This window comes from Oryza brachyantha, chromosome 10, assembly GCF_000231095.2.
Source record: "Oryza brachyantha chromosome 10, ObraRS2, whole genome shotgun sequence".
In the NCBI taxonomy this organism is placed as follows: Eukaryota; Viridiplantae; Streptophyta; class Magnoliopsida; order Poales; family Poaceae; genus Oryza; species Oryza brachyantha.
Window position 1 is genome coordinate 11,177,441 of NC_023172.2, and position 54,842 is coordinate 11,232,282.

General features: G+C 41.7%; 7 protein-coding genes across 8 annotated transcripts; 3 read left to right on the forward strand and 4 right to left on the reverse strand.

The window, feature by feature from the left end:
- Positions 1–3,976: 3,976 nt before the first annotated feature.
- Positions 3,977–17,541, forward strand: LOC102712392 (protein CHROMATIN REMODELING 20). Of its 2 annotated transcripts, XM_006661768.3 has the most exons (26): positions 3,977–4,286; positions 4,968–5,351; positions 5,794–5,856; positions 5,935–6,030; positions 6,137–6,229; positions 6,633–6,823; positions 6,899–7,136; positions 7,743–7,838; positions 8,410–8,490; positions 8,620–9,012; positions 9,123–9,406; positions 9,571–9,658; positions 9,742–9,957; positions 10,267–10,386; positions 10,676–10,842; positions 11,576–11,717; positions 11,921–12,070; positions 12,184–12,239; positions 12,318–12,621; positions 12,746–12,878; positions 13,605–13,663; positions 13,932–14,164; positions 15,986–16,189; positions 16,276–16,354; positions 16,455–16,705; positions 16,939–17,541. In XM_006661768.3, the coding sequence occupies exons 2-26, from the start codon at positions 5,034–5,036 to the stop codon at positions 17,324–17,326; spliced, it is 4,443 nt and encodes a 1,480-aa protein (XP_006661831.1). In that variant the 5' UTR covers positions 3,977–4,286; positions 4,968–5,033; the 3' UTR covers positions 17,327–17,541. The 2 variants fall into 2 exon arrangements, with proteins under 2 accessions (XP_006661831.1, XP_015697378.1); XM_015841892.1 differs by lacking the exons at positions 3,977–4,286; positions 4,968–5,351 and having other exon boundaries at positions 5,840–5,856; positions 5,939–6,030.
- Positions 17,542–18,834: 1,293 nt separating this feature from the next.
- LOC102712664 lies at positions 18,835–24,573 on the forward strand. Its single transcript, XM_006661769.3, has 11 exons — positions 18,835–19,024; positions 19,872–19,984; positions 20,317–20,475; positions 20,627–20,728; positions 20,791–20,871; positions 21,514–21,603; positions 22,632–22,724; positions 22,808–22,951; positions 23,353–23,460; positions 23,762–23,813; positions 23,892–24,573. The coding sequence occupies exons 2-11, from the start codon at positions 19,889–19,891 to the stop codon at positions 23,927–23,929; spliced, it is 963 nt and encodes a 320-aa protein (XP_006661832.1). The 5' UTR covers positions 18,835–19,024; positions 19,872–19,888; the 3' UTR covers positions 23,930–24,573.
- On the reverse strand, positions 23,930–26,085 carry LOC107305068 (GATA transcription factor 7-like; the record flags this gene model as incomplete). The annotated part of the gene is made up of 3 exons (XM_040528009.1): positions 25,987–26,085; positions 25,509–25,909; positions 23,930–23,939 (listed from the first exon to the last, which is right to left on the reverse strand). Coding segments are annotated over exons 1-3 (510 nt in total), but the record flags the coding sequence as incomplete, so codon positions are not given.
- A 4,588-nt stretch (positions 26,086–30,673) lies between these two features.
- LOC102707715 (xyloglucan galactosyltransferase KATAMARI1 homolog) lies at positions 30,674–32,188 on the reverse strand. Its single transcript, XM_040528518.1, has one exon. The coding sequence runs from the start codon at positions 32,186–32,188 to the stop codon at positions 30,674–30,676; it is 1,515 nt and encodes a 504-aa protein (XP_040384452.1).
- A 2,911-nt stretch (positions 32,189–35,099) lies between these two features.
- LOC102708002 (xyloglucan galactosyltransferase KATAMARI1 homolog) lies at positions 35,100–36,632 on the reverse strand. The gene has a single exon (XM_040528514.1). It carries the CDS (start codon positions 36,630–36,632, stop codon positions 35,151–35,153), a length of 1,482 nt encoding a protein of 493 aa, XP_040384448.1. The 3' UTR covers positions 35,100–35,150.
- Positions 36,633–47,466: 10,834 nt separating this feature from the next.
- Positions 47,467–49,284, forward strand: LOC102708283 (xyloglucan galactosyltransferase KATAMARI1 homolog). The gene has a single exon (XM_040528503.1). The coding sequence runs from the start codon at positions 47,467–47,469 to the stop codon at positions 49,264–49,266; it is 1,800 nt and encodes a 599-aa protein (XP_040384437.1). The 3' UTR covers positions 49,267–49,284.
- A 3,441-nt stretch (positions 49,285–52,725) lies between these two features.
- Positions 52,726–54,606, reverse strand: LOC107305580 (xyloglucan galactosyltransferase KATAMARI1 homolog). Its single transcript, XM_040527930.1, has 2 exons — positions 54,254–54,606; positions 52,726–54,205 (listed from the first exon to the last, which is right to left on the reverse strand). Exons 1-2 carry the CDS (start codon positions 54,604–54,606, stop codon positions 52,726–52,728), a joined length of 1,833 nt encoding a protein of 610 aa, XP_040383864.1.
- Positions 54,607–54,842: the final 236 nt, after the last annotated feature.

Genomic DNA, 54,842 nt, shown 5'->3' on the forward strand with positions numbered 1-54,842 from the left:
TAGAGAGAGTAGGAGAAATCTGGAGTTCTAAGTTTGGTGTTTGGCAATTTGAAAATCTTGGAAGAATGTGGAAACATAGCGTTTATATAGATTCAGATTGCATAGAGGCATAATATTTTACTCCTATGTGTTCTTATATTTTGAGTAAAATATCAGTTGAAGGAGTTTGGATCTAGAGAGTCTAATCCAGATCTGATTCCCCTCTCATTTTATAGTACCAACTAGTTAACATAGTAGCCTAGTACTGATTGGTGAATGTGTTGCTACAAGAGTCCATTACCTTCGTATTGTGTCTACGAGTAAATCATTTAATATGGACGTCTCTCCGCTACTGAAAGGACGTGTGATGCGACATGTGATACTGAAGGCTGTGAGAGACCTATGAGGACATGTTAGCCCTCTGTGCGCCTCGTATCTAAGACAGAGACATAGTTGACAACCTTCTAGTCATGTCTTTAGGCCTCTGGCTGGTGATACTCTTAGTAAAATAAGCACATGTTCATGAGGTATGTCATATCCATAATACTAACAACTACAAAGGTGGTGTCTAGTGCAATAGCGAAGGGTTAGGCACGTGCAACGCACAACTCATTCAAATGCTATAATAGGGCTCAATAAATTAGGTTCGTCTTCCCAATCGATCTATTTGTGTGAATGGTTTGGCTTCTACGCCCTATCTTCGATTTTAATCTCTTTGGGTGCTTGCGTCTACTCTCTATAAGCCACAAGGTTAGATTGGATATAATAAGATTGGTTTTGAGTGTTGACCGAAAAAACTAGTAGCCCTTTATGTTAGCAATCAATCTATGATGTGGGTCATTGTGCTTTCATCAATGCATGGCACAAACAAAAGTCAGGATAGTAACTTAACATCAGTATTGTATGAATTGGGATCATCTGCAGTTTTAGTGATGATTGCAAGTTAAGGTACTACACGCGATGGATGCCATCTATTTTTATGATGAACGGGCCAAATTGTTAGCTACAGTGTAAAATATAATATACTTTTCAATTCATGCTATAGTGATATATCATACCTAAATGTATTTTGACCTTCGGATTCAGATCCAACCACCGTCCACTGTCTAAGTTGAACTCACTGCTATAGATCCAAATCCGTATTGAATCAATATTAAGTATATCTAAGACCTTGTCAATCCATTTAGTTTATCTAGAACTATACTTCCATGGTTTTCTAAAGAAAAATAATAACATATATTTTAAAATATAGTATATCCAACATAGAAGGATACCGGCCATACATGTATATTGCAATATTTAAACCGTCAAGGGATATATAAGGTATGTATTGGATTAAAAGTCATATTTTTAAATATTTACATATTCAATTTTCTCGTAATAAGTGGTTATAGATTCTCTTAAAGTAAATACCATATGTACTCATTCATTATCTAAGGAAACATGGAAGGAAATATGTATGGAATCAATCTTTTAGGATTTTTCCTAATATATGTTATGAATCTGGCCTTTGATGAATATAATATGTAGGACTCCCACCTATCTTGTAGCTATATAAGAAGGGGATGCAACACCTGGATCAAATCGAGTAGAATTAGATTGGAGCCGGAAAGGTGAGAGTAAGGTAGTCGATAGATTCAATCACAAAATTGAATTGGAGCCTGTTGAAGCAAGGAAGTCAAGAAAGGCAGAAAGCAGGGCAATCAATTCCGTTGGGCAGCAAGCACCTGATTTTGAAGGTAATCACGACAGCGAGCTAGCATACATCCACATGCATCCATGATAATCCTATTTTTCACGGGGTAATCGACTCCTTAAGCATAAAAGCCTCGTTGTTGACTTGTTTCGTCTATACTTATGTCTATAATAAAGATTTAAATTTTAAAATTTAATATTGAAGTAGACTTGGGGAGTTTTTCAACGTAGTTTATTTTTTAACATTTACTTCTAAAATAATAATAACATGTATGCAAATATTTTATCCTTCAATTATTTTAAGTTTTTGATATGTCGTTTTGTTTATGCTTGTTATAAGCGAATATTTGTTTCGTTAGGATAAAAAATTGAAAAAGAGTTAATATATTACGGTGTAATTTTAATGACATAAATTGATGCTTTGAAATTACTTTCTTATAGCTATACTTTTATGTCACATGAGTAATATATTAATATACTAATATTTGGTCAACGCTTTGTTCAAACGAAACAAAATAGACCCTATATTTTAAAAGAGAAAATTATTTATGTACCCCTGAGTTTTTCCTTGATACTTTATATGCCTCTAAATTTTATGTCATCTCTTATATGCCTTTGAGTTTTTATTTTGATCCCTTCTATGCTCATAAGTCCATAACATGAGTTGACTGTTAGTTGACCATTGTTTCTTGAGTAAATTTCACAAAATTATAAGTACTTTGGCCGAATTATCATAAAACTACAAAATTAATATTATGTATGACAAAGCTATAGATTTAGTAGCAAATTTCTCAGAAAACTAAGGTTAAGGTATTTTGTACCAAAAATGTAAATTTAGCCACGAAATTATCGAAGAACTATAGGTTTCATAATTCCATATTATCTTTTTTGATAAAAATGTTAATATATAATTTTATGATATAATAATTTAAATATATAGTTTTATATGAAAAGTTGGTGTTTACAATGTAGTTTTGGAATACATGCCCTTAAATCTTTAGTTTTGCGACAATTTGATCATACTATCTATAGTTTTGTGAAATTTACTCTTATTTTTTTATCCAAATGACCATATTACCCTCTCCGGTACTTGTTTGCGAGCTTACTATGAAAAACATGATTCTCATTATGAATAATAGATTCATTTGTAAAACACATACGGTAGGATCATTTGACCATAAATTTCAGAACTTAAATTTTAAATAAAATTCAAACTAAATTTGATGAATCTTGTGATACTTGAATTTATTAAAGTAAAGAAATCACAATGAGATTTATATGTTTGAAGGAGTTTGCATGTAGGTGTGAGAGGGGCAATATAGTTATTTTAGAAAAAAAATTAATAATCAAGTAATGGAATAAGGATACAAAGATCAAAATAAAAAATTAAAACCAGTAGCATGTGAGAATAAGACCATGTTCAAAAGCGTATTTCATCGGTTCCATAAAAGGCCAACCTGGTACTGAATATAAAACATCCTAGTAGTATAAATCTAGACATACCTGATACATATACTAGTATGTGTCAAATTCAATACAAAATTTCTTTTTTTTGGATAGAGAAAGTAGAAGGGATCAAGAAAAAAACTCACGAGGACATAGAGAGTAGCAACACATCTATATTTATCTTGCACTCGCCCCGTTTTACAATATAAGACTTTCTAGCCTTGACTAAATTTATATGGATGCTAATAAATCTAGACATATATATACATAATATATATTCATCAATTAATAAATTTAGACAAGACTAAAAAGTCTTACAATATAAAACGGAGATAGTAATAATCTTGACTTTACATTAAAAACGACTAATGCAAACCAATGACTATGTGGGAGCAACCAAGATGCGATCTCATGCCTTGTTGTGCCGACTGGATGGCCCACCACGAGACCGTGCATAAGCCTAAAAGATAGGCGCACATTTTATAGCTTTTACGAAAAGTTTTGCTTACAAATTAGTTTTTAATTATTAATAAGCTGTTTATCTGGGACTTAATTTTTCAAAGAGGACATGCCTTCCCGATGACAATCCAAACCCATGCATTTTTTTTAAAATAAAATCTTCACCTCACCTCGCTAGTACTACTACTACAGTACATAATCCACTGACCCAAACGATGGAAATCACAGTGAGCAGTAGATTCGATTCGAAATTCAAAACCAGGTCGCACGCACGCACGCACGCAGCTCCCCCAAAACGCACGGAGGGAGGGAGCGCGGGAGGCGACGCCTCGTAGTACAAAAGTGCACAAACACCACGCCTTTGGACTTTCGGTAGCCGCAGCAACGGCAACAGGAGGAGACGCAAGTGGGGGGGAGTTGAAGAAGGAAGCAAAGCCGTCGCGGTTGGGTGAAGTGAAAGAAACCCACCTCCCCCTCTCTCTCTCTCTCTCTCTCTCTCATTTTTTCCCCATCCTTCCCCTCACATCTCGTCTCGTCTCACCTCCCCCATTTTTTTACCACCCCCCGTCGCTTCCCCACCCCGCCGCGGCCTCTCCGTCGCCCTCTCCTCGTCGGAGTAGCGGAGGGGCGGGGGCTCGGGCACCGAGGCAGGCCCTCGCGAGGGTGTTGTTCCCTCGGCTCGGCGCGGCTTGGCTTGGCTTCCCGAGGTGGGTAATCGCCCCCACGGCCCGGCCCGGGGCTACTTCCGGTGTGGTGGTTTTTTGCTTGTCGTGATCGGGGTCTGCTGAGGGGGCTGCGCGTCCGTGGATGTATGATTGGGGATGTGATGGAGCTGTGAGGGTGAATGTGCTCGTTTAACTTGGGGGTGGTTGGGGGTGGGGGGGGGGGTTCGTCGGATTATCGCTACATTGTTTGTTGTCTCGTTGGTGACTTGGTGTTGTGTGGTAGTGTTGGGTTAACAATTTGGCTTGTTTCCTGGCTTCGAGTGCATGCAATGCTGCAATAGTAACTCTGTTCTGGGAGAATTACATCAAGATTTTACTTGCCAACGATTTTTTTTTTAAAAATAAATTTTTGATTCTTTTGTCTGCAGTTGAGCTGTTATTTAGGGTTTAGTGACGGTCTAGCTCTAGCTTTGGGTTGGTTAGGGTTGTTATGACTTGGGTTGTTCTATTGCTATTGCCTCGTAAGCTCAGTTTGGTCATACTTCCGTGCTCTGCTGCTGGGGTAATTTATGACCCATTAATTAATCCTTTAACCAAAGCTTGCTTGTAAATTGTATATCTGATGCCGTGTTCCTTTTTTACTGCTGCCCCTTGGCTTGATTGCCTGTGTAAGCTTGAATTCCTGGTTCCCTCAATTTCAACATTTGTATTCTCTATGTGCAGAAAAAGAGTTCATTAGCAAGAATGGAACCCTACACGTTTCTTTAGCTGCAATTGATAGTAAACAATATGTATGAGAATAGAAAATTATCTGATGACATGTCCAAGAAAACGGAATCTATTCACTCAAATGGACAGGCACAGGAAGACAAAGCTACAATTATTGAACCTGAAAGTGATGCAACTAATTTTGAAGTGGAAACTGAGACAGCACATGGTGTCTGTGAGGTGCACAAGGTGCATGGACATGGAACCATGGAAAATGGTCTGCATGAGGAAGCATCCACTGCTGATGATGATTCAGAGAGTAACTCGTATGAATACCTTCTTCAGGAATCGGACAATGAGCAATCTTCAGAATCTGATGCTGGCGAGGGAGACAATGAGGTGTGTACATATATAGTTATTGCATTAGGCCAACTTATGTTTTTATCTTGTCCTTGGTGTCTATGGGATCATATCGTTTTCAATTAAGGTAAAATGGTATGATTGGCATTTGGTCGAATTAAGCAATATAACCACTCAGGTACAAGCTTTTCTGGGGCGGCCTGTCATGCTGTCTTTTCTATTAATCGCTTGGTATGCCTTTGCTATACTTTATGCTAGGCAAACTACTACTCAATGTTACTGTATTAGATACACATTTGTTATTGTTTTTAATGCATTAGAGTTATTACTATCTTTTTGGTCGAACAGATTTCAACGTAGAACTTGCTGCATCTGTTCTACATAATTATATTCTGTTCAACTGTTGGAAATCTTAATGCATGGCTTGAGTTGTCATGTTTTCTCTTTTGTGTATATTTTGGCATATTTTTATTCCTAATAGGCACCTCTAACTGAGGAAGAAGTTGAAGCATTAGTCACCGAATTCCTCGACGTTGAGAGCAAGGTAATATTTTTGCCCCTATTGTTCTTTTCGTTTTTTATTTTCCCTAAAGTTTTTCATTTGCTTCATTTGTAACACTAGGCAGCTCAAGCGCAAGAATCGCTTGAAAAGGAGTCGTTGGACAAGATTGAAGCTGAAGTAAGATTGGAGTTATCGGAGAGGCTCCAAGGAGACGAGGTCTGTAAGACTGTAAATATGCTTGTAGTTTATTTTATAGTGAATAATTCCTGAATGATTAATATATATATTTGTGCATTGCATCTTTTTTTCTTACTTTGAATAGTTAGAGTTAGCAGTTTCTACTGAGATGAAGCAATACAAGGAGGAGTGGGAATCTGAACTTGATGATCTGGAGACTCACATTGCAGTTCTCTTGGTATGTTTTTGCCTCATTGGAGTTCCTTTTGCCCATTAACAAATACTACCTACGTCCCAAAATATAAAAGATGTTGGGATGGAGGTGGCAATAATTATATCTCTGTTATGTTAATGCTTGTCACCAGATGCTTGTCCTAAGTGTTTGTTCCATGTAAATTTTGGTAACATTTTAACACTAAACATTTGTCAAAACAAAGGCTAAAATATTTCTTATTCTTTACTGTTGTACTCACACTGTATTTTTTGCTAAACTGTGTACTTGAGAGTGCTATGGAACTAAATTTTCGTTTTCATGTTCCCACATTCTTTTGTTATATGTCTCTTTAGTTTTGTGGAACCGTTTCCTTTATAAAATCCAAGATAATTATTCTGCTAAAGATACATTTGATAATTTGATGTAGGAGCAACTGGATGCTGCTGGTATTGAACTTCCCAGCCTCTATAAGTCAATAGAAAGTCAAGTTCCAAATGTTTGTGAAACTGAAGTATGGAAGAACATGACTCATTGGGCTGGTTCTCAAGTGCCTGAGGAAGCTAATCAATCAATCAGAAAAGCTGATGAATACCTCCAATCCTGTAGACCCGTAAGGAGGTATGTTGGGCCAAATTTGGTGTACTCATGTGCTTTCTTTGTCAACTCTGACCTTGATTCACACACTTCAATTAGAAAACATGGGAAGCTGCTGGAGGAAGGTGCTAGTGGTTTTCTTGCTGGAAAAATCCCTGTTGAGGATGATGGATCTGTAAAATGCCATGAGAAAAGTTGGAATGTATTCAATGAACTTACCAAATCTCAGGAATATGCTGAACATACTTTTGGAAGTAGCAACTGGGCATCGGTGTATCTGGCCAGTACCCCACAAGAAGCTGCTGCCTTAGGTCTCCAGTTTCCAGGAGTTGATGAGGTACGACCTTGACTTATCAATTGCTATAGCTAAGTAATACCATTATTACATTTTTATTTGCCCCGCAGAAACTCCTGAGGCAGAAGTAACTAAGGTCTAAATAGAGGAACCAAAGTAGTTTGTATTTTAGGTCTTGTGGCTCAAACATTGAAGTGCGTAGATACATGTGAGCTTACTTAAGAGCTCCAATATCATGATTTTTGCATGTGGGTTGTATGTGATTTAAATAACTTGTATGGTTAACGCTGTCAGCTGCGAGGTCTTTCTATGTTGAACACATCCTAGAGTCATGCACATTAGTGTGCATGTTGCATTATGTCAATTCAGGGCCGCAATTTTTTTTACAGATTAGAATATTTCAATTAGTTTGTTGTAATGTAAATATCTTGACCTCCTTTCGGGTTTACATTGTCAATATTAAAAATGATATTGTGTTAGGTTATTTTCCAGTCATATCTATATGCTTGTAAATAACTGGCTCAGCTTGTCGCTTCTTATTATACTGAAACTTCTCCGTCTATATGTAAATCCAACTTTTCACCTCTTTTTAACCTGTCTTTCCATTAATACAGTTATCTTAAATCTCCAATTCTCATTATTTTATAGGTGGAGGAGATAGCTGAAGTTGAGGGTGCTGTTGGTGACATAAAATGTGTCGATGAAATAGAGCTTTCTGAAGAACAGAGAAGAAAATACAGAAAGGTAAGTTGAAACTAGTTTTATAGTGCGACAGATCTAGCTAGCAGCGCAATCATGCTAGCCTTATATTTACTTCAGTTCTTAGCCTTTCACGTCTCCCGTATGCATGCTTATAGTCATTTTGTTGTTTCTGTACTTATTGCTGTTTTATTACTTCGATTTATTGCTATGTTGGACAATATAACTCCTTTACATTATCTTTTTTGTTTTTATACTTAACTGTTTCAGTTGAATGGTGGGTGATACAATTTTTATAGTCCCATCTCCCAGTTGTATTTTTGGTTACATGTCTACATTTGTAAATTGCTGCTTGCAACCCATATTGATCCTATATCTAAGTGGTTTGTGCTATGAAGATTTAACTTCTTGTATCTATCCACTATTCCAGTCTGTTCACTATAGTACTAGTTCTACATGGCCATAATGATTCTCTGAGGTGATTGCAATACAAGTATCACAATTCTTAACTTCCTTGTTTAACAGCTGAGATTTGCTTTTATGTTGTCTGGTATGCACTTCTATTTCATTTTCTTCATTATTTCTTTGTTTTCCCAAATGTTGTACATCTATGTAGGTAGCAGAAGAGGATGATGCAAAGATAACAAAACGTCTACGGCGCCATTTGAAAGAAAGAAGGACAAGACACCGGTACAAGGTATCTGACAGTTTTATTTAGTTTGAGCTCTGTTTTGTTCATTTACCCATTTGTATATCTATATTGATTTGGTTGTTGTTTTATTGGGTGCACAGCTTAGCATTTAATCCACTCTGTCTTGTTTTGCAGGGGGACTTTGGTTTGGCCTCACCATCAAATGGATGCTGTGAGCTGCCTCCTGAGAAACCCAAAACAGATGAAAATGGAATTTCTGTTGAGCTGGCAAAGCGTGCACGTGAAGATGATGTTGAGTTGAACCATAAGAGGTCAAAAACTGTAATTATCGAAAGTGATGAGGACATGGAGACTGAGAGCAAGCCTGCTTCAGCACCAAGTGAAAATGTGTCTAAGATTATTGATCTTGATAGCCCTAAGCTTGGTGATAAAGTTTGGCCTAAAGCTTTCAAGTGTACTATTTGCACTGAAATGTTGAATGCCCCAGAAGTGCATCGCCACCCAGTATTGGATGTTATAGTTTGTGGATCTTGCAGATTTCTAGTGATAGAGAGGAACCGTCTTGAGGTGAACACTTTCCACCTTTGTGGATTTCAAGATGATTTCAGATAACACTGGTTCTTTTTTGGAAATGTATTGTGCAATCATAATCTTAGAGATAGTTCTTGTTTATACAGGATCCCGTGTCTGGTGGTTATTGCACCTGGTGTGTACAAAGTGAACAGCTTCAAAGTTGCAGCTCTTGTAAACTGCTTTTCTGCAGAAATTGCTTGTCAAAGAATTTTGGTGAAGAAGGCTTATCAGAAGCTAAAGTAACTGGTTGGCAATGTTGCTGCTGCCTACCCAGTCAACTGGAACACTTAATTTCTGAATGTGACAAGGCCCTGAGTGGTGTTGAATCTTCTGACCCAGAGAGTGACTTTGCAGATCTTTCTGTAATAGAGAGCAATGGTCCTTTTAGGTATCCGTTTGGTTTTTATTGTAGTATTGTTTAATTTGCTGTTGTATGGTTTATTTTATCACAATTGTTCGCATTTGGTTTTTATTAGTTACTATTACTTTTGTTGATATGGATTAAATATTGAATTTTTTTCCTTGCTAATTGTTTACACAAAACATAATCAGCAAGGGGAAAATGAAAAAGAGGATAAGAAGGATCATGGGTGATGAAGAACTTGGAGAGGAAACAAAGCGTAAAATTGCAATGGAGAAGGTCTGTAGTATTTTAGGATTCAATAAACCATATATTTGTTCGTTTGAATCTATCGAGGTTATAATCTAAACATTCTTTTGCAGGCTAGGCAAGAACATTTGAAGTCCATGCAAGAGCAGTCTGCCAGCAAGTCTGCCAGCAAGTTAAAGAGCAACAGTATTGGAACTTCCTTTGAAGCACCAACTGAGGTTTCTCTTGAATATGTTGAGGATGGGCATATAGTAAATGTTGCCCGTGAGGAAGATGAAGCTCCTGTTAGAATTCCAAGCAGCATATCTGCTAAACTGAAACCTCATCAGGTTTGCTTTTTTCGATTATACTGAACAACAGTCATTCGTCTTAAAAGTTATGTTTAGTTTGAAACTCTACACAGAACCTTTAGTCCCTTGTAATGTCCTTGTTGCAGCATCAAATAGAAAGTCGTATATATGTTTTCATTTAACTGTCCTTTCTTATTTTTGCTTTAGAACTGATTAATTTGACTGTTCGGTGTTTGCCTACCAGTATCCTACTATCACTATCACACCAGCCACGATTTGTATGGTTGTATGTGTACTGCTTAAATACAGAAAGTTTACATCTGACTAAATTATATTATGATATTTTAGGTATCAGGAATAAGATTTTTGTGGGAAAATGTGATCCAATCTGTCAAGAAGGTCAAATCTGGGGATAAAGGTTTTGGTTGCATTTTGGCTCACAACATGGGCCTTGGGAAAACTTTTCAGGTTTGTGCTGACTTTTTCCCCATAATACATATTCTTGATTTCTGCATTACATGATTCAGCTATATTATCATATTACACAGTTATTATATCACATTTTAGGAGCTATTCTTTGGGTGTCAGTTGACCTTTTAATTGTTGTACTTGTATGGCTGGAATTGTTAACTAATATTATGTGCCAATTGCTTTCCATCATTCTAGGTGGCCTTTGTTTTTTGCCTTGTGCTGTTTCTGTTTCACAAAAGAAAAAAAGAAACTGCATTCTTATATTTCTTTCATTTGGACATTGCAGGTTATTACATTCCTGTACACTGTTATGAGATGCACCCAGTTGGGATTGCGAACAGTACTCATAGTTACCCCCGTCAATGTTTTGCATAACTGGAAGAAAGAGTTCATCAAGTGGCGTCCAACAGAACTGAAGCCACTTCGCGTATATATGTTGGAGGACGTTGCAAGGTGCAGGTTAATTATTTTGTTATTTGTTAATTTATGTCTTATGTTTTGCAAGTATGCATCACTGAACTTATAATTGTACTATGAAAGTCTTGGACCTATGTTTGAAACAATTTTGCACAAAACATAGCTAAAGGACAAGAACTATGAGATCTGCCTCCCACTAGTCAGGAATTTAAGACCTAAGTTCAATATGTTAATCTGTTACTCCCAAACTTACAAACTGTTCGTAGTGTGTTGGGTTTTTGCAAAATTTGGAATGTTAATGCCTTTAGCATTCCCTAGAATTATGCCACAATTCTCACTTGGTTATATATGATGGATTTTTCCTATTGCTGGATTAACAGAAATATAAAATAATGGCAGATCCAGTTTGGTATGATGTTGATAACCACTAATGAAAGTTAACTATGTTTCAGAAAATCATCAATTTTCCTCAGCAGTTTTAGGACATTGTTGTCGAGCTTCTTTTTATTGCACCATATGGCATTCCCTTTTAATGGCCTTGCATTGTGACATGTACTGCACTTGAAGCAATAGTTCAATACTTCAGAACCTTTGTCTAGATGTGTTAGTTAGGATGAATATTTGGCAGCCTATTTCTGCTGATAACGTAATGCCTGCCTCTGAACATTTATATGTTGTGGAAATATAGTTTCATTATGACTGATGGGGTGTTCCCAACAATGGACTATTTCTAGCATGAGTGATTTCACTTTCGCTTTTGGTTTTGCAGGGCAAATATTCTGTATTTACTAAAAAAGTGGCAAGCAAAAGGTGGTGTGCTTCTGATTGGTTATTCAGCATTTAGAAACCTTTCCCTTGGAAGGAGTGCAAGGGACAAAACCGTTGCAAACGAGATAACTAATGCTTTGCAGGTGCTGTTCCATTTGTTCTGTTATTGTATTATGTTTCAAGCTTTTAAGTTTTTAAGCCATAAGATTCCACTTTATGTAGTAATATAACAATCATAGAATTTCATCTGACATGAATTATGTATCATTATACTGTATTTTTTCTTCCAACTGTATTCTTTTAGCTGTGGGTTTTGATACAATCTATTTATGTATGTCACTATCAGGGTGGGCCTGATATTCTTGTATGTGATGAAGCACATATAATTAAGAATAGGAGAGCTGACACTACACAAGCTCTGAAACAAGTAAAGACACAGAGAAGAATTGCGTTAACTGGATCTCCGTTGCAGAATAATTTGATGGAGTATTACTGTGTAAGGAGCCATGCACTCCTATCTCCTTGCTGCTTTACCTCCCAGCTACCAACAGTATTTTGATGTCTAATTTTGTACTTTTCTAATGGCTTTTGGTTTTATCTGGTTGACAGATGGTTGATTTTGTTAGAGAAGGTTATCTTGGAAGTAGCCATGAGTTCCGTAACAGGTAATTGATGCTCTGGTCTCTTTTACTGTGGCACATAAATAGTTTGGACATTTGGAATGACATGCTTTGTCTTACCAGGTTCCAGAACCCCATTGAAAATGGACAGCACACGAATTCTACATCAGATGATGTCAAGATCATGAATCAACGGTCACACATTCTGTATGAACAACTGAAGGGATTTGTCCAGCGAATGGACATGAACGTGGTGAAGAATGATCTACCACCAAAGAAGGTTTTTGTTGTTACTGTTAAACTCTCTCAACTCCAAAGAAAGCTGTACAGAAGATTCTTGGACGTGAATGGTTTCTCAAGCAGTGCTGCTTCAGAAAAGTCTTTTCAGCGCAGTTGTTTCTTTGCCAAGTACCAAACGTTAGCCCTGGTGCGATGTTTTGACATCTTATGCCTTTTTCTTATACAGCAAGATGTGGGAATATTCTGTTGTAGTACTATCATATTTCTCTATGTTCTTTGTTCTTATGCTCAATAATATGCTTGGAGTGTAGATATGGAACCATCCTGGTCTTCTGCAGATGGCTAAAGAACAGAAAGGAAATTTGCGTCAAGAAGATGTTGAGTCCTTTCTGATGGATGAGAGTTCTAGTGATGATAATATTGAAAATTACTTGCCAAATGGAGGTAATTCATTATTCATGGACCTTCCTTTTGAGCATTGACAACATTCTTTAGACTTTGGCAAATCTGCACGCTTCTTTTTTTCTAATTGTAATTAGGCTGCGTTCTTATCAGCAGATTAATCTCAGATTTTTTCCTCGGTTTTGCTCGCACGTTTTTCGAACTACTAAACGGTGCATCTTTTGTAAAAAGTTTCTATATGAAGTTTATCATCTCACATTTCTACAGTAGATTTTAACTTTAGAGTAGTTAATTTCATTGTTTATATTAAATACCTATAAAAATCAGATAATCTTTCATCTTTCACCACCTAAAGAACACAGCCTTAGTAAAATATACTCCCTTAGTTTCATATTATAAGCCACTTTAGGTTTGTTCTAAGTTAAACCTTTTCAAGTTTGACTATGTTTATAGAAAATGTAGTAACATCTATAACACTAAATTAGTTTAATTAAATCCACCATTTAATATATTTTTATAGTATATTTATTTTGTGCTGGAAACATTGCTATATCTTTCTATAAAGTTGGTTAAACTTGAATATGTTTAACTTAGGACAAACCTAAAGTGACATAATATCAAACGGACGGAGTGTAATGTAATATAATATAATGGGTGTTTGATTGACTATTTTTTGGTTCAGAACTTGAACTTCTTATATGTCATTTTGTCTTTTCTTTTCCCTGTGAGAGATTAACACTTGCTCCATACCTTTTGTAATTTGCACAGAGAAGCTGAGAAGCAGAAATGATCAGCCATCCAAGAAAACTTCTGACGTTGTAAATGAGGTATATTGGCTATAATCCGTTTCTAGTTTTGAATTTTACAGTATTTTAAGAAATTCATTGTCATATAATTTGGTCATGCATATGATATTTTTCTATTATGATTTCTAGCTGCATGCTCTATCCGATGGTCTGTGCAATAATGTTTTGATTTAAACCAAACACAGATGGCTAAAGGACCTAAATAAACCTGTACTTCAGTATTGCAATGCTTCCCACCTCCATCCATACATTTTAGTGTTTTTTTATTTATGCAAATATTTTATTGTAGGAAAATAACTGGTGGGAGAATCTTCTGGATGAAAACACATTTAAGGAAGCAGATTACAGTGGCAAAATGGTTTTGCTCCTTGATATCCTGTCAACATGTTCTGAATTGGGTGACAAGGCGTTAGTGTTCAGCCAGAGCCTGACCACTCTGGATTTAGTGGAGTTTTATCTATCTAAATTGAAGATTAAAGAAAAAGATGGCAAATATTGGAAACAAGGGAAGGATTGGTATAGGTATGCTTTCACACTTTTCACATTTATTTTTGGTACATCTTGACCCTTATGGATAAGTTCTATTCCCTCTCTACCAAAATGTAGCAACTTTTCAGGTATGCATTTGAACTAGAAAAGTTGCTATATTTTGGGAGAGGGAGTATTTGTTATTATTCTGAAAAATCTATTATGAAATAAAATATGAGGGAAAAAACCATCACTTTTCTTAATCTGTGGAAAAGGAGATATCTATGTCATTGATTGTGGTGGTGCACTGGTGCAACCAAATCAGTGTGTATTAGAGCAATAGAGCTGTTATGATTATATATCAAATATAAAAAATATCTTTTCAGATATAAAGGTACATATGAAATACAACTCTTCTTTCAAATAAATTGTGTTACCAGTACTGGCTAAACTGGCTAGTTAAAGATACTTACATCCAAACACTAAAAGCTTGCATTTAGTGTCCCTACGAGCATGAGTTTTAGCATAGCTGCTGTTTGCAACTGATAATGACATGCTCTTTCTGCCTATCTACATATGATTTTGCTGGTCAGTAGTAAGCTAGTACTGTCTCCATTTTTTTTATATGACGCCGTGGATTTTTATGTTCGTGTTTGACCATTCGTTTTATTAAAAAATTATAATTATTAATTATTCTGTTACAATTTGATTTATTATTATAGGAACTTTAACCATGGCTTATAATTTTGCATATTTGGATAAATTTTTTGAATAAGATGAATGGTCAAATGTGGATTCAAAGATCAATGGTGTCATATAAAAAATGGAGGGAGTATTACCTGATATTATGGTACAAGTTTCACAAAACCTAGGGAATTTTTCATGTGGCACAACCCTGCGTATTATGCTCTTAAGGTTTCATAAAACTACACTGTTAATTCATTTATAGCAAAATAAAAAAAAATAGATGAGTACAACTTTTATATGATGGGATACAGAACTCGTAATTTTTGGATATAAATTTAGAACTCATGTATCAAAGAAAAAATAGCTAATGGTGTGGTTTTGTGAAACTGTAGCCTATAGGACCATAATATCTAATATCTAAGTTATGTGCAACATGTCAAAACACCTGTGATTTTATTTAACTTGAACCCTTATACAGGGAATCTGTGAAAATTAGTCTTAAAAATGACACCTTTTACTTTGTTCGGCCAAACTTTTGTATATTTGACCATCGCTCTCAAAATATGACTGTGAACTTTATAAGTACTTCTATATACTTCTATAATATTTTTTTGTTACATATTATCATTATATTCTAATAGAAAAATACTATACCAAAGACCGAGCAAAGTCAACAGTGCCATATATTTGAATACAGAGGTATAGTAATTAGCAAATAAACCATAGGTGTATCTAGACTTCATGATTTACTCTGAAGCACACAACAATGCACCAGTGCTAAAACTTCCAGTATAACCTCAATTCCGCAAAGGTGATGCTTCATCACCAAAGGCTGTGATATATCAGCACTGTTTATATTTAGTTATGTGAATATGTCGTTGTGTACGCGCAGCACATAGAGTCGCAAAGGTGCTGTTTATAGTCACTACCTCAACACAAAATGGAAAAAGAAAAAGAATCTTGGCTACTTTTGCGCTCTGTCTTTGGCAGAGCAGCATTGTTGATTTATTTTATTCTGCAAAGGTGATAGTGCTGTTATCAGCATTTAATTGTGCAAAGGTTATATTTATACTTAGCATTAGCTATCTTATTCTGCAAATGTGATATTGGTAGCATTTTGTTGCACAAAAAAGGTCTTATTACGATTATCTGATTCCGCAAAATGTTTTTTTACGTCACGCTGAATAGGATTGATGGGAGCACTCCATCTTCTGAGCGACAAAATCTCGTGGAGAAGTTTAATGACCCTGAAAACGTTAGAGTGAAATGTACATTAATATCTACTCGTGCTGGATCCCTAGGCATTAACCTTCATGCAGCCAACCGTGTGATTCTTCTTGATGGTTCATGGAATCCAACCCATGATTTACAAGCCATCTATCGGGTTTGGAGGCAAGAACTTATTACTTGATTTACTAATTACTAGTAAGTTGTACTATCATGTGATTATTTGTTTACTCATTGTATGTTCTTTCCAGGTATGGCCAGACCAAGCCTGTGTATGCTTACCGCCTTATGGCACATGGGACAATGGAAGAGAAAATATATAAACGGCAGGTAATCTGGCAGTTGCCTTTTCACCTGGTACTGATATTTCTTATTTCAAAACTTGAGTTGTGTCAATGACTTAATTTATCACGTACTAATATTAATATAGGTGACAAAAGAAGGGCTTGCAGCAAGGGTGGTGGATAGGCAGCAAGTGTCTAGAACAATCTCTAAAGAAGAGATGCTACATCTTTTCGAATTTGGTGATGAGGAATTACTGGAGCAGAGCGAGAATGGTTCTGCCATGAATGGTCACAGTAAAGTTGAGACTGAGAAGCGGGCTACTACCAACCCCAGTGGAACCACTGAACATTTACCTTTGGACAGGCTCATGGTGAACCTACTTCATGACCACTCTCGGTAACGACTCTTTTTTTTCTACAAAAAAACTTAGCAGGATGTCATTCTATAAATATGTAGTATAGATCAGATAGCTCAAAACTAATCAAACATGCAATGCTTATTTCTACCCATGCTCTTGACCGTCTGCAGCATTTGCCAAACATTAATATCTGTTGTTATCTGCCTATGAACTGTACTGTGTTAAGCAACCATTGGCAGACTGTTAGAATAAACTTGTTTGGCATTTGCAGGTGGATTGCAAGTTACCATGAACATGAAGCCCTACTGCAAGAAAACGAAGATGAAAGGCTCACCAAGGAGGAGCAAGAACTGGCGTGGTTAAGTTACAATAAGTTGCTAGAAGTTGGCCCAAGGAAAGCTACACATGACCCTGAGAGAAAACTAAATACTGTTCCAACAGAGAGCAACCTTCTGCAACCACCTAAAGTCACCTCAAGAAACCGGCAACTCCCCCAACAGCCTAAGGTTAATTTAAACAACCAAAAGAAGTGCAACAACCTGAGCCACTTGCTTACTCTGAGAAGTCAAGGCACCAAGCCTGGATGCAGCACAACTTGTAAAGAATGTGGCCAGGATATTAGTTGGGAGACACTAAACAGAGACGGTAGATCAAGGTGAAGCCAATTGATTTTGCTTAGTCTAATGTTATACATTTTGTACTTTTGTAAAGTTAACTATTTTGCGTAGTATACATCATGTATGCTAGGAATATCAATGTATAGAGTGGTAGTGAAGGGAATGGAAAAGTCATTTTTTGGTCCAGAAGGTAAAATGTATCAGTTGCAACTGGAATTTTTTTACATGATTTGTAAATTATGACGTCAGAAGGTACAGTTTTCCTGTCCTTTTGTTATATTGCCTTATGTTCTGCACTCTTAATTTTGTACTAACTAAACTGAGTTGGCTGCTTGAAAAGTAAACTGCTGATTACATGCTCTCTTTTTTTCGGTCTCTTTGACCCATGGACCTCATTGTAAGCTGGAGGTGATATAAGCCGGTGGACACTGGGATATTGGATATCTGTTGTATACTTGTGTTCTAACAGAGGTTGGAATTTTAATTCCATTATCTTAAAAAAGGGCTCTGTTTATCTTGTCCTGTTGGCTGTTATTTAATCTACAGTTCAACCATATGGACGATCCAACTGTACTATGTATTGATTAAAACTTTGCAACAATAAATTAGACAAATGGGGTTAAGAGAGTGTTACTGTAGCTGTTGATGAATTGAGTCATACGTAAGTCGGATGGTTGAGTCGTACGCATAGCAATTTTTCTTAATCTATGATTACTTTTGTTGCATAACTGGCATGTTATTTGAATATGTTATATGGTACATTAAATGCATGGAAATGTTTTTCCTTAAAAACAATTTAGTAGGTATATGCATGCAAGAAATGGTATTCAACCCGTTCTTAGACAAATGCAGCACCATGTAACTACTAAAATGCCTTCGCTGCTGGCCAAAAGTTTCTTTTGTCTTAATGCCACTCCCATTCTCCTGTGTTTCATACATCTAAAATATTTACCAAGGTATAACGTTATTTGCATCCATCTATATTTTATTATCACTAAACTTGTCATCAATTCTTAATTTCGTTATGCTTATAGAGGGTGATTGTTTAACTGTATATTTATAAACGAAAAATAATTTGTAAATAAAATTTTATATACGTATTCTTAGCGATCTAAAAATTCATGTTGAAAAATAAACTTTGATGAAAAAAAATCTTAAAATCAACTCAAAATTTAAAGTTGAAAATTTAATTTTTATCTTATAAAAATAAATAGAAGTGAAAAGATAGGATCCACATAGGTGGTCTTTTATTATTTTTATTTGCACAGTGGTTAGGACTTACCGATCATATCCAATATCCAATAGTTCTAACTCTCTCACAATAGAGGAAAGAAAGAGAAAAGAGATAATGTATTTTAATTTATATGGGTTGACCATATAGTTAAGATAACTTATCCTATTACATCTCTTAAATATACCTTTTTGTAATGGTAAAATATGCTGTATAGAGTTATATGGATTCGTATCGTGAACGTCCTAATCAGTAATCACATGTTGAAAAGGGTAAAATCGACTTGTCCCAAAGTAAATATCTGGGCTTTTATCAGCAGGAGGCAAAACCCCCCTGCCGCCGGCCCACACGCTCGCTCCGCCGCCCTCCCTCGCTCCGGCGGCCGACGCTCGCGGTCTGGTCGCCCCGCCCCCCAACCCCTCTGTGCTCACGTTCTCCCTCGCTCGCTCCGGTGGCTGACGATCGCGGGGCCCCCCGTGCTCGCCGTCGCCCTCTCCGCCAGGACTCAGGTATCGTCGTCCCTGGGATCGAGGATTCACTGATTGGTTTGTTAAAAAAAAAACCCTGCATCCACTTCCGTGTAGAAACCATAGCGATCTGTGCTTGTACAGCTGCACCTACGTACATTGGCTATATGGGAGATCGAATTCAATTTGTTAGAAACCATCTCAAGTGGGTTGAAACCTGTGGAAGTTAGGGAAACCCATTTTTGTTGATCTGTGACGTTTCGGAGCAGCATTAGTGCTTTATGAGGAAATTAAGTGTTTGCCGCTCCAACCTTCAGGATTTGCTCTTATCTATGTGTGAATTGAGGATTTGCACATGTTTTCGTAGAATTAGCTGAGGATATGTCCCTATATGGGTATATCCCCATTTTATATGTTTTTAGCTTAAATGGATATTAAAAAAAAGGCTATGGTGCCTTGGTTTCATCGCTCGAGGCCTCCCCTTGCGCTGGTAGGGACCACCCTTTCACTGGAGTTTGTGTAGATGGCGGTCGTGTGGGGTGGCCATCAGTAGGAGCGGAGCTAGGATTTAACACCATAGGTGTCATCTCTATCTCTAGTATATCATTGAATTATTTTATAAACATATTAGAAAATATCAATTTGTAATAGAGATGACCAAAAATCATTGGTGTCATCTGACACCATGAAATGGGGTTGGCTCCGCCCTGGCCATCAGCCTCGACTTTGCGATGTTCCTGCAGGTGCAGCCATGCAAGGGAAATAGCAAGAGTGCCTGCTGCTGTTGTTCGTGCCGACATTATAACTGGCAACTGCAATACTTTCACTTGTCTAGCTACATTTGTTTTGAAATGGTTTCCTTCATACGTGCTTCTTCTTTTTTTGGCAGAAATTGCATTTGGTACAATGGAAGAGGGCAGTGACTATTATCTTGTCAGGAAGGGGGAGATGATAGCTGTTTACAGAACTTTAAATGATTGCCAGGTTCAAATTTGCTCATCGGTATGTGTACTTATACTAATATTATTATTATGATCGTACATTAAGATTGTCTGTTTCCATCAATTTCTCTCATTTCTGTATGGGTAAGATTTTTTGCTTTGCTGTTATGAAAAAAAAAAGCATTGTTCCTACCTGTGTCTAAGGTAAAAGTTAAGCTGTTTACTTCTGCTTCCAAATTTCAAGTAAGAATTGCATGATTGCTCTGAAAATTACATCTCCATTCACTGCCTCTGTCCTCTAATAGACTCTGAAATTATAAATACTGTATTCATGCTATCTTTGTATATGGTCTGTATATTACTATCTTCTGATATTGCTAATGTTTTCAAAAGGTATCTGGTCCTGCTGCAAGTGCCTACAAGGGTTATTCATGGAACAGAGAAAAGGAGGAATACATGCGTTCGCGTGGGCTAAACAATGCTACATATGTAATCAATTCAGCTGAACTTAGGGAAGATTTATTTGGTACCCTTATGCCCTGTACTTTTCAGGTAAAGTGGTAACACACTTATATGCGCTTAGTGCCTAAAATCTGACAAAAGTTAAATATGCTCCAATATTGTGTAACGGGAGTTTTTTTTTTATAAAAAAAACTTAGTTTGTTTATCTAATTCAATTCTCATGCATTGTCATTTTTTCTAGGAGATAACTGGTTCCAGTTCAAATCAATCAGCTCCAAATCATACTGGTGTTCTTAACAATTCAAGATATCAGCCTGGGGCACAATCTGTGGATCTGAACTATGTAAGTTTTGCTATTGCAAGTACTTAGATATCAGCAATAAAATTCATCTTGCGTTATTACAGGATACAGTGGGATCTAGTCAAGACTATATCCAACCTTTTAATCAAGGCTACTCTGTTCAGGGACAAGCATTTAATAGGCTGGTGAGGACCATGGTGCTACTGCACGAGCATGCATATGTTTGTTCCTAGCATGACGAGTGAATATTAGGAAAATGAATATTATTTATAGCTTATACTTCCCTTGGTAACAAGATTTGGCATAGGTGATGACAATGCATTTAGTCATATGCTTCAATTTTCAGGGCATTTTACTGATTCCTAACCACATGTAAATGAAGGACGGTGTGAAAGCACCAAAATGTACACATTTAAACTAGTGTATAAATTGACCATTCAAATGTAATCATGAGTTACCAACTTACCATGTGGCTCCCATCGTACACACGCATGAATAAAGAGATTTAATGTCTGTTTTTGATTCAATTTGAGAATGGCAACGTGTTCATTCTTATCGTTATGGTATCACATGTATTTGTATGTTCTGCTGAAATGAATTTGCATGTAGTCATATGTTACTGACAACCTTTTTCTTATTTGCATATTCTGCTGAAATGCATTAGCATGTAGTCATATGTTCCTGAACATGCTTTTTTAAATGATTCCTGAGAACCCTTGACCAAGGATATGCTGCTTCTCTGCATGTAAAGTGATTTATGTAGATCTCGAGACACCTATTATTACTTGGAATGCTGGCATTTGGAATATGATGGCCTTTTATTGCAGGAAGCGGGATCTGGCTCTTCCAGCCATTTCTCACCAAACAATCTCAATCAAAGTGGAGCTGTTGATGCACAACCTGTCTCGAAACATTATGTAATGTTTGTTCTTGTTTGGCCTGATTAATTTCCTATATCTACTACAATACAATACTTAGATGTATCAGATTTCTACAGCTATTTTACATTCTTTTAAAAAATGCAATCCAAGGTGCTATCTTGGTTATGTTCGATATTAAAACAAGAAAACATATGCATGCTCAACATGTTTTTCCACTGAATTCTCTTAACCACTAGTTTCATTTTAGTATTGTTTCACTAGTTTCATTTTACTAGTGTTTCAACCAGATAGGTCTCGTATCACAAACATGTTCTACCACTAATTCAATTTTCATTCGTTAATTTCTGATGTCGTATCTTTGAGGAAATTAATATGCATTGCATGATTAGGATAGGCTTGTTGTGATTTTGCTTCTTAATAGAAAAAAAAAGAATTGTGAGTGCATGGTTTCGCCTACTAAGGTTCAAATCTTGGTGTCCCCACTTACACACTCAGGTTCACAGATTTATCATAAGACTCCACCTGTTGAGTGTGCATTAAGGAAGCACACACGCAAGTGTGTGCATATGGTGTGTTTGCGTGGTGGTGTTTGTGCGTGTGCTTGTTCCATGTATCGCAAAAAGGAAAAGAATGTTCAGTTCTTGTGTGTATTCTCCAAAAAAAAAACTAATCGTTTTGAAGGGCTGAGTTATCAATAATACATTCTCGCAAGACTGTTAACTCCTTAATTACTTTAACTGTGCTCATTTCTTGCATCTCTTTAGGCTGCTCTACTGCAGACTCTTTTGTAAATGTATGATAAGATAAATTTAATAATCTGTACAGTTGAGACCATTCACCCTTAAAGTTGTTTCAATTGTTCTCAGTTCCTGCATCAAAGTTTTCCACTTATTGATCCAATTGTTACAGCCTTACAGGCGAACTGTAGAGCTTGAAATTTATGTTGCCATAAGGTTAACTACTCACCTCACCGTACATAGAAGTTGCTTGCTTGGTCATTAATAGATGCTGTTTTATTCCTGTAAAAGTTGATACCGAGTTTTGCACATTATCTGGTGGTTCAGATGGTATGTTTACTTCACTTTGATGGTGCATCAAAAGGAAATCCAGGAAAAGCTGGTGCTGGGGCCGTGCTTATGACTGAAGATGGGAGAGTGGTATACTTAAGCATTTAATGCACTTGAAAGTTTATTTATGGTTGGTTTTCACTTTGATTTCATGTACTTACTTATCCTTGAAGATATCTCGAATTCGTGAGGGCCTTGGTATTGTTACCAATAATGTTGCTGAATACCGGGGCCTGATCTTAGGACTGAAATATGCTATTAGGCATGGTTTCAAGAAAATCAAAATATATGGTGACTCTCAACTAGTCTGTTATCAGGTATATCTTTGTTCTTTGTTTCTTCATCCCTAATCAAATGCCTCTGTTTTATGGTTGTCTGCCTATCTGTCATTGCCCTTCTACTTCATGTGCTTTGCAATTATGAACTAGATGCTACTAGAAGAAAACATTTAATATCATGTTTAAATCAAATCATAAGCAAAGCAGATGTAGAAACTGGAAATAATCTACCATGCCTCTCCTTGGCATGGTCCTGTGCCTTTGACCCTTAGCCTGGCCCATGACAACGTCTTAAAAAAAAGAAATAATTCATGAAAATGATACTATATAAGTATTTTCCATAGAAAGTTTTACTCATACTGTTTACACATGTTGAAGCTACTTGAATACAGGAGCACCTCTTTTCTTCTGACGGCTTTCTCATATATAATCTCAAATAGGTGAAAGGTACATGGCAAACAAAGAACCATAACATGATGAAACTTTGCAAGGAAGCAAGAAAACTCAAAGAAAACTTCGTCTCATTTGAGATCAACCACGTGCGACGGGTATTGTTAAATTTCTTTCTTTCATTCAACTGTTGCATTAACACCTGTACCTATTTACCGCTTGTAAATTATCGGTATAACTTAAAAGCATGAACAGTGAGGCAACATAATTTTATCTCGTTTTGCGTCAGCGGCATCTCATATCAGTGCCTTACTAGACCTTGGCTGCAAATCCGATATCTGTATAGATGTTGTCTCTGGTGCATGCTTAGTCAGGCTAGCTAACACATCAACTACATTTGTAAGATACTGACACTTTTTGGTGTTACTGATTTGGGCCACTTTCTGCTCGTGAATAAAGGAATGGAATGCTGAGGCAGATCGCCAAGCAAACATAGCCATTACTCTTTCAAGTAAGATACATTTACCTGCCTTTTCTCCTTCCAATTCTCATGCATGATTTCTTAACCATGAATAAACCCGCACTGCAGGTGGCGTGGTCTCCGAGGAGCGTGGCGACGGCTTCTGATTGTAGCCTTCTTTGGTTATAATTATGGATGATGGAGTAGTATCTTATGTATAGTTAACTAATTAGCATTTAGCAGCTAGAGACCTATGTGTTGCATACTTGCATCAGGCTGCTCTGGCCTCTGGGAGTCCAGATTGCAGTAACCTGTTGAAGATGATCCGTGTGAAGGCTGCACCTCGGTGATGAACACTTGAGTTAGTGGGCCTCATTTTGAACCACCATCTGGGTTGCAGTCTTGCAGCTAGCTATTCTTGTTGTAAGCTTCACTACTTGGGCCTTCACACTGCCACCCAAGACTGGTACTGATGAACTGATGATGTAGTTGCTAGGTTGCCATGTGGACATGTGGTAGTTTTTGGTTTTTGAGGGCTAAGAAATCAGGTTGGCCTATTTACCTAGGAAAGCATCTGCATCTACATTGTTAAGCTAAGCTCCATTCTGTCAGGCGTGTGAATGAGCTCTGTGAATGGAAATTGAGAACTCTACGTCTACAGTGCTGCAAAATGCAAAGGCGCCATAGTTGAGGGGAAGAAAATGCATGGACCTTTTGATCCAGGATTCCAGATAGTCTCTGTTTGATGAGCAGTTTCTAGTCTCGTGGTTTTATGTGTTTGATGAGCAGTTTCTACAGCTTCTTCTGTCGTTCCGTCTTTTTTCTTCTGTTTATACTTATAAGCCAAAATTCGAATTTTTCTTATAAGTCAAAATTTAATTTTCAACCATTGATTTTTTTCATCGAAGTTTATTTTTTGGTCTTGGCTTTTTAGATAGCCAATAATGCACATATAAAAATTTTATTTATAAATATGCAATTTGGTTTTTGTACGAAAAAGCCAAAGGATCACCCCGTATATTAGCATTTCGGAAATTCGTTCTGCCTTCATTGTGGCCATGACAATGTCATTTGCACATTTTGCGCTAAAACCGAATTAAGAGAAGGCGGATAAACCAAACAGCACTAGAAACAAACACTAGAGATCACCTAATGTTGTCTTCCTTGCTACTCCGTATGTTCTTGCATTTCAAAAGTACTAATAATTCTAAACCCCTTGATCACAAATGCACAGGTCGACCTTGTTCACATGTTCTACTCTTTGTTAATCGCTGTCTCTACAATTAAAAAGGTATTAATCCTAAACCCTTAATCAATCACTAATATTGACAAACCATACAAAAGTGTACTTAGTTCTTAAACCCTAGCAGCCAAAAGCATAAATCTCACCTCCCTAACAAAATGGACGCGCTCGGGTTTAACAAAATCTAACATTTTCCCTCCCTTGTCGCCGGCGACGGTGACTGACGGCGGCACAGCTCGCCGGTGCGGTGGTCTCGCCCCACCGACGCTGCCGCTGTCGCCGCTGATGCAAGGGATAGGTTGGCTGAGGCTGGCGACCCCTGGCAGCGGAGCAGCTCGACGACGCGGCGGTGCTTGTTGGAGTGCGGCTCTGGAGAAGCGGTCGGGATGCTCGACGGCCGGTGCTCGTGCTCCGGTGGTGGTGTCCCCTTCGCGACGTGCTCTGCCGCCGCCGCCGTCGTAGCGGGGCGCGGGACGGCTGACGGGAGCTTCGGGCGGCGGCGCAGCTGGAGGACGCGGCGGTGTAGGTTGGAGTGCAGCTCCGGGGAGAACGTGGGGCTGTTCAGCGGCCGGTACTCCGGCACCAGCCGGCCGCTCCGGTACCGCACGCCGCACGCGTTGCACAGCGTGCGGCGGCCCTCCGGACCCTCGCGCCACTGCGGCGTCTTCGTCGTCCCGCAGTGCCGGCACTGCAGCCCCTCCCCCTCCGCCGCCGCATTAGGACCCTGCGGCCGTGGCCCTCGCCGCGCCACCTTCTTCCGCTCCACCACCACCACCACCGCCGGCGCCGGCGCCATCGTCTCCACCGTCGGGAACGCGTCCTTGTTCGACAGCCACTCCAGCTCCTCCTCCTCCTCCTCCTCCTCCTCTGCCTCGCCGCCGCCTCTCGCCGCGGCCTCCATCCCCTGCACGCACGGAAGAACCAACCTTTGTAACCAAACCACTCGCCGACAAGCCAAGGAAACCAGCGCCCACTCCGTACCGCGTTATCAAGCAAGGCCTGGAGGTCTCCGCCGTCGAAGAGCTCGTCGGCGATCGCCGCCAACGCGTCGTCGTGGAGACCACCCACCACCACCACCATCGCCGCCGCGGCCGCCGATCGCTTCCTCTCCAAGGAGCACGCAAAAGAGCTCTCTTTTCTTTCTTGCAAACCACTCAAGCTAAGCTGTTCTTCTTTTTCTGGGGATTTCTGCGATTACAGCTTTGGGGTTTTGGGCTTTTGGCGTTGGTGAAAAATTCAGAGAAGGATTTTATTTAAGTTGGTGAGGTAAAAAAAAAAAAGCAGTAAAGCAGCAAAGAAACTGCATCACTCACGTGGGTGGGGAGGATTTTGCGCTGTTTGTGTGCATTGGAGTAACACAAGTATACCTGGTATTTCGTTTGGTAAATTTGGACAGATGAGATAGATGAATAATCCCTCCTAGCGATGTTCACTTTTTTGTTGCATGTTGACCGTTCGTTTTATTTAAAAAGTTATATAAATATGAAAAAGATGTAAGTTATTTATTTAGTTATAATTTAACGACAACAAAATAAATCATAATCACATAAAGTGTAACAAAAAAGCAACAATATCATATTAAAATACGGGGTACTGGGTACATTTGGTCAACAAACGAACGAAATTTCATATTTGCTCTTGGGGGCATTCTAATATTACGATAGTCAACCCTGCAGTGGGGAATGATATTTTTTATTGTGTTTATAAGCTAAAATTTAAATCTTCAATCGTAAGTTTAAAGTTGATTTTGAGTTTTTTTTATCGAAGTTTATTTTTTAGCATTAGCTTTCAGATTGCTAAAAATACATATATTTAAATTTATTATAGAAAAATCTCAAAATTAATTCTAAAACTATGTTGTGCATGCAAACTTTCGTTGTGGCTATAAGCCAATAAGCAAATGATTAGAGTATTAGATTGAACTTTCAAAACCTTTAAGCATCAATACCTATTTGGAATATGCACACTGGACACACGAAAATCACACCTATAGATTTGTGTTGAAAGATCTTTCACAATACTGTTGTTGTATCAACTTCTAAAAGTAATTTCAGAACACAAATTAGTTATCAAAGTTATATTTCTTAGTATTGCATCGATGTTTTTTTACTTAAATAAAAATACTACATTGATGCCCAAAACTAAGCTTTTTAAGCCACTATGAAGTCAGTGCCGTTGTCCCTCGTCCCGTCTCTTAGGCCGTTGTAAAGGCGAGAAATTTGTGATTATACCACTGCCAACATATCATTCTTAACATAAAACACGCTAAAATACCATCATAATCGCTTTATATTTGCTCCTTTACCATTGTGACAGTTTTTTTTCATTGAAAGAAGGATGGAGATGGATCTGTTGTTCTGTCTTCTCTCCGTTCCTATTTCTTTCGTCTCTCCCAGCAGCAAGGACGCAGGAGGCTGCAGCAGCAGCTTGGACGCGATATGATTTGTGATTTTTAAGGTTGCTGAGTGTAATCATATTTTGTTGGAGCATATATAAACTACTATTATTTAAGGTTGCTGTGTTGAAAACTGAAATTATATTAATTAATTGTAGTGCTGTTATGTTGAAGTGGAGCATATGATTTATGATTCTTAATTATTAAGATGCTTTGCATAAAAGAAAAAGCTAGCCAACAGATAGTAATCTGTAAAAAGTAGGATATGAGGGTTAAAATTGTCTTTTTATAGGGGTATACATAGGTTAATCTGTAAAAAATTGAACCAATGGTAAAAGAGCAATTGTAGGATGATTATAATGGTATTTTGACGTGTTTCATGTTAGGATGGTATTTTGTCGAATCCACTTATTGGCAGTGGTATAATCATAAATTTCTCTTAGGCAGAGGTTGCTCTGCTATGGAGACGGTAGTCACGTAAGTGGCTCAAGTCTTATTATACTCGTTAGTACTATAGGAGTTCTTACTAAATCTTCTTTAAAAAATTGTCAAATATCAATGAAAATGAGAATTAAAACTCTATTTAATATATTTAGATTATCCTGATATCATTTGCTAGATCCATTGTTGTGTACGAGTAGCATGCAATCCCACTAAATTTTACACATGTATATCCTATTCACTGGTGGGATCACCTACATGATCCCTACGAGGTAGAAAAGCCCCTGAGACAAACAGAACTAGGCCACGTTCGGTGTGGGGTATAAGTTAACTTATGCTCTGGTACGGAAAATATAGTAATAGATTAGTATATCATTAATTAATTATTAATTATCAAAAAAATATAAAATAGATTAGTATAATTTTTTAAAACAACTTTTCTACAATTTTTTTTGCAAAAAGTATACCATTTATCAGTTCGGAAAACGTGCGCGTGGAAAACGAGAGAGATAAGTTTTCCCAAAAATTTTTGGTAGACAAGTCACATCGACGCGTACGGTCATATATTTAAAGAATTAAACGTAGTCTAATTACAAAATAAATCAGTTTCCGCCTGAGAAACCGTGAGACAAATTTTTTGAGCCTAATTAATTCATCATTAGCACATGTTGATTACTATAGCGCTTATGGCTAATCATGTACTAATTAGACTCAAAAGATTCGTCTCACGATTTTCCCTATAACTACGTAATTAGTTTTAATGTTTATGTATATTTAATACTTTGTTTAGATATTAAAATATTCGATACGATAATTTTGAGAAAAGATTTTAGAAACTAAATAGGACTTAAGTGGGAGCTGCCGAACGCGGCCCAATTGAGCTACTGAGCTATGGTCCTAGGCATAGAAGCCCGCACAGCCGCACTGCTCGCTCACCTGGATTTAGCAGTTTAGCTAGCCACCGCTCACAGTAATGTTTACTCTGGATCTTATGTTCGATTCGGCCCAAAAAATTAACTCCAATAGTTCCCCATCCTAACTTATCATCTCTATTATTTTTGACAAATTGTAAAAAAACTGTCTTAACAGTTTGCCATAGCTAAGAGATTCTTAGCACCTGGTTAGCTGGGCCGGCCTTAGCTTTCACCTATAAAGCCCGCTGAAACTTCCCGGCCCAAGCCCACCGTGCCTTCGTCTCGTCCGGCGAGGCCGGGATCAAGCGCGCCGGTGCGCGCGCGGCGTGGCGTGGCGTGTCGAGCGAGCGATCGATCCATCCGCCTCTCTCTCTCTCTCGTCTCGGGCCGCGGCGGCCGGTGGCGACGCCGACGCCCGCGCCGATCTCGAGAGATCGCTCTCCCACGCGGTTGGTTTGACAGATGCGCCCCCCCGCCCGCACGCGCACGCTCCTGGGGATCGGCCGCCACCCGGCGTCTCCTGCGCCGTTGACATCGCCGGATTTCTTTTTTCCTATCCCCCTTCTCCTCGCACCCCTCTCCCTCTCCCTCTCTCTCCCGCCGACGCATCCAGCCACCGGCAAATAAACAAACGGCAATTTGAGTATGCGTCTGACACAGGTGTGCAGCCTACGAGGTTACTAAAATTATTTTTTCTAAAAACACCCCATCGAATCTTTGATACCCAATAAACATAGATGAAAAAAACTAATTACACAGTTACGAAAGAAATCTTTAAGATGAATTTTTTGAGTCTAATTAATTCATGATTAGCTATAAGTGCTACAGTAACCAACATGTGTTAATGACAGATTAATTAGGCTCAAAAGATTCGTCTTTTGGTTTCTAGGCTAGCCGTGCAATTCATTTTTTTATTCGTGTCCGAAAACTCTTTTTAACATCCGGTCAAACATTTGACGTGACACTTGTTCTAAAAATTTTTCTCAGTCTAAACTCCATCTAATTTACAGCTTCCTCAATGCCCGAATTTTTTTCCTTTTAATTACTGTGTGTTTGGACTACCAATGCGTCTAATAGCATTTATGCTATTATCATTTGGCGATCTAAATGCACCGACAAAACATGTGATTGCATGCTATCCAACCATACTGTGTATACGTGGACATGATGGATAGGCGACCCAGATACATGGTGTGGTTGTCTTTCGTCTTTCAGCTCCCAGTGGTTCACCTCGGTCTGTGGAATTAGGATTGTTTTTTCTCTGGTAGATTTCACGTAGAGCACAATTAAGTCCCCTTTCATTCAATGGAATTTCATAGAAATTTTAGAGAATTTTATTTCTGTTAGAATTTTTCCTGCAAAGCCCTTTAAATCAAAGAAATAAATCCTATAAAATACTATGAAATTCCTATGAAATGCGTCTTACTATATAAGTTTTGGAGAAAATTTAGCAAGAGGTTGAAGCTCATGGAAAAAAATTCTTTGAGTCTATATCTCTCCTTAAATTACTGTGTTTTTTCTATGGTCCAATCAAACGGTCATCTCTACGTTGTTTCTGTGTTTTGCAATCCTATGTTTTATACATATATATATTTCTGTTAGAATTCTATATTTTTCATATTCTTCCGTTTTTTCATTCATGTGATTCAGAGGGACCCTAAGTGTCACTTACCAAACGATGACTAAAAAACATGTAAACATTGTTAGTTCGGAACATTCCCACTATAATAAACAACTAGAAAAAGGAAAAAACTACAAAGAAAAAGATCTCCAAAACAAACTTATAAAAGGGAAAATCTACAAAGGAAAAGAGGTTCAGCTTTATATAGCGTGTTTTTTTCCTCTGAAAGTTAGCTAGATTTTCCGATGAAAAAAAAAAGGAAACTAGCAGCTGAAAAAAAAAGGAAATTTAGTTCAGCTACAGATATGGATCGAACTCGTGTGGCCCGATCTGCGTCTGTCCGTCCTCGAGCAGGTTATGCTTCCAGCTGTCGTGGCCGTCGAACACGTCCACGTACTCCCTCCCCTCGGCGGCGGCGCGCCGGCGGCGAGCCACGCGGTCGAGCACGGCGTCGACGGCGACGTCGAACGCGTCCCGGAACGTCACCCGCGTCGCCGCGGGGTCCCTGTACGTGATCCTCGGGATCAGCCGGATCACCTCCTCCCGCATCCTCGCCACCGTCGCCGGCGGGATGCTCCTGAGCCGCTCGTCGATGCTCGCGTTCCGGCCGGCGACGTCGGTGTGCGGGATGAACACCGAGTAGGTCCGGTAGTCTCGGGGGAGGTGCCAGGTGTACTGGGTGTACGCCGACGCCGGGTGGAGGAACACCGGGATGCAGCCGGCGAGCATGGAGTCGAATGTCGACTTGCGGGTGTAGGAGTCGCCGCGCGGCTGGATGCAGAAGGTGGCGGACTCGAGGAGCTCCATGATCCGCCCCGGCGAGTTGTAGTGCCCCGGCGAGCTGCCGAAGTGGGTGCAGGAGGGCGACGCGGTGCACTGCTCGATGATCTGGGCGCGCACGGTCATGGAGCTGCCCGGGCGCGGCGCGCCGGCGAACGCCCAGAGCCACCGGCGGTCGCGCCGGCGCATGCAGTCCTGCCACTGGAGCACGTCGGCGTCGGAGGTGGGGTGGAAGTGGGACGGGAACGGCACGCCGAAGTCGACGCCCTTCCACGGGTTGGCCTCGACGGTGAGCACCGTCGTGTTGCGGATCGCCGGGTAGGTGAGGAGCGCGTTGCCCCAGCCGTCGTCGCTGCCGCGGTAGTGGTCCCAGACGGGGCGCGCCGCCACCATGAAGTGGTCGCGCCCGCCCATGGCGCGCCACTCCGGCCGCCGCGCGAGCCACTCGACGAGCTGGCGCGGCAGCGCGTCCCGCGCCGCGAGGTCGCGCTTCATCAGGTTCATCGCCGCGTCGAACCCGGCGTAGAACGGGACGAACACCGCGTCGGCGGCGGACGCGTCGCCGGCCAGGCACTCGTACCGCCGCATCCGCGCGTGGTAGATCAGCTCCAGCATGTACTGGTCGGTGTCGTACACGTCCCGCTCCGGCAGCGCGCCGCCGCCGGGGAGCGCCGGGCCGAACCCGCCGTTCACCACCAGCTTGCACACGTCCATCGACGTCGAGTACATCCCGCAGTCGCGGACGAGCTCGGCGTTGAACCGCGCCGGCATCTCGTACATGTACACCCGCCGCCCGGCGCACCGGTCCTGCCCGCCGGCGATGATCCGGAACGACGTCAGCAGCGGGCGGGAGAACGCCGACGGCCTCACCAACACCGCCGCCATGGGCGTGCCACCTTGCATGGCGGAGTGGTGCGCGTAGAATACCATCGACCAGAACGCCGTCGAAATCACGGCGAGGTAGCAAACCCGTGACGGCCGGAGAAAGCCCGCCCCGCCGCCGGGCTTGTCAGCCATGGCGCTCGCCGCCATCGGAGCGTACGTGTGTGTGTGTGGTTGGCACGGTGCAGCTAGGCTAGCTTGACACGCTTGGATTAGCAGTGTAACTTAAGCAAGGTATAGGAGTATTAATTCTTGGGTGTCCGTAAGAATCAGAAAAACTAGCTGATCGAGAGATGCGAGCTAGGTTCTATGCATCGTGATGCTTTGTTTAGTCAAAGTGATTAAGTTGACCTAATTGATTAGTGACCAGGACTTCTTGTGTGTTGTGCTCATTGCAAGTGCAAGCTAGGGCCTAGTGCTAATATTAAGTTGACCTGATGCTTAAGCTTAACTATATATGCTCGCTTTTACTTAATTTGATGTAGCCCTGTAAAAATGCTGGCCCAGGACTGGTAGAAGCCCAATATTTTCACAGCCCAGCCCAAAGATAGGGGAATTAATTATCTTTTATCATAGTCTTGAGAAGTGCAGTTAGATGTGTCTACATATGTCCATGATAATCACCATAAAAATATAGTCCCATACTCACATTTTATGCATGGTTTTAATATAAGCCATGTTATGTAGCAAAAACTTGTGCATACAGACTGATGATATGTTTTTTTTTTCCTTCTTATTTCACAGTTACAATGTAACGCCCACTGTATCACTCACTATCCACTGTCCGTTATGCCGACAAAAATTGCTTTGATCTGCTATCCGCTAGGTTGGGTTCTTTTGACCAACTTATTGTCAGCTTTCTTGTCAACTTTTTTCTCGAGCTATTAATTGAGATTTTTTTAAAGTTTCTATATATATATCATCCTACATTTCTAAAATATTTTTTAAATTTTGTAGCATTTAATTTCATCTTCATCTTTCATAACAGGCGGTGGATAACGACCGATATATATACATGCATCTGTGTTCTCTATAAAGTAAATTGCATTAGTGGTAGTAAACTTACGCGGTAGGTGTAATACTGTACATGCGTGCGGACCAAGTCCAATGGTACACCATGGACAAACTTGCAACATGGGACTTCAAGTATCTTTCATGGATGTGTGCATGATCCCTAAATGATGCTCATGATGCTCTTTCAAGTATATACAGAGAAGTATATATAGAGAAGCATGTTAACCATCTATATATACTTGAAGATCCACCAAACAGCATCATGCACACATCCATTTTGTTAAAAAAAATTATCTCATGATATAGATGGTTAAATGGATCGAATTTTAACAAGCCAGCCCAAGCATGCCCCCACTATATTAGGCGCAAGCACGACACACACCAATTGGCCATCGGTCTAGCCTACCCACTCTTTTTTATTTTCCTGTATTTTCTATATTTCTCATAATCTTCCCATTCTTTATTCTTCTTCCCTATTTTCTCCTATTATCCCCCATGTTTCACATATATTTTTCCCATTTTTTCTTAATTGTTAGTACCTACGTCCCTAAATGTTTGACGTCGTTGACTTTTTAATACACGTTTGACTATTCGTCGTATTCAAAAAATTTACATAATTACTAATTATTTTTATACCATTTTATTTATTGTTAAGTATACTTTTATGCATATATATAACTTTACATGTTTTATAAAAAAAATTGAATAAGACGAATGGTCAAACATGTATAAAAAAATCAACGAAGTCAAACGTTTAGGGACAGAGAGTATATTCCAAACCTTTGGGCTTTGCCCCATGGGCCATGGCCCTTACTTGTGCCCAGGTTAGCATAGCATGACCAATAGCCTTCTTAGGACATGCCTGGGCTGAGCGCTTAACGCTTGGGCTAGCACAACACGGCCCATAGTTGCAGTGCCATAGCGGGCCAGGCCAACCCAGCCCACATGTAGTTTGGCCTTGGATATTTTCATGATGCTAATTTTGTTTTATTGTTCAAAGCATTATATTTAAATAGCTTTTAAACTTGTGATTGTTTACATTATTTAAAAATATTGATTAAAAATATACCTTTTATACTGGTGATAAGCTTATAATTTTGAATTAGGGCAGGCTAAGGTATTTAACAATGGAATTTTTTGAATTTTATTTATTAAATAATTTACAAATTTAATTTTACATTTGAAAAATCACAAACCTAACCTCCTGCTGCTTTTTAAGAGGGTGAAAATGTGACGTGACAAATGGCTACTCGGTCACGAGGAACAACGGGAAACGGCGGCACGACGAATTTTGCGGGTCAATGCCCAAACATTCAACTTGTAAGTAGAAAACAAAATATATGTTATTCGAGCGATCCATCGTGTTTGACAGTTTGAGTACTCCATTAATTAACTGTGCAATTTCCCGGTTCTTTCAAAAGTAATTCCTGTCCTCATCTCGCAATAAAAAGGAATATATTTTCCATCACGAGTTGTCAGGGCAACTTGTCGTGCTAAACTTTTTATACATGCATGTATTTAATTTGTTCGTAACTGCATTTGAACTCTTTTGGTTGGAAGTAGTGTGAATAATTGGTCGGTTTCTGACAAATTCCATGAAGAGCTAGCAAGCCTGATCAGTGGATTAGGATAAACACATTTCCAATGTCCATTATGATTTATGCGCCAGCAATTCGAAACTCAATTTCCTTTTGAAAAATAATTCGAATCTCTCCTCGCACGGAATGCTATGCCCTGTTTGGTACAGATGATTTTTGAGAAATTCTGCACAAGATTTCTCGTAGTTGTTTGGGACAGAATCTGGAGAAATTTTAGAGGAATCCAAAAGAAAATTAATTTCCCAAAATCTCTTTCTCTCCATTCCTTAATTTGGCATGCCAATCCGGCCAGCCCAGGCAAGATTTTGGAGAATTCTGCTCTGATTCATACATAATCATTCAAGATCTTATACATTCCAATATACCTTAATTGCCATAACACTAAAATTACCCCAAAAAAAAGGAGAGAAAAAAAAGCTGCACTTTGCACCAGATGCACGCATAGAATCTCCAATGGCCTAATCGAATCGAATGGTACACTATTACCTGTGTGGGTGATGTCACTTGCCGGCGTCGGGCTCGCCGCGCTGCCGCCTGGCCACCCGGTCGAGGACGGCGTCGACGGCGACGTCGAACGCGTCCCGGAAGTCGACGCGGCTGGACCTGGTGTCGGCGTACACGACGGTGGGGATGAGCCGGATCACCTCCTCCCGCATGCTCCTCACCTTCTCCGGCGGGATCGCGCGGAGCGTCTCCTCGATGCTCACGTTCCGGGGGCCGGCGACGTCGGAGTGGAGGACGAGCACCGAGTAGCTGCCGTGCTCCGGCGGGAGGTGGAGCGTGTACTGGTCGTAGGCGGAGCCCGGGTGGAAGAACACCGGGATGCAGCCGGCGAGGATGGTGTCGAAGGTGGAGCGCCGCGTCATGGTGTCGCCGCGCGGCTGGAGGCAGAAGTGGGAGCTCTCGAAGACGCGCATGACGGCGCCGGGGGAGTTGCAGCCCGCCGCCGCGGCGCCGTGGCAGTGGAAGAGGTTGCAGAGGAGCGACGCGCGGCACTGCCGGATGATGTCGGCGCGGATGGTGCCGTTGCCCTGGCGCGGCCCGCCGGCGAAGGAGAAGAGCCACGGCCGCTCCGCCGCGCGCACCCTGTCCTGCCACGCGGCCACATCGGCGGCGGTCGCCGGGTGGAAGTAGGTCGGGTAGGGGACGGCGAAGTTGTTCCGGCTGTACGGGCTGGACTCGACGAGGATCGCCGTCATGTTCTGGACGGCGGGGTAGTTGAGCAGCTTGCTGCCCCACTCCCAGGCGTCGTCGTGCCGCCGCCGGAAGTCCCAGGTGGTGCGGCCGGGGACGAAGAAGTGGTCACGGCCGCCCATGGCGCGCCACTCGGGCCGCCGCGTCAGCCACCCGACGAGGTCCTCGGCCAGGGCGTCCTTGACCGAGGCGTTCCGGTGGAAGATGTACCTCCCGAGGTCGCAGCTGCCGTAGAACGGGACGAACACGGCGGCGGCGGCGGCGGAGTCGTTGGTCAGGCATCCGTACCGCTTCATCCGGCCGTGGAAGATGATGTCGAGCAAGAACTGGTCGGTGGCGAACCAGCCGCGCTCGGAGAAGACGCCCCCCTCGTCGCCCAGCGGCTCCCCCATCCCGCCGTTCACCACGTACCGGCACATCCCCCCCATCCACGGCCGGAGCGCGTAGCAGTCGCGGAGGAGCTCCTCGTTGAACCGCGCCGGCATGTCGTACATGTAGATGTACCTCCCGGCGCATGGATCCGCCGGCACCACCGGCTCCGGCGCCGGATTCTGGTCCTCGAACGTGAAGCGGTCCAGCAGCGGGAGCGACGGCCCCGACGGCTTGAACAGAGCCGACGACAGGCCCCCCTCCACGCCGGAGTGGAGGGAGACGACCAAGAACCAGAACACGGTGGACAAAACGACCATGTAGCACATCCACGACGGCCGGAGCAAGCCGCCGCCGCCGTCCTTCTGGGACTCCGTCGCGGCGGAGGCGGTCTCCGTCGCCGTCGCCGGCGGCTTCATCTCGGCGGCGAGCTAGCTCAGCGGGCGCCGGCCTACGTGATACGTACGTCGTCGAACAGCGACGTGTTCATGCATGAAGAGAATGTCAACTTGCAAAGGCAAAAGGAAACGAGGTCACATGATGATATAGGCAAATGGTCAAATTGGTCGTGTAGATATAACCACGTTAATATACTGATTTACAACTACACTCCATTAATTTGCGAGATTTGCTCGGGTCCAACGAAAAATATCTTGAGATACCGGTACCAAAAGTTGTACCAAAAGTTGTTAAATTATTTCTGATCGTTGGATCTAACAATGTTCATATTGCTTAGCTAAATTCAATAGTGGGAAATAATTTAGCACCGTGAGATAATTTTTGTAGACTGGAGCTTAATTAATGGTTAGTGCCACCACTAAGCCTAGTTTATCTATGTGTTTAAAGATGAATTATGCTAAAATCACAAGAGATTCCGATCTATGATACGGTTCCATATATATACACTAGGGACATGAAATGGCCAAATCATATCAAATCAGAACCACTTTAGTATGCGCTTTGTGGTATTAATGCATATGATTAATTATATCTGTATGTATCTGTAGTGACATCATTCCATGTATCTATCTACCAACCTACCTACACAATTATTTTTGTAGGAGCATATATTTATCTATCTACACCTTTTTGGTCTTTTGCGCTTAATGTTTCTGAATTTTTTTTGTCTTCGAGGTAAGAACTAGACCACTACTTAAAACCTGGATAAACTTACAATTATATAATTATAATATTGTTGACAGAATCTCCAGTAATGATATATCTACATTAATCTTTTAAATGTTTGTGAAACAAATTATATATAGGTTGTGTTTGGGGATCATAGGTGGTGTTTAGATTAAGAAAATTTTTGGAGAAGTGTCACGTCAAATGTTTAACCGGATGTCGGAAAGGTTTTTCGGACACGAATGAAAAAATGAATTTTATGGCTAGCCTAGAAACCGCGAGACGAATCTTTTGGGCCTAATTAATTCGTCATTAGGACATGTTGGTTACTGTAGCACTTATGCTAATCATGGACTAATTAGGCTCAAAAGATTCGTCTCAAGATTTCTTACATAACTGTGCAATTAGTTTTTTGGTTCATCTACATTTAATGCTTTATTTAGATGTTCAAAAATTTGATGTGATATTTTTAGAAAATTTTTTTGGAACTAAACAAGGCCATAGTTCTAATGGATCTAACCACTCTCGGATCATCTTCAAGAGAATGGTAAGATTTTGCTATCCAAAAACTTATATTGGGTTTATCTAAAAAATATTGGGCATAAAATTACACACTTCTCCAACAGATATATAAAAATAAATAATTTGTATTACGAACCCATATTTTTGACTCAAATTTAGCATACAATTAAAGTAATTTTAGGCATGAGTAAATATTAAGAATGCATTTGGTAAACTGTTGGAGATATATTTTATAGTCTAATTCTTAAAATTTGGTTTTAGAGATTAATTTTAGACATATCTTGGAGTGCTCTCAGAACATATAGCTTCCAAAATAGTTCATACTTTTATTTGTAAAAGACTCCATAGTTGTAGGGTGCAGAAACAAATTAATTGCACAAAAATCATATCACTTGTCGTCAACAGGTCTGCCGCCGTTTTACTGACTTGAATTACTCGCTGAACGGAATCGGTAGAGATACGGCGGTTAAAAAAAACATAGTCTAACAGAAACTCTAGATTAAGTCTCCTTCTATATCGTCTTGATCCTTCACCTTATGACTGTCCTCTTTTATATAGTTTCTTTTCTCTCTCCTCTACTATAATTTCAAACCTGTGCAACAAAAATAATAAGTAGGGGTAAGTATCAAGCAAACGAATCACGTGACCATCATATCCTTTATCGATTATCGTGCACTCTAATTTTTAATACGGATAGTTATTACTATAACATTTAATCATTTATTTGCCTTAAGAATCAACATAAATAAAAACTTTAAGTAATATTTACAGTTCTTAATTTATTGATAAAATAAGTTGTGCATATATCATGTTTTAGTAATAACAAGATAAGTGATCAACCCCATACTAAAAGAAAGCAAATGAGGTCATCTATTAATTAATTAATACTATAGGTACTACGTGATTAAGTTAGTTGAGGTTAATTTTGTCTTATGTCCAAATCAGACAAATTAATTACATCAAGGACTCCAATTTGAGTCCGTGTCTGTGTGCCTGGTGGCCTGTCGTACGTAAGAAAAGTCATTAGTATATGATTAATTAAGTATGAGTTATTAAAAATTTGAAAAATGGATTAATATGATTTTTAAAAACAACTTCCATATAAACTTTTTTAGCAAAAAATATACCGTTTAGCAGTTCGGAAGTGTGCGCGTAGAAAAAAAGGAAAATTATAATCAACAGTGTCTCGCGGACTAGCCCTTCGAGTGTCGCAGTCCGGCCGGCCGACGGCGTTCTTTCCTTCTTGCCAGGGTCGTCTCTCTCTCTGTCCCTCTCGCTCTACGTCGTCCTTATTCTTTTTTTCAAATTAATTACAAGCAAGACGGAGCTAGAAAATTAGTTAATCGGGGTTACCGGGGTCAAAATATACTAATATTACTTAATTTTAATATTATCTTAGCTGCTTAAACAATATAGCAATGGATTTCATTGAAGATGATTGGGATCGACTGACCCCAACCAATACAGTGTAGCTCCGCTCCTAAATTTACGAGAGAGACAGATTATTAATGAGTAAAAATATAATTTACGGATAAAAGTAATTAACAGCTTAGCGTGACGATACACTGATAACATCTTTCTAGCCTGCGTTCTTTAAAACACAAAAAAATAGGAATGGTGAAAGCGTATCAACAAATTGTCATGTCCACTAAATTACTCATTTTCTATAGAGAATGAAAATATAGAATTTTTTTATAATCCATCGTTTGATACACAGAAAAAACACATAAATTTATTTATGAATTTAGAGTAACGAGCATAAGAAAACATGAGATAGACTCTCATGTTTATTTTCTTTCTGACTTCTTACGGTTTTCTACAAATTAAAGGGCCCTAATAATAATAATTTGACTCACGCTTGCTCACGTCTTGGAAAAAAAAAACGTTTCTGGAAAGTTTTCTTCTAATTGTTTAGACCACTATTTTTAATGATTTATCCCTTATATTTAAACCTGTTTTATCTGCTGCCGCCAGTGCTACAGGGTTGGTGAAAGGTCCAGATCAGAGATGAGGTTTAATTTCGTTCTACTTGGCTCAACTCCTGTCCGTTGCACGGTTCTCTAGCTAGCTGTTGTCTTCACTCTTCAGCTACCTTATTGTGGCATCTACATATCTATATTTCTATAAAAAGAGTTGTCTATTATCACCATCACGTACCCTCCTCACTATATTTTACAATTTAGTCTTCAACTTTCTTAATATTAAAAACCAGTTAACTATATATTGATATCTACGTATAAATTTAAATTAAGACGACTATTTCATATAAGAAAACACATCATAAAATCCGTACTAAAGCATGAGTATTTAACTAGTATACACATATATTATTTATATTTTTCATGTATGTATTTTTGTATTTACGCACTTGTGCTCCCTGATCTGGACATCTCTGGTCCCAGAAGGTGTTAGTTCGAAGTTCGAAGCTTCGTTGTTGCACAGCACATATATTACATCAACATTTGGAACGTGCGTTGCTGCTGGTTAGCCGGGACAGATACATGCATATATTTTAATTGCAAATATTCCAATTCGCTAACGATATATAAAATGATTTGGAATAAAGTGTGTGTGTGTGTGTGCACAAGTGCGTGCATATTCTTTGCATGGCTTGAAAGGATCCGGAGATGGGCTTAATTTTAACCCTCTTTGTGGCATGTAGAGGAAGGTAGCTATCCCCCGATGATGAACCCTGCTAATTCAAATATAGAATGGTGGTGTAACCTTCACAGCAACCTTTTGAGGAAAAAAAATTTCTTTGATGGTATTATTCTAAGCTCGGCCACTAACAATTTTTAAAATGGTAGACTATGATAAATAAACCTTAATAGTCTATTTGGTTTGGAGAAATTTCATAGTAATTTCAAATAAATTAAACGGTTTTATGTGAAAATCTTATAATTTTTTTATATTCTGAAGGAGCCATGATGCTTATATTTAGTATACATTGCATTTCGATAATATAGCATCTTTCTTTAGTGTCTATATTTTTTTTAGAAAAAGACAAATATGCAAAGTTTAAATGTAGCGATCGAAGAGAAATACTTCCTCCCTATTTAACATTATTGACTCTTTGACACATATTTGATTATTTATCTTATTAAAAAATCATGTAATTATTTTTTTATCGGATATATTACTAAACATAATTTAATTATAGATTATTTTCATATTTTCATAATATTTTTGAAATAACATGGATTAAATGTGCTAAATAGTTAACCATGTCATATATTAAAATACAGAGAGAGTATTTGGGAACGGGGAAGTCTGAGTTTATTATGAAAGGAGCAGTATAGGAAAATATTTGATGTAAATGGACTTTGAAGATATGTTCCCGACCCACAAATTTGCAAGTATCTGTACTTTCAGAGGTGAAATTGTCACCAGTTAGAATGTTTCTTCCTAGGCTCCAACTCCCCAAAAATACTTCATCTTTCAGAAGTGAAGGCCTTGCGAACCCATGTTCACTTTTAGCTACGTGTCGACATAACCGGGAATGCATCATCAGACATGCATGGTCAAAGAAATGCTCCGCCACTTTGATCTACTGAACATCGTGAAAAATTATTATATTCTAAAAAAAATTTAATTGCTACAAGTTGCTTATATTTATCTTAAGAGAGGAGCGGTAATTTGTGATAATCATTTAAGTCATCCCAACCCTCCATAAGCAAAAATCTTATGTGACAGGAGAGTTAATGAGGATTGAGGAAAAAAAAGAAACTATTTCTCATACGAGAAACCAACCAAAGCAAAAATAAAGTGATAGGTGGATAAAAGAAGAGAGATGAGAGATAATTGGACGGGAATTTAATTTGAAAACATCGTCTATTGAATACATAATTTTTACACATAGTATTTATATGATACGATAAGTATAGAAAAGTATGAAAACTAATAGTTTGTTGGTTGGGAACGACGTGATATACATGTGCAGGGAAGTTCGAACTTTCTACTCCTACTAGCTAGTGGAGTAGCTCTGTACCATTTCACACAGGCTAAACTAATACGACTAACATAATTTTCGTTTACTCGTAATTTAATTGGCTTGTCACCCTGTCACGTGATGCGTGTACATATGTCAATGATCTTGACCTGTGTGCGTGTCTACGCCAGTACTCCCTCTGTCAATAAAATCAATTTTTCGGTTCCATCCATTTTATTTGAAAAATTTTCAGAAAATTAAAAAAAATTAGTCACACGTAAAATACTATTCATGATTTATCATCAAATAAAAACAAAAATATCAATCGCAAAATTTTTTTTAATAAGACAAAGAATAAAAAAATATAGATAAAAAATGAAAAATTGGTTTATTTTGGTATGGAGGAAGTACCACGTTATTAGGGGTGCAGGTCATAACCTTAGCCGGAAAAGAAGATGGTTATTTTTGGTCAAAAGAGTATATGCTGATTTATATAATTTATAGGAGTATTTAGATCTTAAAATTTATATTCAGAATTATTCAGACATTTTAACTTTCAAGGATTTAAACCCAACGTTTGAATTTATATATAGGCCACTATTTCTGACCAAACCCAACATTATTCCAAACTCGGTTAACGGTTACTTTTAAGATGTTTTTTCCAGTCCTTCAGAAATTATCGGAAGACGTTGTTATATTTTCCAGTGTAAATTTAGAGGAAATAGTACATCTATGTACTATCTCAAAAACCATGAAATTCACTATCTTTTTTAAAATAAAACTATATATGTTCATGACAGGAGAAATCAAAGATAACTGTAGCCATATTGAGCGTAAACTATAGTTAATATCGTACTGCAAGTCTGCAAGCTCTTGATTAATTACACTTACACTGTAGTTAGTAGACTAGCTACTTAATTATATAAGCGTTTGGCCAAGATCGTTCAAGCTCTAGCTCGATCTACCTGTCCTTGTGTGTTCGCAGTGCTTATAACATTCACAGTCATTCATCTAAATTTGATCTAAAATATATTTGTATTAGAGCATTTCTGGCAGCTTATGCAAGTCCGATCATTCATATTTTCATTTGGATAATCTAAAATAAATTTCCTTCTTATATTACTTATTACTTTAACAGAAAATCCACCCTACATCCTCTATAGATATTTTGTTAATATTTTACGATCAACAACTTTCATCTCTCTTCTCCTAATTCTAAGATCGGATGTTGACATATAGTGTATGGAGAGAGAAACTCAATGTTTGGAGTTTCTTCTTGATGTTCTATTTTTATGAAGTATTGGCTGAAGCAATTTTCTTTTCTACATTCTCTATTTTTAGAATAAAAGATAAAATAGAGTATCTGCTAAGAATGCTCTTACACCCTCTTTATAAATTTTATCAACATTTTGTAACAACCTCCTATCATATTATTCTCGTTCTCTTCTCTTAAATTAATTGAATGTTAAGGTATGACATGTATAAAGATAAACTTTATATTTGGAGTTTCTTTCTCCAACGTGAAGGACACTATCTGTATATGTATATGCTCGAATAATTTTTTAGCACACTCTATTTTCTATTTTTTAAGATGAAAGATAGGATATAATATTTGCCGGGAAAGCTAGCTATGACAGTACGTACTTACCGTATACGCTAATAACAAAGTTAATCAGAAAGACGTTCAATTATATAGTTACTTCAGACAACTTGATGATGATCAAATTAAATGACGTAGACTTGAGATAAAAATAGGTACGATCAGATTGGGATTTGTGCACAGATGGCAGTCCCGATGAGAATTAAGATCGCGTCAACTTTAACCATGTCCAATCGCTTATATGTATGAAAAACGTACGCTGCTAGTTCGGTTAACGTCCTGCAACTGTTACCGTGTGTCTGTATTCAATGAACGTTTGGCCATATGTTTGGAACTATCTAGATTTGGTTATTTGAAGATTACTTCACTCGGTTTAAACTATTATTCCCTTCAGTTTAATAATACTTATTATTTTTTAGAAAACACAATTAAAAAAAAGAAACTTTGACCACTATTTTTCATTATATATATAAGCAAACATATGATTTTATTAAAGCTTTTCAACATGAATCTGTACATATGGTCTGTTTTTAAAGTAAATAAATGTTCTATAGTCAAAGGTCTGGAAGTTCTATCTTAGCCTTATCCAAAATGATAAATAGTTTTGTACGGACATAAAAGAGAATTTTTTTGAACTTGAGATAATACAATTTTATAGTTTCTGGATAATGGAATTACAGATATATTATTAGATCGTAAATGTAAAGTTTGGAAAATAACAATCAAAGCCATAGCTCCAACATATCTAATTAAGAAATAATGTATCTAGGCGCATCTTCTCATGATTTCGCTGCTATTATATATGTGTGGTGATCATATTTGTACATGCTTATCTTTAGGCTTTTGCTTATACTTATAAGTTAAATTTTAAATTTTTAGTCTTAAATTTATAGTTGATTTTAAGTTTTTCATTGTAGTTTATTTTTTAGTTTTAGCTTTTAAATCACTATAAACACATATATAAAAGTTTTATTCACAAATTGTCTTTCATTTACAAATATGATGTTTGGTCTTTTCTTTTAAAAAGCCAAAAGATGACCCATAGAGAGCATGCATGTAGATATTTACGAATAGGAGGGTCATCGTAGTGCGGTCACTTTTATTCTCGTCTTACTCTTCTCTCGTGGGAGGTTTTCCACTTTTCCATTGAAACAATGCATCGAGCTAGTTTTCGAAGAGCAAGTTCAATAGTATAGCCAACTACTGGTTCCAATTCATCTATAGTTAATCTAATAACCAATTCCAAGATGCAATAACATAAACTTATATAATTCAAAGTAAAATACCCCTATTAAAGTTGGTTGTGTCGAACATGCAGACGTAGACATAGCCCATGTCAATTCGACCCTGTTAACAGGGTTCCACTTTTACAATTTTCACCTTTATTTTCGTGATTTTTCATTTAAATGTATTATTTTTAAAAAATTGTTTGGGCCTGCATGATCCATTTTATGTTTATATCTGTTTTGTATTTTTAGCTAAAAATAACTCCACTGCATAGTAGGGGATCATGAATCTCTCTTGCGTATCAAACAAGAAGGGCCCATGAAGTCCACAGGCCCAAAGCATGCTATCGAATCAAAGTAGCACACAGGAGCGGTAAGGGCCTTGGGCCACCTAGGCCATTGCATGGGCCTAGCTGCTATGGCCCATGTAACCCCATCAATCTCACCAGGAATAAGTCCACTTGTAATCCCTAAAGTTAGACCACAGTCTAAAATTCATCCCGGAACGATAATACCAGATACGGACCGGCCCCCAGTTGACAAAACCAGTTCGAATCCGGTCCTAAGGCAGTATCGTAGGTGGTTTGTGCTGACGTGACGCATTGATTCTGATTTTTATTGTTGATTGGACCTGACCCTTGGGGGATAAATGCACAAATAGTGATTCTTTTTTTTCCTCGGATGATTTAAGCTAGTGACATGAGAAACGACGACATGAATGTATATAGTTGTTGCTGACAACAAAAATTAAGCTAGAAGGGAAGCTGGTGCTCGTAGTCGAGGTTGGGCCTGACGTCGACGCCGACGGCCTGGCAGTACATCCGGTCGAAGCCGATGCGGTTGCTCACCCGCGCGCTGCCGGTGCGGTTGCCCTCGAGCCCGCCGTTGACGATGTTGGTGACTAGCCCGAAGCCCGCCGTGCGGTCTCTCTTCCCTGCCTCCGATCTCACACACCGTCGCACCACCTCGCACAGCGCTGCGCCACTGCCACGTCTTCCTCCGGCGCCGCCTCACCACACGTCAGTGCACCGGTCGCCGCTGTGGCCGACCCAGGCGTACGGCAGGGTGTGGCTGGAGTGGAAGCCGCAGACAGCGTGGCAGAAGTCCTGGATGGCGACGCAGGCCGCCGTGTGGACGAGGTGGCATGGCCTTCGGCGGCGCGGCATCGGGCTTGGCGACTCGCCGGAGGTGGTCGGGTGGGGCAAGGGGCGTCGTGATCTGGTGATTGGGATGAGAGAGGGGCGACGGAGGAGATGAGCCGCTCGGCGGCGTCGCTGTGGATGCTGTCGGGGAGTTGCGGCTCCCTTGCGTCGGACGGCTACTCCATCGGGTTCTGCAGCTGGTGGGCCGGTGTGCTGCTGCTGCTCGCCGCGGCCTTCTGCTCCACCGCCGCTAGCCTTACCACCACCGCTGTTACCAGCCGCCCGCGTCGGTGGCGCAAGCCACCGCCGCCGCCGTTGATGGGGCCGACCGCGGACTGCGCCACAGCGCGTGCACGGTCGAAGTGGGAGGACGGCGCCAGGAGACGGTTGGTGACGGCGACGAGCACCTGCCGCGGGAGAAGGAGAGCGACTTGCGAGCGTATGGATCGCAACCTGTGCATTTACCCCCTCCCCCTCACGATCGGGTTAGTCAGCAATAAAAATCGAAGTCAATGCGCCACGTCAACCTGTCAACTAGCCACGTCAGCACAAACCGTCTACGATACTGCCTTGGGACCGGATTCGAACTGGTTTTGTCAACTGGGGGACGGCCCGTATCTGGTATTGTCGTTGCAATTTTAGACCGTGGCCTAACTTGAGGGACTACAAATGGACTTATTCCATCTCACCACGTATATTCCATGCATGGGCCAAAATAATTGGGCCGGTCCAAGCCCAGGTAGCAAAAGGAACAGAAACACGTCAGCCGTGGCCCGTGAGAAACGATTTTTTATTATTAATTTTATTTTTAAAAATATTACAGAAATATATATATATATATATATTATAAATTGCAAAACTAACCTTCTCGCGCCCAACTAGTGGGCGCAATGTATGAAACATCATCTGAGAGGACGCGGTAGGTGACGTGGCAGACGACGAGTGGAGCGCGGGAGACAGCCGTTAGCGTTGGGTTTTTTTTCAGGCGACAGCCTTAAAACCCTCTGGTAAGACGTTTTATCGATAACAAGAGGCTACCTGCAAAAAGACAACGCGGTAATTTTGCAAGCGCCCTCTTAAAGCCCTATTGTAGGGTATTTTATCGGTAGCAAGGGCCACCTGCAGAAAAGGACAATGCAGTTATTTTGTAAGTGGCCACCCGCTAAAGATAAAATGCCCTAGGCGGCCTTCAAAATTCCACCCCATCCCTATCGATCTTCCATCGTCTCCCACGCACCATTCGTCGTCTGTCACGTCATTTACTACGTCTAACCAGAGGACGTTTTATACACTGCGTCAACTGGTTGGACACAAATAGGTTAGTTTGTAATTTTAAAATATAAATATATTTCTATAGGTATTTTTAAAAATAACATAATTAAAAAATCGTGAGAAACATGTAGAGAGGAAACGGTGCGCTGTCGGCGGGAGAGGCTCCACAACTTCCAAGGCGAGAAGCATTGATCAAAGCAAAAAACGTGTTATGACTTCTTTGTTTGAGCATTCCCAAGCTCGTCGCCATTTAATCACCCTTGGGCTCGGTTAATCATTTGTGTTAGTGGCGCGCTAATTAATCTCACGAGGAGGAGATTCACGACGACTTTGACTGACCATGTCCATGACCAGCTCAGCTGAGCAGTGAAAGTGAGTGAGTGAAACAGTGGGGCTACTGCGTCTCGCCGGAGAAGACAAGCCGCGGGGCGACGAGGCATGAAGCGGCACAGCACGGCGGAGCTGCCGGTGCCGGTGAGCTACGGCGGCGAGAGGGCGGCTGCGAGCGGGAAGGTGGATAGGATGGGTTGGGCGGCGAGGCAGGGGCGCGGGGCCCGCTGGTGCTCCCGCCTCTGGTTCGCGCTTGTCCTCCTCGCCACCGTGACGGTGCTAGTGCGCCACTGCTACGACTCCGGCCTCGGCCAAGGCGCCGCCGGCGTGGTGCGCATAGGGCCGGTGCACCGTGGGACGTACCGCACGCGGAAGGTGAAGGCCGATCGCCTCGGCGGCGGCGGCGGCGGCACCGCGAAGCCGGAGCCTCTGCACGACGAAGCCGTGAAGGCGTCGGTGCCGGTCGCCGTCGAACACAAGTCGGCGCCAAAGGATTCTTCTGCCGGCGGTGGGGGCAAGCCATCGTCGACGTCCCCGCTGCCGGCGGCGGCGTACCCCTTCGCGCGTGCGCTCGCGGCGGCGGACGACAAGGGCGACCGGTGCGGCGGGCGGTACGTGTACGTGCAGGAGCTGCCCCCGCGGTTCAACACGGACATGGTCAAGAACTGCGCGGCTCTTTTCCCCTGGAGGGACATGTGCAAGTTCACGGCGAACGGCGGCTTCGGCCCGCAGATGAGCGGCGGCGGCAACGGCGTGTTCCAGGAGACAGGGTGGTACAACTCCGACAAGTACACGGTGGACATCATCTTCCACGACCGGGTCAGGCGGTACGAGTGCCTCACCGACGACCCCTCCCTGGCGGCCGCCATCTACGTGCCGTTCTTCGCCGGCCTGGAGGTGTGGCGCCACCTCTGGGGCTTCAACGTCTCCGCGCGGGACGCCATGGCGCTGGAGGTGGTGGACATCATCACGTCGCGCCCCGAGTGGCGCGCCATGGGAGGGCGCGACCACTTCTTCACCGCGGGCCTCATCACGTGGGACTTCCGGAGGCTGGGCGACGGCGAGGGCGACTGGGGCAGCAAGCTGTTCAGCCTGCCGGCCATCAAGAACATGACGGCGCTCGTCGTGGAGGCCAGCCCGTGGCACCTCAACGACGTCGCCATCCCGTTCCCGACGGCCTTCCACCCGGCGAGCGACGAGGCCGTGTTCCTCTGGCAGGACAAGGTGCGCCGCCTCGATCGGCCATGGCTCTTCTCCTTCGCCGGCGCAGGGCGGCCGGGGAGCGCCCGGTCGATCCGGGGCGAGCTCATCGCGCAGTGCAGGGCGTCGAGCGTCTGCTCCCTCATGGAGTGCGCCGACGGGCCGAAGAACAAGTGCGGCTCCGCGGCGAGCTACATGAAGATCTTCCAGAGCTCCACCTTCTGCCTCCAGCCGCAGGGCGACTCCTACACGCGCAAGTCGGCGTTCGACTCCATGCTCGCCGGCTGCATCCCGGTCTTCTTCCACCCCGGCACGGCGTACGTGCAGTACACCTGGCACCTGCCCAAGAACCACGCCGACTACTCCGTCTACATCTCCGAGCACGACGTCCGCAACAACGCCAGCATCGAGGAGCGGCTGCGGCGGATCCCGCCGGCCACCGTGGAGCGGATGAGGGAGACCGTCATCTCCCTCATCCCGACGGTGGTGTACGCCCAGCCGTCGTCGAAGCTGGACACCATGAAGGACGCGTTCGACGTGACGATGGACGCCATCGTCGGCAAGGTGACAAAGCTGCGGCGGGACATCGTCGAGGGCCGCGGCGAGGAGGAGAAGCTGGAGATATACAGCTGGAAGTATCCATTGCTGCGAGAAGGGCAGAAGGTCGAGGACCCCCATGAGTGGGATCCATTGTTCGCGTTCGCGTAGCTCACCGCTCGCCATTAATTCCTACTACTTGCCAAGGTGAAAACGTAGCATGTTCCTTTTATTTCTGATTACGAAAGCATCATGTAGCAATGAAAGGTTAGAGCGGGCATTTCCTTGTCACATGGGTGAAGCTCCTTCTCCATGAAGAAACCTCTCAAAAGGGTAGGAAGTTCTTGTGATTCTTTTTTTTCCGAACACGTAAAAGTTTTGCACATCAACAGTCCCAAAAAACCATTATTGCAATTCATTACGGAAGATAGATCCAAAACGTGTCTTTCATGTTACATTAGATATGTGGTATTCTCTTTGTATATCTCCTTGATCATAAGGTATGGCATATCTAAAATTTTGACATCTCTTGATGTCTTTTAAGGACGGTAAGATTGTCCATGACATATAACTACTAAGAACCATCACAAATTGTTATTTTCAAGCTCAAGCAAGAATGCAAGTGACTCTAACTTCTATGGCAACCTTTTCTCAACGGTCGACATCACCAAGAGAATATCATCGACCACTCAAACATTGATTAGGACCGTTTAGGCAATGACTTTGAATGATAACACAATATCAAAGACACTATTAGTGCTTATCTGGAACATCAAAAGTAAATTTTCCCCTATAGGATAAGTGAGAACCATCACAATGGCACCTCGAAGGAGGGAAATAACGCTCACATGCATAGATGTTGCTAATACAAGCCTGAGACCAGGGCATGACTCTTGTCCAAGACTCTTACATCCTACTGACCATGACCTTCACATAAACCACCTGCAAGAGGAGTTTAAGAGTTATTTTTAGGAAGCTTAACACACCCAACATAGTATATCTTACTTCACTACAACCCACAATTGTACAACCATTGCCACAGTTGCCTCCATACAACCACACTCTACCATGCGGGTCTGCTCATTGTCGCCATAGGCAACACAACTTCCACTGATCCTAGACATTGTCTAAGCCACCACATCCCTCCTCACCATGGAGCTTGATCTTCATGGGCCAGATCTAACGAGTCCAATAAAACCGGGTATAGTAGGAAAAGAGCTCTTAGAAGAGAGGGGCGGATGTCATCGTCAATAAGGTAAATGGGTCGTCATATACCTGTTTTCAATTATCCGATCATCTTTCTCAGGTACCCGAAATGATTAAACTCCATAAAAACACACAAGTCGACTAGGCTAGTAGTCTATCTCAACATTTTGAGCCCATCAGCACACAATCAACTGAATCAAGAGCCTTTCTCTCTAATCTCCACTTTACTCAACGTCTCTACCTCAACCCTAGCTGCCATTGTTTATAAGTCTCTTTGCTTGTGCACTACCATGTTGTGCACCTGTCCCACCATGACACTACATGTTGATATGTGCCTTTTCTCCTATGTGTTCAAGTCCTAACCGTTGATGGCATTGCCTATTGTTGCACAGCTACATGTTACCATGTGAAAATGGATTCTAATCTCTCAATGGGATGTCCTCTCGTTTTTACATGTCACCCAAATAGTTATGATAAAATTAAAAGAATTTAACATGATATATCAATGTGATATCTCTCACAACATGCATGTGTAAATTCGACCTCTATAAGTTGTAACAAAATAAACAAATTAAACTTTGATTAGTACGCACATATTCAGAGTCATATTTGTTTGTTTTTCGGTAATTTGTAGAATTCAAATTTGATCATGCATGTTTCTATAGTGATATATCACACATTAATCTGGCTTATAAGAAAATTATTTTTTTCCACAGCAATTTGCAGAATCTTTTTGTTTCCCGCTGCCATGCCGCAAGGAGCCAGTCGGTGAGAGCAATGAGGGGACGAGGCTTGGACGGCAAGTGAAGGTGCCGAATAGAGCAGCACACAGCAGAGTCCTACAATCTTGTAGTGTACTGATGTACATATAAGCCTCAGGCCTTCGACCTTTCATATATTCTTGCAATGGTGTTTCCTTTAAGATCCATACAACACAATTACAAAGAAAGGGATATTTTGGAGTGATGCTTTCTTTTGAAGGAAATGACGAGTGTCATTGAATTAAGAAGGCAAGCTGTATAGAGAACGAGAAAAAAATGAAAAAACTAGGGCCGGGGATGTACAGGGGCCATAGGCCCTGACTATCTAAAGTTTAGCCACTTGCTGAGCCTTTTTTTTGTTGTTGCGTCCGCCAGGGTCCAGTTCCTGGCCTCGTCCTTGATTTTTGTTAGTAGGTTAGTCGCCGAGAGCTCTTTTGCTGAAAAGTTCTGCGATTTCGTTCCCATGACTAGGGGGTTTGGAATAAGGGATTAAACTTTAGCCCCTTGTCCCATCGAATGTTTAGACATTTATTATAAATAGTAAACACAGACTATTAATTAAACCCATTTAATCTTGGGCTAATTCACGAGACGAATCTAATGAGCCAAATTAATACATGATTAGACTATGTGATGCTACCATAAACATGCTCTAATTATGGGTTAATTAGGCTTAAAAAATTCGTCTCGCAGATTAGCGCTCATTTATGAAATTAGTTTTTTATTAGTCTATATGTAATACTTTAAATTAGTGTCCAAACATCCGATATGACATGGGGCTAAAAGGTTTAGCTCCATCTAAACAACCCCTAGAGTGATGCTTTCATTTTATTGAAATTTAAGGCTTTGACTATATGTCTACAGTGCATGTAAATGCAATGCTGTTTTTAGGGTGGTACGTGTTGAACTTGTGCGCCATTGAGAGGGTTTGGTCTATCTGATCAAACCGAACACATGAACTGAAGTTTTCGGTCACCAAATTGCTAGTCTATAGATTTATGAGAGTGGGTTCGACCTTCTGTTCTAAAAGGTCAAATCTTTTTAAGACCAAAAAAAAATGACCGGATTTTCGGTATAGACCAAACTCCTACCCTACCACGAATGAAACACCTCTAACTTAATGTCATTTGATCTCCTTCCCGTTAGAAAGCAGTAAGTTCGATGATCTCCTTCCCCGTGCCACTGGTGAAGCTCTTCTCACAATCAAGAATCAAATTCGAATGTTAGGAGACAAGCATTTGGTTCAGTCAAAATTAACGGGCCATATAGTCAGATTTGAGTGTTCCTCCAACTACAACTCACAGCCCATTTCCCTCTGCATTTACCAGGCCCTGCACTCGCTAGGCCCGTTTCTACTCTGCTACACTTCTCACGCGGATCACGCCTCTGCCAACAACTGCTCACACGACCAATCCCCGTCGTTCCCGCCGCCGGCGAACACCGGACACCTCATCACACGACGATTGAGCTGCCGGCAAGGCGCCAATTCGTCTAGGCTCGGCTTAGGTGGGATGCGAAATTCGTTTCAATTTTTCTCTCTTTTTGGCAAAATCTCGTAAATTATTTGCTGTATTGGACTACAAAATATCGAAAACGAAAAACAAAAACACGTAATTTAAACCTCGTGCAGTCGTGTGTAGTGTGTAACAGTGGCAGCGGCAAGCTACGCGAACGCGAACAATGGATCCCACTCGTGGGGGTCCTCGACCTTCTGCCCTCCTCGCAGCAATGGATACTTCCAGCTATACATCTCCAGCTTCTCCTCCTCGGCGCGGCCCTCCACGATGCCCCGCCGCAGCTTCGTCACCTTGTCGATGATGGCGTTCATTGTCACGTCGAACGCGTCCTTCATGGTGTCTAGCTTCGACGACGGCTGGGCGTACACCACCGTCGGGACGAGGGAGATGATGGTCTCCCTCATCCGCTCGACGGTGGCCGGCGGGATCCGCCGCAGCCGCTCCTCGATGCTCGCGTTGTTGCGGACGTCGTGCTCGGAGATGTAGACGGAGTAGTCGGCGTGGTTCTTGGGCAGGTGCCAGGTGTACTGCACGTACGCCGTGCCGGGGTGGAAGAAGACCGGGATGCAGCCGGCGAGCATGGCGTCGAACGCCGACTTGCGCGTGTAGGAGTCGCCCTGCGGCTGGAGGCAGAAGGTGGAGCGCTGGAAGAGCCTCATGTAGCTCGCCGGCGAGCCGCACTTGTTGTTTGGCCCGTCGGAGCACGCCATGAGGGAGCAGACGTTCGACGCCATGCACTGCGCGATGAGCTCGTTGCGGATGGACTTAGCGCTCCCCGGCCGCGGTGCGCCGGCGAAGGAGAAGAGCCACGGCCGCTCGAGGCGGCGGATCTTGTCCTGCCAAACGAACACGGCCTCGTCGCTCGCCGGGTGGAAGGCCGTCGGGAACGGGATGGCGGCGTCGTTGAGGTGCCACGGGCTGGCCTCCACGACGAGCGCCGTCATGTTCTTGACGGCCGGCAGGCGGAACAGCTTGCTGCCCCACTCGCCGTCGCCGTCGTTCAACCTCCGGAAGTCCCACGTGGTGCGGCCAGCGGTGAAGAAGTGGTCGCGGCCGCCCATGGCGCGCCACTCGGGGCGCGACGTGATGATGTCCACCACCTCCAGCGCCATGGCGTCCCGCGTGGTGACGTTGAATCCCCAGAGGTGGCGCGCCACCTCCAGGCCGGCGAAGAACGGCACGTACACGGCGGCGGCCAGGGAGGGGTCGTCGGTGAGGCACTCGTACCGCCTGATCCGGTCGTGGAAGATGATGTCCACCGTGTACTGATCGGAATTGTACCACCCGGTCTCCTGGAACACGCCACCGTCGCCGTCGCCGTCGCCGCCGCCGCTCATCTGTGGGCCGAACCCGCCGTTCGCCGTGAACGTGCACATGTCCGTCCACGGGAACAGCGTCGCGCAGTTCTTGACCATGTCCGTGTTGAACCGCGGTGGCAGCTCCTGCACGTACACGTACCGCCCGCCGCACCGGTCGCCCTTGTCGTCCGCCGCCGCGAGCGCGCGCGTGAACGGGTGCGCCGCAGCCGGCAGCGACGACGTCGACGATGGCGTGCCTCCACCGTCAGGCTCCGTGCCGGTAGACGAATCGGACGGCGGCTTCTGCTCGACGGTGGCAGGCAAACCGCTGTCGTGCACAGGCTCCGTGTTCGCGATCATGGCGTCAGGCAGCGACGGGGAGTGGCCAGAGAACGACGGACTGCCGCCGCCGCCGCGTCGATCAACCGGGTTCACCTTCCGGCCGCCATACGACGGCGCCTGGGACGAACCACGGTGCACCAGCACCGGCTCGATGCGCACCACGCCGGCGGCGCCCTCGCCGAGGCCGGAGTCGTAGCAGTGGCGCACCAGCACCGTCACGGTGGCGGAGAGGACGAGCACGAACCAGAGGCGGGAGCAGCAGCCGCCGCCGCCGCCACGCCCCTGCCTCGCCGCCCCGCCCATCCTGTCCACCTTCCCGGCCTTCCCCTCCCTCTCGCCGCCGTCGCTCATCGGCACCGGCAGCTCCGCCGCGCTGTGCCGCTTCATGCTTACGACAGCTCGACCCCGGCTACTGGCATCCAAAGGAGATCACCGTCTTCTCCGGCGACGCAAGATCGATCGCCGGCGACCAACTTGCTGCTCGACCAGTAGCTCGCGCGATCACTGGCTCACTCACTGCCCAGCTGGTCATGGAATCAAATCAAGGGTGATTAATTAAGTAGTATTAGTCGGTGATGGCTAATGAGCCTAGGAATGATTAAACAAAGAAGCTCATCACGTGC

Bases quoted from the DNA above. Each gene is read 5' to 3' on its own strand.
- LOC102712392 (XM_006661768.3), top strand. From the start codon at position 5,034: ATGTATGAGAATAGAAAATTATCTGATGACATGTCCAAGAAAACGGAA. The intron at 7,137-7,742 runs GTACGACCTTGA...ATTATTTTATAG, and splicing joins AGTTTCCAGGAGTTGATGAG to GTGGAGGAGATAGCTGAAGT. The intron at 9,958-10,266 runs GTTTGCTTTTTT...ATGATATTTTAG, and splicing joins CTAAACTGAAACCTCATCAG to GTATCAGGAATAAGATTTTT.
- LOC102712664 (XM_006661769.3), top strand. From the start codon at position 19,889: ATGGAAGAGGGCAGTGACTATTATCTTGTCAGGAAGGGGGAGATGATA. The intron at 19,985-20,316 runs GTATGTGTACTT...TGTTTTCAAAAG, and splicing joins AGGTTCAAATTTGCTCATCG to GTATCTGGTCCTGCTGCAAG. The intron at 20,476-20,626 runs GTAAAGTGGTAA...CATTTTTTCTAG, and splicing joins TTATGCCCTGTACTTTTCAG to GAGATAACTGGTTCCAGTTC.
- LOC102707715 (XM_040528518.1), bottom strand. From the start codon at position 32,188: ATGGCGGCGAGCGCCATGGCTGACAAGCCCGGCGGCGGGGCGGGCTTT.
- LOC102708002 (XM_040528514.1), bottom strand. From the start codon at position 36,632: ATGAAGCCGCCGGCGACGGCGACGGAGACCGCCTCCGCCGCGACGGAG.
- LOC102708283 (XM_040528503.1), top strand. From the start codon at position 47,467: ATGAAGCGGCACAGCACGGCGGAGCTGCCGGTGCCGGTGAGCTACGGC.
- LOC107305580 (XM_040527930.1), bottom strand. From the start codon at position 54,606: ATGAAGCGGCACAGCGCGGCGGAGCTGCCGGTGCCGATGAGCGACGGC. The intron at 54,206-54,253 runs GTCGCTGCCTGA...TGTGCACGACAG, and splicing joins TCGTTCTCTGGCCACTCCCC to CGGTTTGCCTGCCACCGTCG.